The sequence below is a fragment of the Hevea brasiliensis genome, chromosome 15, assembly GCF_030052815.1.
Source record: "Hevea brasiliensis isolate MT/VB/25A 57/8 chromosome 15, ASM3005281v1, whole genome shotgun sequence".
NCBI lineage: Eukaryota > Viridiplantae > Streptophyta > Magnoliopsida > Malpighiales > Euphorbiaceae > Hevea > Hevea brasiliensis.
Window position 1 is genome coordinate 46,075,463 of NC_079507.1, and position 72,089 is coordinate 46,147,551.

Here is a 72,089-nt window from a genome sequence, read left to right on the forward strand (position 1 = left end):
TATTATGGAAGCTGAGGTACCAAATCTGGAATTTATGAAATGTAAGCATAATTATTTAAAATATGAATTGTGATTAATGCCAATGGCATGTCAAGCATGAATGGCATGTGAAATTGTGTTTGGGACCTATGTTCCCGTGATGAATGAGATAATGACGGAATGATGAAATAATGAGAACATTGAATTGCTAATGATAATAAAATAGCCCGAGTATATCTAGATAGTAGTGTAAGGATTGGATAAATTGGCATGCCAAGAAGGGACGAGATTAGCAGTTATATTGGCATGCCAAGAAGGGACCAGATTAGCAGTACTGCCCATGGCTTCTATGCCCGGACACCATTGGTAGACACCGAGTATCCGATATAGTTATCCCTTATTCATGATTACTTTGAATAATCATTGATAGGCACTGAGTGTCTGATATGATTATTTCCATGGCTTTTATGCCCAATTATATTGTATATCCAGCAAGCACCGATGTGTCCAACGGTATGACGGCCTGAGGCACCGAGTATCCAACCCCAGTAAAACCCACATATCCAGTCCAAACAGTCCTGTTAAAGGTTACTTTGGGCACTGAAGTAAATTAAGAAAGTTGAATATCGAAATAAGGAAAAGGAAAGATCCTATGAAAATAAATGTTTTCAAAGATCGTGAAAATATGGAAATATAAGAAAATGAGAGAAAAATATGGTGAAAGGTACCCAAAATCATTATGTAGTTAAACAATTTAAATGACTACAAAATTCTGATGTTATAAATTCTATATTCTTTTAAATGATTTATGAATATTTGAAATGTGCATTTTCCCTTATTTCATACAAGCATGAAAAAAAATTATTTTGTTTGTATATTGTACTTTTATTATATTAGTGCACTACTAAGCATAAATGCTTAGCGCGATGGTTTCTCCTCGCGCAGGTCTAAGTGATAAAACCCAGTAGACTTTGGACAGGGATTTTGGATTGATTTGCAGCAGTGGTTATTGTCACCTCCACACATCATTTTGGTAGAGATCATTAGCCCACAGTAATGCATGATCACGTGTACTGTAATTAAACACAAAGTTTGTAATTAAATTTTGAGATGTATGATAAATGTGTACATTTTGTAAATGAATGTAATAAAGGAAAATTTATGTATAGAAATAGATGTGAATAGATAAGGAAGCATGAGTTGTGAAATTGAATTTGTTATATATTTAAGATTTCCAATATGGACAATTTTAACAGGTCAATTATTTAACAGGTAAAATATTAAAAATACGGGAAAACTCTTGCAGTTTTCATTTAAAAATTTCCTTAATTAAATTATGATGGAATTAAATTGATCATCCATCGAATAAGATAAGATTAGGTACTTCGGAACAAAATGTGACATTCCTTTACTCGACTACACTGTAGATCGGGTAAAGGGGTGTTACACATTGGATGTAAAAGTGTTATTTGAGTTACCTTATAGGTTGGGTAGGTCTTAGGTACAGAAAAAATTCTGTTAGTTTTTTGGCATAAATTTAGAATGTCTTTGATTCTTTAACTTTTTTGTTTTATTTTAATATTAATAAATTTATGAATATAATTGTTTAGGTGATCTGGGTTAACTCTTCTCCTTCGCCCAGCCGCCTCAATGATCTCTGGTTAATCTGTGAGTAGATATTAATTTTATTTATAATTTCAATATTATTATACATACAAGGCATGCTCATGCATTCACTTATAATTATATATATATATATATAGGCACGCTTTGTATTGCATTATTATTTGATGAAATTGATGTGGACGTTGTCTTAGGGTAATTTGAAGCTGTGTGCATGTGTCAGCGTGTGTAAGGTTTAGTGTTGGATATGGGTAGGACGGCTAAATTGGCTTGAGCTAGTCTCGCTTAGGGCCCGGTCCTTTTTGTGGTAAGTCAGGGTGAGTAGGACTTTGAGTTGATCTCGCTTACCCCACATTTGGATTATTAAGAGAAAGTCCAGCTCAAGTTAATCTCGCTGGTAGAGGTTGAAATTAAGAGAGCTGTGTAGGGGATCAGCTTCCATATATATATATATTTGATTGATGTGACGCATGAGTGTGTGAGTACTCTAAATTATTCTTTTTGTGAATATTGTTTGAATTTGGTTGAATATGTTGGTATTTGTTGCATTTCATCCTTAGGGATGCATTAATCATAGGTAGTTATGGAAATTATATTTAAAATCAATATCTTACTCTATGAGTCGAAGGCTCACTCCTGTTCACCATATTTTTTTAGGTTACCGAAGGATCTCCTTCTTGTGATTAACTTGTTTCCTTCCTTGCAGGTCTCTTAGCAGCAATATCAGTATTTCATAATATTAATTAAAAATTTAGAGCTTTGCATATGCTAAAAGTATTTTATTTAGCTTGAGACTATAATAGTTTATTTATTTTGAAATTGTAAACCTATTATTTATGCATGTGTGGATGTATGGCATGGGTATGTATCTTGGATGAGGGAGCTAAGCTCCCATTTGATTAAATTGCTATATTGAGGATTGTGAGGATGAGCTGAACTCTCCAAATTGATATATTTTGTGATTATAGGTCAAATGAGCTAAAAACTCTCCATTGGATAGTCCAATTTATGGCCGGACTTTATCTGTTTATCTTCTTGAAATTGGACTACAGTGATGGGCCTTAGATTTGGACTTGGAATAATTAGGCTTATTATAGGTTTTAAGGGCCTTATGCTGACCTAAGTCCTGATGTCAGTCTGGCCCATAATTTGGGTCATGACATATACTAGTATTTAGAGGTTGAGAGAGTGGTTTATAAAAAATAACTCCTGGTTTTTAAAGGTTGAGGGAGTATTTTGACTAGGGTTAACAAGATGATACTATGACTTTTACATTTAACAGCTAATTTTACAGTTATTTTTATCGAATACTTTTGCGTTAAATCCATATACAAATAACTAACTACTAACAGCTAATCTTTAACCGCTAATCGCTAGTAAAATAGTTGACAACTACTAAAATAGCTAATATTGTTGAACAAGGCTTTAGTATAACGAAAATTTTTTACTTCTCATCTCTTCTCTCTCGTCACCTTTTATTTTCTCTCAAACTCCTCCCTCTCTTTGACACAATGACCTCCACTCTCCATTAATGTTCTTTCCTCCTTTGCTTTATAAATTTCCTCCTTTGCAAATATATAACCACATCCCTATATCCAACAAGTCACCAAAATCATCTCACCTGAAAATTTTGTAAATTCATTATCTAGATTTTGCAAATCCTCTACAATCTTCAACCCTCAAGTTTTTCCATCAAATCCAAATGTAAAATGAAATATCATAAGGGAAGGATTTTCAATGCCAGGGAAGGGTTTGTGAAAGTCATTCTTGCGTAAAAGGAAGCTTATCAAGTCCCTCCTTAACAAATTTGTTCCAAACATTTATGTTCGCTCATTATTTTCATCCCACTTTAAGTCACTTCTCCTCATAAATCTAACTCACCTCCAAAAACTAGCTCAAAGGAGAGGAGAGTCCAAGGCCTTATAAAAAGCGCATTGCCCCTATCCCAAACCAATGTGGGATTTAACACACCCCTCACATCCAGGATCAAACAAAAGAATGAAATAGTAAGGAGCATGAAACACTGTATGAGGGTCAAACATTAGTTGAGGAGACTCTAATACCATCTTAAAAAAATGGTTAGGCCTACTTCACCCTTAAAAAGCTAACTCAAGAGGGGATAAGTACCAAGGCCTTATAAAGTGCATATAACATCTTCCCCAAACCAATGTGGGATATTAAAGTTACTTCCCCTCTCCACCTTTGCCATCTAATCACTCATGAAAATGGCTAACATAAATTTTGCTATTCTATTCATAGCGACCTCATTCTTCCTCTCCTTGTTGTACATCCTAGCAAAACTAACGATACCCATTTTAGATTCACCCTAGTCATCAACTTAAACATGCTCCATGACCACAAACCTTACCCAATAACCTTTGCTTACATAATTTATGCTTATAGAGGTGATACTAAAAAGTTTATCCATGATGGTTTTGATTGGCAACTTGTAAATAATTTATAAGTTCTTTCACACTTCATGCTAGATTTATTTTCATATTGTTATGAGGTAGAAGATGTTGATTTGAAGGGTAGGGAATATTAGCAATGAGAAAGGAATTGAAGGAGAAAGGAATTGGTGTTGTAATGATGACAAATGTGGTGTTATTGAGTTTTGGTGTGGATTTAGTGGCCAATTTAGAAAAAAAAATTTCTGGGGCCAATTGACTTCCTATTAACAAATGACATTGTAACACCCCTATTGGTATAGCCTGGTATATTTCACTGTTCCGGTGACCGGTGTCGGTCCGGACAATTAATGGGATTAGGGTCACACTTAAGACAATTTGAGAAGCCATAAACACAAATAATTAGTAATGTTTAATTAGTTAACTATAAATAAGAAAAACAGAACATAAGAGGTTAAACGAGCCGAGAGTCACAGCGATGAGTGACCTCCTGAACGATCAAGTCGTTTTAAACTCAAATTTCGAACCGTAAAAAGTGACGCTGCGGTCCTTAGGACCCTTATGAACACAGTGGAAAAGAGAAAATCATGAAAAAGAACTGTTAAGTCAGTCAAATAATTAGGTCAGGGAGCCGGAAGAAATATTAGATTATTTGCAAACCGGGATGAACCGGCGAGGGGCAATTTGGTCAATTGACCCCGAGAGCTGACTCCTGACCTAACTGTCAAATAAAATCGGAGAAAAGAAAATTTCGGAATCGATAATTAAATTAAAGAACTAATAGAAAAATATAAAAAAAAAAAGAGAGAGGAAAATGAAAAAGGTGATGACATCATGCATGACCTCATGCATGATGCCATAAAAAAATTAATTAATTGAATTATTAAATTAGATTTTTATGGTCTTCCATAAGCCAAAATTTATAAAAGAAAAGAAAAAAAAAATAAAACACAAGTCTTCTTCTTCTCCAAAAACGTCACTCACTCTCTCCCTCACCCTCTCCCTCACTTAAACCACTCAAACCACCATTAAAGCTCATTTTTGAGCTTGAAGAACCAAAATCCAACCATAGAAAATTGTCCTACCATAACTAGACTTTGTTTGGGCAACTAGGAAAGAAGATTCAAGGAAAAGAAAGAAGAAAAATTTGAAGAAAAGGGAGAAGAAAATTCTGCACACAAGGTTAGTATGTTAAACCCTTCATTTATCCATTCAAATGCATATGTGAGGGTTGGAAGTGAGCTTAGAAGTTATGAAATGAAATAAAAACATGGGAGAAGGACCAAACTGAAATTTGGGCAGCTTGAGAGGAGTATGATTTACATGAATTTGATGCATTAGAATAAGTTTAAAAGCTTTGATTAGTGAATGGTTAAGGTTAAGTGCACTAGTTGTGATTTAATGCATGAGAGGGAAGAGCTAGGGTTTGAATGTTAGGGTTTTGAGGCAAAATTTTGGAGAAATGCATAAATAGCATGTTTAACCTATTGTGAAATGAAATAATGGTCAATTATGACCAAATAATTTGTGTGGGAATTGTTGGAATAAAAATCAAATTCGTAGGTCAATGGTCATGCTGCTGGCAGCATGACCAAACCCACTTTGAAGGACCAAAACTCAAATTTTACAAGTCCAATTGATATGCCACCAATTGGAGATGAAAATAGACATAAAAGAGCACAATTTTCATTAAGGAACCATTGCCAAAAACTGACCAAAACTTGGTGAAACAATTGACCAAAGTGAGTTGATAGCAGGCTGCCACTGCACTAAACTGACCAAATGAACAGTAACTGTTCATTTGGTCATAACTCGAGCTAGGTAGGTCAAATTGACCTGAAATTTTACCAGCAATTAGATATGATATAGACCTAAAACTTTCATGAAGAACACCAACCCAAATTAGGCCATTAACTCATTCAAATCATTGAGCAAAGTTAAAATTTCTGTACTGAAATTCTGCAGATTTTTAGTTGAGCAGCAAAGTTTGGATAGCTATAACTCTCTCTAGAAAACTCGGATTTAGGCGATTCTTGAACCGATGGAAACCTAAGACATAGTACAACATTTCATATGAAGAAAGTGAGACTAAATTATGAACTTAACTTGATCAAATTATTAACCAAAGTTGGACAAAAAAATCTGCCAGCACAAAAATCGCGGGATGAACAGTACTCGTGAACAGTAAACTTATTTTGGCCATAACTTGAGCTACAAAACTCCGATTGAGGTGATCCAAAAATGAGAATACATTTAAGACAATAAGGAACATTTTCTATGAAGGAAGTTTTGTCAAATTCCAACAGTAGATCGACCAATGGAACAGTGCAACCGGAGAACCAAACCGAAAATTTGCAATTTTGCCAAAATGACCTAAGCTTTAAACAAATGACCAAAACCAACAAGTTTGGTGACCAAAATGTGGTATGTGGGTGAAGTTGGAGTTCCCATACCCATTAAGCCTTAGAAAGTCAATAATTTGACTTGAATAGTGCAGTGAATAGTAATCAAACACAAAATTTCGAGAACGTCGAATTTAACACGTTAGAGCTAGGTAAATGTGAAGTTAAGTTTATTTTGGATTTATTTTAAGTTTTAGTACTGAAACATTAGAAAATTTTGTGTTTCAGTGGAAAAAAATACCGGGACAGAACCCGAGGAGTCGAGTCAAGGCCAACAGGCGACTCGTTTGAGGTTTGTGCACAATATTACTATGCTTTAAAAAAATTCATTGATTAAATGAATGAAATATGCATTTTATTGTTGCTTTGAATTGTTGAAAGTATTGTGACCTTACTTATGATGTTTTGATTCAAATTGTGAAATTTATTGTGTATATTTGAAATGACAATGTTTAGCAAATTGTTAAGATAAGTTTTAAAACCACAGTATCACGACCATATGTTTGAACACCTCACTAGCACGACTTGTGGGGGTAAGTAGTTTCGAATTTTGATTCCTTCTCTGGAGAAGTGTTGAGGTGTGCCAGTAGAAGAGGATGTGAATGGATATCCATATATTTGAGCTAGCTAGCCTTGTGATATGATTTCTCTTTAGCCTCTGGCTATTGAGATTCCATTTGTTTCGAATGGCATGATCTAACTGTGGTTTTTATGAAATGTGTTTTGATACTTTGAAATAAACTTGGTTTACATGTAAAATCTTACAATGCATGATTGTATTTAATTTTCATGTTTAGTCAAATTTTTGAATGAATGTGCTTTAAGTTTTGCATAAAGATTATTTTAGTATATTGTGCACCATCGAGTCTTAGTACTCGTGATAGCTTTATTCTTTGTCAGATATAGAGATTAGAGGAGCAGATCGAGTCTTGAGGTGTGTGAAGTCATCAGCTTGAAGTCTTCGGATATAATTTATACCCTAACTGTAAATATTTCTTTTGATGTATATATTGCACATAAATGTATGGACATGTACATGGGTCTTGAGCAGCTTGTACAAAGTTTGTATAAAAGTTGTAATAAATTTTAGTTTGGACTTCCTGAATGTAAATTTTAGTATGATGAATATATAAATTGTTTATCTTGAATGGAATACGAATAAATGATATTGATGGACAGTATTTTGAAGAAATTATTGAACTTGTGAATTTGAGAAATTGATTGAGATTGAGTTTGAAATTGAAGTAGTGGTTGAGAAAAACTTTTAGAAGTGCTTTTTACAGGTATTCGAAGAACTGTTTTCTCAAAATACAGAGGAAACTCTGTCAAAATTTTTATAAAATTTGCGGAAAACTAAAATGGCCAAAAATATTAATTAGTTTTAATTTCAACTAAATGTTTTAAATACTTATTTGAAATGCTCACCACTTGTCAAAGATAAGAAAATTGTTTTAAAATCCCTTGTAGGGTACTTAATGAGTTATCGGTAGGTGAAGTTCGGTAGTTCATTAGGTATTCTACGGGATCATGTTATGCCTTACAGAGGGGTAAGGTGTGACATGTTTTAGTGGTATCAGAGCAAGTTTTTGAATTATGTTTTCAATTGTGAATTTGTGTCTTTTCTTTGTTAAGTACAACTGCTCAATGTCCATATTTGTTACATACAAAGGCATTACATCATGAATATGAACTAATGGAGGAAATCTCCTTGTGTTACTTGTTCAGAGATACCCTAACTTCACTGAAATGGAAGAAGGGGATCGCTCGGTTGAGCGATCTGTTGGCCGAGGCACAAGGAAGCCCCACTTTACCGAATGTCGTGGGTCAAGAAGACCCCACAAATGCCGCAAATTCTGCCGATTCGACAGAATAGCGGCAATGTTTCAACAAATGGTGGGGTATGCTGCTCAAGCTCCACCCCAACCACTGTGGCACAACCACCGCCTCGGCCGGACAATATGATAAATTATTGAAGTATGGGGCTGCAGAATTTAAGGGTACAGAGACCCACTTGAGGCGAGCAATGGCTTGAAAGAATGGACAGAGTATTTAAGAAGTCGACCGCCAAGATGAATTAAAGTTTGAGTATTCGTGTCTCTACCGCAAGGGGATGCGTATGATGGTGGAAGACCATCCCCACGGCTTAGCGAACCACCGGTCTTGACACAGGATGACTTCATCGAGAGTTTAGACAAATACATCCCGGATGCATATGTTGATCGAAATTGCAAGAATTTTGAGCTTAAAACAAGGAAATAGATCATGGCGGAGTATGAGAGGGAGTTCTCACTTTGAGTCACTATGCGGAGAGTCTCCTTACTACCAGTAAGGCGAGGTGCAAGAGATTTGAAACGGGTTTGAAGCCCAGCATACGGATGCAAGTTGTAGGATTTCGACACAGCAACTTCTCAGAGCTTATGTCTCAAGCACTTGAATTGGAGAGTTGAAGCGAAGCAAACCCGGTGAAGGAAAAAGTCGAGAAATTAGAAAAAGACAAGGGGGAAAAATCGGTTGAGCAGAGTTACGGTGCTACCTCAGGAAAGAAAAAGAAGTTTAGTGGACCCAGAGGGTCGAGGTGGCAATTTGGCGAGGCAGATTTTCCGTCGAGACCCCTAGGTCCGATCAGCGAGGGTTCACATGCCGCCCCTGTGAGACTTGTGGCAAGATTCATGGGGGGGAGTGTTATTGGGCCACTGGAGCCTGTTTTAACTGCGGAGGCAAGGGTCATTTAGCAAGAGACTGTACTAGTGCTCAGAGATATGGTCCAGCCTCCTACTACGCCGAAGGATCTATTGAGTCCCGCTCCTAAAGGTTCACGTCATTTGGCGAGGAAGAGGCAGAGGTAGAGGCACTACTTGACGATCATGGCACGCTTGGTCAATCGACAAGGAAGTGCTTCAACCAGAATCTACGCAATGAAACAGCGAGAAGAGGCTGAGACTTCTGATGTGGTAGCTGGTACATTCTCTATCTCTGATCAAGAAGTATTTGTATTGTTTGATCCGGGTTCAACCCATTCATATGTTAGTGCTAGCATAGTTTGTTCACTTGCTGTTCCATGTGTGCAAATGGGTTTTGAAGTGCTAGTAACTAGTCCGTTAGGACAAGAAGTCCGGTCAATCTATAGAGACTGCCCTTGGTGATCCAAGGACATATTTTCTGTCGAGACTTAATTGAAATGCCCTTGAGAGTATGACATCATCTTGGGCATGGATTGGTTAGCTGGGCATCATGCCATGATTGTATCGAAGACAGATCACTTTTGGTCTCCTTTGTATGGTGATGTGGTAATACACGGAGAGGCATTTATCGCCATCAAACATCATTTCTTTGCACTAGCCAGAAGGATGATTAAAAAGGGGTGTGAAGCATACTTGGCACATGTGATAGACACCCAGGTGGGGAGTCCAGCACTAAGGGACATCCCTACGGTATGTGACTTTCCGGATGTATTTCCTGATGAATTGCCAGGATTACCTCCAGAAAGAGAGGTGCAGTTTGAAATTGATGTTATGCCTGGTGTGGACCCAATCTCCATAACGCCATATAGAATGGCACCTGCAGAATTGAAAGAGTTGAAAGTGCAGTTGCAAGAGTTGCTTGACAAGGGCTTTATCCGCCCTAGTGTGTCACCTTGGGGAGCACCAGTGTTGTTTGTAAAGAAGAAAGATGGCACTCTCCGCTTGTGTATTGATTATCGGCAGTTGAATAAGGTGACAATAAAGAATAGATATCCATTGCCCCGCATTGATGACTTGTTTGATCAGTTGAGGGGTGCAATTGTTCTCCAAAATTGACTGAGATCAGTTATTATCACCGAAAGTACAAGAGCAAAGTATTTCTAAAGCGCCTTGAACCCGCTATGGCCATTATGATTTCTTGGTCATGCCATTCGGGTTAACTAATACTCATACGCTTTTATGGATCTGATGAACACTATTTTCAGACCATACCTCGACCAGTTTGTTGTGGTATTCATAGATGATATATTGGTCTATTCGAGGAATGCAGAAGAGCATGATAGGCATCTGCGGATTGTACTGCAGACTTTGAGAGAGAAACAACTATATGCCAAATTGTCGAAGTGTGAATTTTGGCTGAAAGAAATATCTTTCTTGGGGCATGTAGTATCAGAAGAGGGCATTAAGGTAGATCCAAGTAAGATTGAAGCTGTCCTTAATTGGAGGCCACCCAGAAATGTCACAGAGATTCGCAGATTGGTTTAGCCGGATACTACCGTCGATTTGTGAAGGATTCTCCATGTTGGCATCTCCATTGACCAAGCTTAGAAAAGATGTAAAATTTCGGTGGACGGATAAATGCCAGTGAGTTTTGATGAATTGAAAAGATGTTTGACTGAAGCTCCAGTCCTTACCTTACCTACTCCAGGTAAAGAATATACAGTATATAGTGACGCTTCTCACAATGGGTTAGGTTGTGTGTTGATGCAAGATCAAAATGTTATTGCCTATGCATCACGCCAGCTAAAACCGCATGAGAGGAATTATCCGACACATGATTTGGAGCTTGCAGCCATTGTGTTTGCTCTTAAGATCTGGAGACATTATTTGTATGGGGAGAAGTGCTACATCTACACAGATCATAAGAGTTTGAAGTATTTGGGCACCCAAAAAGAGCTAAATTTGAGACAGAGGAGATGGTTAGAGTTGATAAAGACTATGATTGTCCGATAGACTATCACCCGTGGAAAGCTAATGTTGTGGTGATGCCTTAAGTCGCAAGACTATGGCAAGTCTACGAGTTACTCCTTTGTCTTTGGTACATGAGTTGAGATCATTACATGCCGGTTTAGAGATTAATGATGAGGCAGAGCAGATTGCATGGCATGTACAGCCGGTGTTGATTGATCGATAAGAATGGTCGCTCGAATGATCAAGTATCGAAGTCGATGGAAGAAGTCCAGCAGGTAAGAAACCAATTCTCAATCGAGAGATGATGGTCTCTTGCTACACCAGGCGAATGTGTGTTCCTAATGATGTTGATTTGAGGCGAGATCATTTTGAAGGAAGCACATGAGTCTCCTTTGCCATGCACCACGTGGAACAAAAATGTATAGAGGGCTAAAGGAGCATTCTTGGTGGATGGGTATGAAGAGAGATGTGGCGAGTTTGTGTCCAAATGCCTAACTTGTCGCCAAGTAAAGGCGAGCATCAAGTACCCACTGGTTGTTACATCCACTACCAATACCAGTGGAAATGGGAGAGAATAACGATGGATTTTGTGATGGGACTTGAGGACACAGAAAAGTCATGATGCGATTTGGGTCATTGTTGTGACGACTAAATCTGCTCATTTTACGCCGATCGGATGGACTACGATTTAGAAAGATTGGCCAAGTTATACATCGATGAAATTGTGAGATTGCATGGAGTGCCAGTATCTATTGTGTCAGACAGAGATCCTAGGTTCACTTCTAAATTCAGGGTAGTCTTGAGAGCCCTAGGAACTAGATTGAACTTTAGTCGCATTCCACCCACGCAGACGGATGGCCAATGAGAGGGTAATTCGATCTTGGAGGATATGCTACGGGCTTGTGTGATTGAGTTTGAGGCGGTTGGGATACACACTTGCCTTTGATTGAGTTTGCTTACAACAACAGCTATCAATCAAGCATTGGGATGCCTCCATATGAAGCTTTGTATGGCAGAAAATGTAGAACCCCGTTGTGTTGGGATGACGTGGGTGAAAGAAAGATGATTGGACCCGAAATTGTTCAGCAAACTGAGGAGAAAATCCGGGTGATCAAAGATCGACTTAAAGCTGCATCAGACCGTCAGAAGTCCTACATTGATCTGAAAAGAAGGGATATTGAGTATGCAGTGGGTGAGAAAGTTTTCCTCAAGGTTTCTCCTTGGAAGAGAATTATGAGATTCGGTAGAAAGGAAGCGAGTCCTCGTTTTATCGGGCCATATGAGGTTCTGGAAAGAGTGGGTCCTTTGGCATATCGGTTGGCACTACCTCCAGAGTTGGAGAAGATACATAATGTCTTCCATGTGTCTATGTTGAGGAGGTACCGATCAGACCCATCTCATGTACTACCAGTAGAAGAAATAGAAGTAAATCCAGACCTCACATATGAAGAAGAACCCATAAAGATTCTGGCTTATGAGGTGAAGCAGCTACGGAATAAACAGATACCATTGGTAAAAGTGCTGTGGAACCATCATTCAGGCCAAGAAGCTACTTGGGAACGAGAGGAGGACATGAGGAGACAACATCCACAATGTTCGTAGATTGATACTGTAAAATTTGAGACGAAATTTATTTAAGGGGGAGAATTGTAACACCCCTATTGGTATAGCTCGGTATATTTCATCATTCCTTGACGGTGTCGGTCCGGACACTTAATGGGATTAGGGTCACACTTAAGACAATTTGAGAAGCCATAAACACAAATAATTAGTAATGTTTAATTAGTTAACTATAAATAAGAAAAACAGAACATAAGAGGTTAAACGAGCCGAGAGTCACAAAGAATGAGTGACCTCCTGAACGCATCAAGTCGCTTTTAAACTCAAATTTCGAACCGTAAAAAGTGACTGCGGTCCTTAGGACCCTTATGAACACAAAGTGGAAAAGAGAAAATCATGAAAAGAAGCTGTTAAGTCGGTCAAATAATTAGGTCGGGAGCGGAAGAAATATTAGATTATTTGCAAACCGATGAATCCGAGGGCAATTTGGTCAATTGACCCGAGAGTCGACTCGACCTAATCACAAATAAAATCGGAGAAAAGAAAATTTGAATCGATATTTAAATTAAAGAAATAATAGAAAAATATAAAAAAAAAAGAGAGAGGAAAATGAAAAAGGTGATGACATCATGCATGACCTCATGCATGATGCCATAAAAAATTAATTAATTGAATTATTAAATTAGATTTTTATGGTCTTCCATAAGCCAAAATTTATAAAAGAAAAAGAAAAGAAAAAAAAAATAAAACACAAGTCTTCTTCTTCTCCAAAAACGTCACTAACTCTCTCCCTCACCCTATCCATCACTTAAAACACTCAAACCACCATAAAAGCTCATTTTTGAGCTTGAAGAACCAAAATCCAACCATAGAAAATTGTCCTACCATAACTAGACTTTGTTTGGGCAACTAGGAAAGAAGATTCAAGGAAAAGAAAGAAGAAAAATTTGAAGAAAAGGGAGAAGAAAATTCTGCACACAAGGTTAGTATGTTAAACCCTTCATTTATCCATTCAAATGCATATGTGAGGGTTGGAAGTGAGCTTAGAAGTTATGAAATGAAATAAAAACATGGGAGAAGGACCAAACTGAAATTTGGGCAGCTTGAGAGGAGTATGATTTACATGAATTTGATGCATTAGAATAAGTTTAAAAGCTTTGATTAGTGAATGGTTAAGGTTAAGTGCACTAGTTGTGATTTAATGCATGAGAGGTAAGAGCTAGGGTTTGAATGTTAGGGTTTTGAGGCATAATTTTGGAGAAATGCATAAATAGCATGTTTAAAATATTGTGAAATGAAATAATGGTCAATTATGACCAAATAATTTGTGTGGGAATTGTTGGAATAAAATCAAATTCGTAGGTCAATGGTCATGCTGCTGGCAGCATGACCAAACCACTTTGAAGGACCAAAACTCAAATTTTACAAGTCCAATTGATATGCCACCAATTGGAGATGAAAATAGACATAAAAGAGCACAATTTTCATTAAGGAACCATTGCCAAAAACTGACCAAAACTTGGTGAAACAATTGACCAAAGTGAGTTGATAGCAGGCTGCCACTGCACTAAACTGACCAAATGAACAGTAACTGTTCATTTGGTCATAACTCGAGCTAGGTAGGTCAAATTGACCTGAAATTTTACCAGCAATTAGATATGATATAGACCTAAAACTTTCATGAAGAACACCAACCCAAATTAGGCCATTAACTCATTCAAATCATTGAGCAAAGTTAAAATTTCTGTACTGAAATTCTGCAGATTTTTAGTTGAGCAGCAAAGTTTGGATAGCTATAACTCTCTCTAGAAAACTCGGATTTAGGCGATTCTTGAACCGATGGAAACCTAAGACATAGTACAACATTTCATATGAAGAAAGTGAGACTAAATTATGAACTTAACTTGATCAAATTATTAACCAAAGTTGGACAAAAAATCTGCCAGCACCAAAATCTCAGTATGAACAGTACACGTGAACAGTAAACTTATTTTGGCCATAACTTGAGCTACAAAACTCTGATTGAGGTGATCCAAAAATGAGAATACATTTAAGACAATAAGGAACATTTTCTATGAAGGAAGTTTTGTCAAATTCCAACAGTAGATCGACCAATGGAACAGTGCAACTTCGGAGAACCAAAGCGAAAATTTGCAATTTTGCCAAAATGACCTAAGCTTTAAACAAATGACCAAAACCAACAAGTTTGGTGACCAAAATGTGGTATGTGGGTGAAGTTGGAGTTCCCATACCCATTAAGCCTTAGAAAGTCAATAATTTGACTTGAATAGTGCAGTGAATAGTAATCCGAAACACAAAATTTCGAGAACGTCGAATTTAACACGTTAGAGCTAGGTAAATGTGAAGTTAAGTTTATTTTGGATTTATTTTAAGTTTTAGTACTGAAACATTAGAAAATTTTGTGTTTTAGTGGAAAAAATACCGACAGAACCGAGGAGTCGAGTCAAGGCCAACAAAGCGACTCGTTTGAGGTTTGTGCACAATATTACTATGCTTTAAAAAAATTCATTGATTAAATGAATGAAATATGCATTTTATTGTTGCTTTGAATTGTTGAAAGTATTGTGACCTTACTTATGATGTTTTGATTCAAATTGTGAAATTTATTGTGTATATTTGAAATGACAATGTTTAGCAAATTGTTAAGATAAGTTTTAAAACCACGATTATCACGACCATATGTTTGAACACCTCACTAGCACGACTTGTGGGTGTAATTAGTTTCGAATTTTGATTCCTTCTCTGGAGAAGTGTTGAGGTGTGCCAGTAGAAGAGGATGTGAATGGATATCCATATATTTGAGCTAGCTAGCCTTGTGATATGATTTCTCTTTAGCCTCTGGCTATTGAGATTCCATTTGTTTCGAATGGCATGATCTAACTGTGGGTTTTATGAAATGTGTTTTGATACTTTGAAATAAACTTGGTTTACATGTAAAATCTTACAATGCATGATTGTATTTAATTTTCATGTTTAGTCAAATTTTTGAATGAATGTGCTTTAAGTTTTGCATAAAGATTATTTTAGTATATTGTGCACCATCGAGTCTTAGTACTCGTGATAGCTTTATTATTGCCGCAGATATAGAGATTAGAGGAGCAGCAGATCGAGGAGGTGTGTGAAGTCATCGGCTTGAAGTCTTGGATATAATTTATACCCTAATCAGTAAATATTTCTTTTGATGTATATATTGCACATAAATGTATGGACATGTACATGGGTCTTGAGCAGCTTGTACAAAGTTTGTATAAAAGTTGTAATAAATTTTAGTTTGGACTTCCTGAATGTAAATTTTAGTATGATGAATATATAAATTGTTTATCTTGAATGGAATACGAATAAATGATATTGATGGACAGTATTTTGAAGAAATTATTGAACTTGTGAATTTGAGAAATTGATTGAGATTGAGTTTGAAATTGAAGTAGTGGTTGAGAAAAACTTTTAGAAGAGCTTTTACAGTATTCAAGAATGTTTTCTCAAAATACGAGTAAACTCTGTCAAAATTTTTATAAAATTTGCGGAAAACTAAAATGGCCAAAAATATTAATTAGTTTTAATTTCAACTAAATGTTTTAAATACTTATTTGAAATGCTCACCACTTGTCAAAGATAAGAAAATTGTTTTAAAATCCCTTGTAGGGTACTTAATGAGTTATCGGTAGGTGAAGTTCGGTAGTTCATTAGGTATTCTACGGGATCATGTTATGCCTTACAGAGGGGTAAGGTGTGACAGACATATCAATATTCAAATTTATGAGTTGTTAATTTAAATAAATATATAAAGATAGAAGGGTAATTCCCAAAGAAAGAGGAGTCAATTGGCCCCTCTTTTATTGTGCTACATCTGCCACTATGTGGATTGATTGGGATCAAAATTAAAATATGAGAAAGGTTGTTGGTAATTGGCAATAGGTATATCATCGTGATAGGAAGGAGATGGGTTAGGTGAGAGATAAGAGAGAGACAAGAGAGGGCAGTGCAGTGGGTTTAATGAAGTGATAAATTGATTTTCTTTATGCTTAATGAAGGGTTGTGTCAAGAACCTCTTAATCTTTTTTGCAGGCTTCAAGTTTTTTTTTTTTTTTTTGGGCTAATGAAGGGTTGGACTAAGAATCTCCATTCTTTCCTTTTCAATTTCTGCTATCCTCTATTGAGCATGTCAGGCAATTAATGGCTTCAGAGCTTAATGGGTTTGTTGTAGTTACACTTTGTTAGAGGTTTTGCTTTCTAGGGTTTAAGACAAATTGCAATTTGAGATTTAGAAGAAGACAAGAGAAGGGTTAATCACAGATAGCAGACACTTTTATTGCTTAATATTATTGAGTTCATGTGAGATCCAGTGATCATTTCTAAAGGACAACACAACTAAGGGAGGTTAGAAATAAACAGGGAGAGGTTGGTTGGAAAATTAATAGTGTGTATTTTTCATTGGGGATTTCTGGGAAAAAATTATCGCATCTTACTTTGATTCCTTATGAAAGATATTTCAGTCTATTAGAATAAACGTTAAAAATGGTATTATACTCGACGTGCCTTTTATATGTAAATTAGAGGCTAAGAGCTATTCCTTGACTCGTACTGATGAGATTTTGACTCCAAGAGAAATTGTGCAAAAAGTAGCGGAATTGACCCTTTTTTTTTTGCGTATATCAATTGAAGTATTTTGAAATGAGCAGCTACTCGAATTTTCAATATTTCTTTTTATTTCTTATCAAACGAATGATATCTTATTATGGAAATCCTTATTATTCTGAGCATCTCTATTAGTTCTAGTCGAATTAAAAATACTAGTTTTTACCATTCATATGTTATGATATGAATATACCACACCAATTCGTGATGAGATCCCATTAATATAGAGCCAATTCTAATAGATTTATTGGAGGGTCCCATTGATGTGCATCCAATAGGAATCGAACCTATGAATTTGCCAATTATGAGTTGGGTGCTCACCATTTTTGTTCAATAAAATATCAAACATAGAGAATGGGATTGAGACAAGGATATGGGAGGATAATGATAGAAGAGAAAGGGATCATGTAGAGGCAGGGGACATGGAGAGACGAGGTATAGAGAGAATTTAATTGAGTTTATTTTTAATTAAAAGTTTCAATTAAAGTGCCACGTTAATCATTGTAATCGGATCAAACATTATATAGATTTTAATGTTAACCAAATTAAAATTGTTGAATTTTATATTATAAATTAAAATTGAGATATTTTATCGTATACTTCAGTGTTAAGTTTGCCCATTTTCATTTTAAAAAGCGCATTATTTTATGTCTAGTGGCACTCGTCAAATCTCTAAGACATTTAAAGTATGTATAGTAAGCTATTTATTTATTGATATCGAGTAAATTGAGCGACCAAAAGGAAAGTAGGAATAACTTTCCATCAAGTTCACACTTTTTAATAAATAAATATAGATCTTTGATATTGATGCTGTTAGAAATATGCGGATTTTGTCAGAAATTTAATTTAGAAGGCTTAATTAATATGAAAAAAAGGCTTAATTAAAATATATAATTTATAAAATTAATATATATATATATATATATTAAATAAAATTGATTAGTAAAATTAAATAGAGTTAATTAGAATATAATGGATGCTTAGCATTAGGAATTATTAAAACAATATATTAATGGCTAAAATAAAACAACATATCAAATTTATCTTAAATTTAATTTTTTTTCAAAGTAATAATAAAAAATAAGTTTAATTAAAATTGTGGATTAAATAAAATAAATGAAATGGTTTTAATTTATGAAAGATTTTTTTTTAATTTGAATAAAATAAAATTATAGCAATTAGATTATGAAAAAAAAAATCATTAAAATTTATAAAATACAAGGGAAATGTGCTAAACTTTTATTTGATAATTTTATCCAATAATTTAAATTTCAAAGTAATTGCGATAAAATAGAATATTATTCTTTCAACAAGGTACTAAAAAATTTAGAGTTTTTTTTTATAAAACTATTAATAAATTCCTAAAATTTTTTAAATTATTGGCGCTCATTCAAAATCTAATTGACAGTAATAAAAAATATTAATTTTTGAGAAACTATTACTATATCTATATTCCTAAAAAATTTTTAAAATTTTTTAAAAAATTTTATGAGTCAGTACCCATAAAATTTATATAGCGATATTAAAAAATATAGTAAAACATACTAATTTTCAGAGAAATTATCTCTATACCCCTAAAAAATTTTAAAAATTCAAGGACCTAGTGTTCCCTTGGCCGTAAATAGTTACATCCCTGATTTTAACGATTGAATACGTGAACCTACAAAGTATAGATAGATTTCAATGAGGATGAAATTAAAGGATCTCGTGGCAAAACCTCTTATGGTCAAGTCTTTAGAGGGAATTTTCGTTCCTCAAAACCAGAATACAAGGAATGTAGGATGAAGATATAAGAGATCAAAGATCGGAGATTGTAGAGTCCTTTTTTTTTGGTGAATAAAAGAAGATTTTATTAAAGCAACTGATCAAAGCTTAGTACATCCTCAATAAAACTAGGAGCAGAATGACACCACTCAATCTTATCAGACATAGAAACAGTAGCTTTAGCTAGCAAATGAGCTGTCTGATTCACTGCTTGTCTAATACTGCAAAGAAAAATTACTAAGTTCTTGCAAAAGAAGTTGGCAATCCATAATGATTGAACCAACAATAGATAAATCTTGAACTCTACTAAAAATAGAATGAGCGAACAATTGAGAATCTGTTTCAAAATCTACATTATGCCATCTCTTACTCTTCACCCAACTCGAAGCTTCCCTGAAACTAGGAACTTTGAATTGAAGAGAGTCCATTCTACCCATAAAACACTTCACTTTGGCAGTCATAAAAATGCCATGCGAGTCGCGAAGAACCCAACAAACACCTACTCTTTCCTGGTTGACATTCAAAGTTGAATCAGTATTGCATTTGATCCGGTCTGGCATAAGAGGAAGCCATCTAGTAATCTGAGAAATAGCAGCAGAATTGTTCTCTAGAACCGGCAAAAATTGCGCATCTTGCTACTGCAATAACATCTTCCTGGCCTTAGCCACAACTTAGCTGGATTAAGAGAAATATTGCGCTAAAGTCGTTTATTTCTATAATCCCATATGCTCCAAAGAACGGCAAGAATAAGACATTCATCTTCAACACTAGTGGAACGAAAAAAATTGCCAAGCCAGTCCAAAATTTGAGAACCTGAAGTCTGCCAGAATCCAACACTCGATGCACGCCAATACTGCTGTGCAAAAAGACAATTGATGAGCACATGAAAAATAGATTCATCTTCCCCATTGCACATGAAGTAGCCACCTTGACCCTCAACACGACGGATTCTAAAATTAGATAATGTAGGCAGATTTTAGAGTCCTTACTTAAGCATACAGTCCACCTCTATACTTGTTTGCATGGCATGGTTATAAGGGCATGTGTCACTTCTTAGTAAGTGGTAGTTATTGTCCAACCACATACATCATATGCAGTTGTTTGGGGTTCACGCTTGATCCCTGACAGGGACTTGTATGGATCGCTTACTTCTCATGCTACTTCTGGTTATTGCAAGGTGATTTACGTGAGGCATCGTGGTAATAATATTTTCTCTTATACTTTACAGGCATGCTTCATTTATCATAGATACCTTAAGGTAATGTTTTTATGCTCAATGACGGAACTAAGGAGCTGAGGAGTGTTATAGCCTAGTTTAGTAAAAATAATAAAAAAAAATTATAACATATTTTTATAAAAAATTATCAATATATATAAATACATTTTAAATTTCACTTTAGCCCTTCTAAAATTAATTGCTAGCTCCATCATTGTTCACCGGAAGATTTTAAAATAAAATAAAATTATTAAAAAATATAAATATTAAAAAATAATGCTCTTTCTATAAATAATAAATATTTTTTTTTAATTTATAAAATAAATTTCAGATATTATATGAGATTAATATATTGAATCTACCTAATAATTCCTTTTTTGACGCTATATATCAAAATCTTCATTAATGGGTTGCCCAATCTTTACTTTATACTATTTGAATGTCAAATCAATCATACATATCATATTTACATGGTGTTAAATTTTTTAAGCGTTCAATCGGTTGTTTTTGTATAATCCCGTTTTATATGTCTTTCAACTTTCAATCCTTCCCCTGCCTATCTTTGTACCTTTGAGTTGTAGTTTATCGTTTTCTCATAAACTAATATCAGATACACTTTTTGGGGAGATACCTTTGGAGATACACTTTTTGGAGAGATACCTTTTGAGATTACTTCATTCTGAAGAAAAAAAAATTATCTGTAAAATTCACGAGAAATATTTTTTTAAAAAATATTTTTAATATTTTAGTGTTTAAAATATTTAAAAAGATAAATTAATAAAAAAATATTTTTATTATTTAACTATAATATGTATATGTCATATATATATATATATATATATATATATATTTATAAAAGATATATTTTATTAATTTATTTTTTTCGATCGTTTTAAACACTAAAAAATATTTTTTAAACCAGCAGAGCTATTTGTCAAATTTATATTAGGAACTAATATGTGAGTTTTATTAAAGTTGAACAATTTTGATGTAATTTACTCTTTAATTATTTAATAAACGAGGGTAATTTAGGAAAAAGAATATTCCAAATAGAGGTTCTCTTCCATTTATATAAAATTATAAATTGCAAAAACAGCGTTACTTAAATGATAGTGACACAACCTTTACACGTGCCCGTCCCAGAAAAAATTTGGAAAAATCAACCTTTTGGCAACTGCATATTCCAGAATCCTTTAGTCCCCTTAACAATTTTCATATCCAAACAGCCCCCTAGTCCCCTGCCCGCAAAATCTTTTTCGGTTTCTCTCATTTTCCTCTGGCCGACTACGTGAATCGCTCTCCCTTATCCTCGTGACTTCCCTTCTCTTTATATATAAAAATAGAGAGAGAGAGAGAGAGAGAGAGAGAGAGAGAGAGAGAGAGAAAGAAACAGAGGAAGTCTGGTTTTTGGTTTGTGGAGTGAGAGATACATAGGTACAGAGAGAGAGAGAGAGAGAGAGAGAGAGAGATGGAGGAGGAAGGGGGAGTTGTTGAGAAGAAGATAACTATTGGAGTCTGCGTGATGGAAAAGAAGGTGAAATGCGGATTGGAGGTTCTCTCTTTTTTTTTTTTTTTTTTTTTTTGTTTTGTTTGTTTTTAATGTATAATAATGAAAACAGCAAGAATGAATCTCTACAGATCAGAATAATGTAGGATTTTTATGTATTTCGGATTTTTTTTTTACTGAATGTGGTTTGTTTAGGTGTTATCGGCTCCAATGGGACGAATTCTAGAGAGATTACAGGCATTTGGTGAATTTGAGGTACATCGTGCATGAATTTTGTTGAAGGTCGAAAGTTGATTTTATTTTATTTTAATTTTGTTACTACTTTATGTTTGTAGATTATACATTTTGGGGACAAAGTCATTCTCGAAGATCCAATTGAGAGGTGCATTTTTGGATAATTAGTTGAAATCTCGTTTGATTACTGGTTTGCTGTGAATTGCTGTGCCAAACAATGTCTGGTTGTTTTTTTTTTCCTTTTATTGACATTTAGAGGCAGTGATTTTATTTTGTATTTACTATTACTGGTTTCCTATTGTTGTTAGATCGAGGGCCTGCTTGGCATCGCTATTGCTAATAGCTTATAGTTGGCAGCTTATAGCTGATTATAGAGGATATATCCTAACCTTATCATGTATAGCTAATAAGAGGATATATCATATTATTTATTTTATTATTGAAATAGATATTTTATTATTAATTTATTTATACAACATATGTAAAAATTAAAAATTTAACTTTTAAAAAATAATTATTTTTTAATGGATATACATTGTTTTATCATATAAAAATGAACATTTTAACTAGTTTAATTGTTGTTCATAATTAAATATTTATTTATAATTTCTTATAATTATAAATAATTTATTATTATAAAATATTAATTTGAAGACAAAAATTTTGTAATTAATAAATTTTAAAAGGCTAATATAGTCTAAATAAAAAATAAACTCCAATTAGCTATCACCTAATGACAAAAAGCTTTAAAAATAGAGCTGATGCAAACTGTAGCTATTTGGATATCTATCATGTATTAGCTACAGTTTTGGTAGATTTACCAAATAGGTTGGTTCAGTTATTTGAATATCTATTAGCTATTACCTGCATTCAATAGCTGAACTAAACATCCCTTAAGAAGTGATGCAAATATTCTGCAAAGAATATTTGCTGCAACTTAACTTGTCAAGGACCTCAAGGCATTGATTGGGGTTGACTCATTTTTTTTTTAGTGTAACTTTTTTAGCTTTTTAGATATACTTAAAATTTGAATTTTGCTGTAAAGCTAATATGAACATGCTTTTTGCATTTTGCCACGTGGTGTTGATGGTGGTAATAACTGTGGTAATAATGGTGGTACCGTGGCTGTAGCCACAATGATGTGAATGAATTGCCGATGATAGTTGCACGATGGCAACAGTGTTGGTTCACAAGTGATGACAGTGATTGTCTGCTGCTAGAAGAGTTATTTTATCATGCTGTGATAGTTATGCTGGCCTGGTGTGGTATTGATTTTGGTGGTGGCAATACAGCAGAATTTCATATGATAATAGATCCCTGGTTAATGTAGTAGTGGTGACTGGTGATTCATTTTCGAAAAGAAACAAAAACCCATTAATTTTCATGGTCTCTAACCAGTGATTAGCAATGTGAATAAAAAGTGTTGAAATTTTATTAATTAGTTGCATTTTACACCTGCACACTGGAGGTTATAAAATTTTGAATGATAACACAAAAATTGGGTAATTTAATGCTATAACCTAAAAAATGCAGAAAATCTTGAATTTCTTTTGGCATTTTATCTTTGCATTGTCCAACAGATGCAGCCAAATGTGAGAAAAACCTATACAAGAATGACGGAACATTGAGTAGTTAAGAATATTCTTTCTAGAACTGATGCACCAAAATCTTCCCCCACCTCTCCTTTCTCTCTCTTTTCCTAGTTATAAGCATTAAATAGAAATTTCCTTTTGCACATAATCCTATTGAATTTTCATCTTTATTTTTCCTACTTTATTATCCTATTATATGGCGATTATTTTCCTTCTAAGAATAGAGTTGTCAGTGAAAAATTGTTTGGTTAAAGCTTTTTTCTTTTTCAACTCTTCGCTGAAGTAAAATAAGTGACGTGTGCTTGTTGCTGCATGGTCTCCATTCAAAATAGTTGTCTATTTTCAAAATTTAGTATTTAAAAGGGCATGATGTTTGTGCTACTGATGTGGGGGAATGTTGCTACTTGTTTATATAGATTTTGTTATTCTCATCTCACATAATCAGTTTAAATTGTGGGCCCTTAGAATTTGATAATGTCAATTTTCTTTTGAAGACTACTAATTTGTTGCAGCGTTTGCTTATTCCAGCTGGCCAATATGTGATTGCTTGATTGCCTTCTATTCCAATGGCTATCCTCTTGAAAAGGCTGAGGCATATGCTGCTTTAAGGAAGTAAGTTTTACTTATTTTTTCTGTTCTTTTTTCTTATGATCAATTAACTATCAATGCCTTTCCATTCCAGGATAAGATCAACTGCGAATTCCTTCTTATTTGTCTATTTTACATTTCCTTCTTATGGTTTACCATCTGTTGTACATTCACAGAACTTCTTTTGTGGATTTAATTTTGATTGTTAAAAATTACCAGTCCACTTTGTTGAGTTTAAGCATGCCAACTTGTAACTAGTCCATTTTTTGTTCACCATTATTTCATATGATTGCGTAATTCAATAATAACCAAATTTCAACAAACTCCTTCCATTTGTTATACATTAACAGAACTTCTGTTGTAGATATTACCAGTCCACTTTGTTCTTCTTTAATGATGGTAATTTGTACATCATTAACCAATCTATTTTGTTCACGGTGATTTTTGTATGATCATGTTGTTGAATAAAATTCCAGCAAACACTTTGCTTATTGCAGTACGTTCATTTTTAAATGACTGAATATGGAATTATGTATTTATAATTGTGATATGCTTCTTATGAAAATTTAATGCTATTGTTGTGTTTGTTTCCATTAATCATCTACATTGATGATGCAACTTTTCTAAATTTGCATAGTGTGTGTGGGATCATGTTCTTGATTCAGGCCTTATCTGGTGAATGAATTAGAGCCACAACACCTTCTTCATGACCGAAGGAAGGTATACCAGGTATGCAGTGCAAACTTCCTCCTTACTATCAAGATTCAGATTCAATTTTTCAGTGTTTTCATATGTTGTAGCTGCATATCCTTTTTTTGGGAAACACTGGATATATCCAGCAAAACAGTTTTCTATTCACCACTCTTTTGCAATGCACTGGGCTTTGTGTGTTTTCTTTTTTCTCGGGGGCAATTGTTTGCGCATGATCAGTCAATACACTCCAGGAGATGATATTAATTGATAGAGTTAGGAAACTTAAGGGAATGAGAATGGAAAAGAACAAAGAAGAAACTTGTATTAATCTTAAAATAGAAATCAGAATTACAGCAATACTCTCTTCTCTCTTCTACTGATAATATGACTGATGGCAATATGAAATAGGAAAATAACAAGATAAATCCAAGAGTCAGATTCCTTCTTGGCCTAGCAAAGCTGCTGTTACAATTCAGAAATAACTCTCTCTCTCTCTCTCTCTCTCTCTCTCTCTCACTCCTTACTATTTCTCAATGCAGCAATAAAAAGAGAATAAGAAATAACAATTCCAGGAGACAAGCTCGTCGCCCAGCAGAAATGCCGAATACAAAGAATCACTCTTCAAAATTGCGTCTGCTTTATTTTCTCTTTGTATAAGGTTGCTCTTCACATGGTCCTTCCCATGCCCGGCAGTCTACCAGCTGTCCTTCCATGATTTCCTCTAACTGATTCTCCTCTCTAGAAGCTTTTGCCAACTCATCTATGCACCAGCTCCCTTGAACTCTCATCTAGAATAAACATTACTAGGCCTTCAATTCTTCCAGCCCAAGCTTTTCACCTGATCCATATCATTAATGCACTCCTGTAATATATTTCGTAAAGGTCTTTAAGTCCTCATGGATACAATTAAGCTGTATCATTTTAATTATTATTTCCCATTATAGTGTTTGAATGAGATATTAATAAAATATTTATTTATTTTTTTGGGGATACAAGCATCTTGAAGTTTACGGAATCCCTGTTCCAAGATATGCCCTTGTTAATAGAGAATTTCCATATCAAGAACTGGATTATTTTATTGAGGAAGAAGATTTTGTTGAGGTTCATGGCAATCGTTTTTGGAAGCCATTTGTGGAGAAGCCTATTGATGGTGAGCATATTAATAACGTACCAATTAGTTCTCTATTCTTTGCGCTTGTGCTCATTACTATTTAGGCAAATGATGTGAAAATGCACCTTATTTTTTGCATGATGCTTCAATCTGGTTTAAGAAAAGAAAAAAGGGAAAAAAAAGAGTTATTTTGTATTTTTAATGCTTTTGACCTGCAAAAGTTATTATTCTGACACTGTATTTCATCTGATTCATTCTTCCATTGTTCATAGAACACACACACAAAAAAAAAAAAAAGTAATGTGTGAATAAAATACAAATATGAGTTGATAAGATAAATGATTTTTGTGCATCAAGGCCTTGATCACATGCTTGCCTATCTTGGCAACTTTATTATGGCCTCTTGGATTTTGTTGTCTCATTATTTCAAATGAATGGGGTGGATGGAAGAAGATAGAAATTGTAATTGTAATTCTCATATTCTCAGTTATGCAACTTTCTAGCCATTTTTTCATCATAAGAACAATTTGGTGTTCTATTATGCCTGTATGTGGTTCTGTGGTAAAATTCTTGAGCTGCCAAACTTAAGTACGTGGATACAAGTCTTGACAGCCAACATTTCATGGAAATGCAGAAAATCAAGAATATATTGAAAATAGGGAGCAGCTTTGTCAAGATAATGTTAGGTGCTGGTCCTCCATAATTTTTTGACTTGTTCTTTTGCTTAACTTCTATTCCATAGCATCAGAACTGCAGATTATTGTTTTTTCATGATCTGGCGAAGCTCAATTAACTTTAAACCATTAAAATCAAAGATGAGCTTGACGAGTGTACCTGTGTTGGTGTTTTTCAATTTTGCATAACTTCTATAGTAAGATACAATTTGTTTTAGTCATTAAGGAAATTATTCTCTTCTATTAGGAGTTTAAAGGTTCAATTGTTTGTGATTTACACAGGATGGTTGTGTTAAATTATTACTGCCTATGGAGTTTTATTTAACAAATTTTTAACCACATTATTTGTTTGAAGTAGCATTTGCATCAGTAAAATTTGCTTTTCCAATAAGCATATTTGATAATGAATTACATGTTATGCTCTTATCAAGGGGATGATCATAGTATCATGATATATTATCCCAGCTCAGCAGGTGGGGGCATGAAGGCACTATTTCGGAAGGTACGATCATTTCTCAAAAAATTTTCATCTGTATAGTTCAAAATTAAAAAGCAGTTACTCTTTGTTTCTTCTATTATGACCAAGTGTAATTATGTCATGTAAAATATGCATTTTTGAAGCCTAGGTGATTCTTCCATGAAAAGAATTTGTGACATGTATATCAGAAATGGATTAGTATACTTGGTTATGCTGGTTTATAGAAAACTAGAAGCATTACATATTTCTGAGGATTTAACCCAAAATCGTTTAGATTGGAGAAAGCCAATTCATATAGCCGACCCCAAATTTTTGGGATAAAGGCTTAGTTGAGTTGAGATGAGTTGATACCCAACTCCATTGTTAAGATTGCCTCACCTTGTTGCATAGTTGTGAACTTATTAAAGCATAACTGTTTTATCAGATTTAACATGTAATTATTTGCATTTCACGTATCAGTATGTGCAATAGCTCTTTTGCTTCATTTTTTTTTAGTGATAGAGTTGGGAACAATTAACAAATAGTGTGAAATAAGAGACTATAACTTCAATTGATTAAAATGGCAGACTGCCTTACAATTCATTAAGGGCTCAGTGGTACAATAATGTCACTCCTCTTCTATCTTTTTCCTTACGGCAGAATTCAACTAGAAGAAAAAAAGAAAACAACAAATAAGGACCAGGAGGTCTCCTCCCGAACTAGCCAATAATCTAGCCCTAGATTACAGCAAAAAATAGATTAAAACTCTCTCCACTCTTCATGGCTGTGGCTGGCTTCTCCTATTTATACTTGCATTTGGCGTTCCTTTCTGTTAGCATTTCCAAGCGCCTGTGTTCCCATAATTCCCTCAAACAGAAGTGAATTCTCTTTTCTAACTTTCAATTGCATGCTTCTTGAATCTTCTCCCCTACCTTCAATTATTCTTTCACTTGATTCCTCTATTACTCCTGTAGTACGCTCTCAATTGCTTTGGGCCTGGATTAGCTTTTCCTGGGCTTATAGCTGTGTTACTAACAGATAGGCATCTACTTTCATTATGTATAGTAATACTTATACCTGACTATTTTAATTTCAGGTTGGAAACCGGTCAAGTGAGTTCCACCCAGAGGTTAGAAGAGTAAGGCGTGAAGGCTCTTATATATATGAAGAATTTATGCCAACAGGAGGAACAGATGTCAAGGTTGTATAATTGGCTTTTATATTACTTCCTTTAACATGTTTGTTTAATCTACAATTTTTTAAGCAGATGAAGTCAAACACATGCATTTTCCTTGGCACAATACTTGAACAAAGCTCTCCTAAACTTAAGTTTGTTGGATTGAGATTTGAGTCAGTGACTTGCTTTAAATTAGTTGGATTATTCTTCTAGGGGTCCATTGATTTTGGAAGATTTTATAAAAATGTAATGATATTAACTTGTAATCATCTCAGTCAGTCATTGCTTTATTATGTGGTTTGTAAGTTCTTCTCAGTTTTTGGGATTCATTGTTGTTGGCAATTATCTCCAGTAATGCATTTATCCTTCTTGGGGTATACAGCTTTTCTTTGCTTTCAATATTTAATTATGTGTTAATTACTTTCATTTTTCCAAGTGTTATGAATAGTTTGCCTTTTCGACTCATTAAATGATTATAGGTATATACTGTTGGCCCTGAATACGCACATGCTGAGGCAAGGAAGTCTCCTGTTGTTGATGGTGTTGTTATGAGAAACCCTGATGGCAAGGAAGTAATTCCCTTAACCTATCCAGTTTACTAGCATCTCTGCATCTCTCTCTCTCTCTCTCTCTCTCTCTCTCTCTATATATATATATATATATATATATATATATATATAATATTTTATTTAAGAAACCTATACACTGATATTTACCCAACCACCCACACTCACATATATAAAGACTGATTTACCCTCTTATATTTTAATTCCTTGTTTCTCAAATCCCTATTAATTTTTCTTGTTACTTTGGTAATATTGGATTTTTAGTCAGATTTAAGTGTGAGGATATATTTGGATGTTCCATGTAGGTGGTAAATGATTCATTTGAGTTGTTTCATATGAGAAACATCCATTTTGATAACTGATGATTAATATATTCTCATATGGTTGATCTGAAAGTCAAATGAATGTGAATCAAGATATGGAAAATTATAGAGAAGACGAATAGAGAAGCTGGAGTGTAAAACAATAGAGAAGGGAGAGAGAAAACAAACTTGGTTGTGTGCTGTAGAAAAATTTGAAACAGTAGTCTCTTTCTGCATTGTATTGAAAGGCTGTCTAGTAATGTTGGCTTCTTTCTTCTTTATAATAATCATGGTAAGGTCGCTTACATAGTCAAATTAATGGTGGAGGTTTGAGATTTGTTGATAAAATAACTTTAAAAAGAAAAAACAACTGCAGAATAAAATATTGCAAAGACTTGCCTAGGTGCATTCCTTATTAAAATTGCATGCCTTCAGTGAGTGAGTAGGTGATTAATCTGCTTTGACTTCTAACTGTATTGTCTGTGTTCCCCCTGGGATTTTAAAGGGTGGGTGATTATCATAACCGACATTGCATATTTGTGGTACAATGGGAGATCATTGGCATGACTCAAAATCAACTGTAGCTAGCACTTTTAGGTGATGGGCATACGGTAATATTCAAAGTTATAAGATCTAAATTGAAGTCTGTTCAGTTTTTCTGACTAGTTAAGGAAGCAGTGTATCTTAAACTTTTCATAACCGACATTGCATCTTTGTGGTACAATGGGAGATCATTGGCATGACTCAAAATCAACTGTAAATAGCACTTTCAGGTGATGGGCATGTGGTAATATTCAAAGTTATAAGATCTAAATTGAAGTCTGTTCAGTTTTTCTGACTAGTTAAGAAAGCAGAGTATCTTAAACTTTTCTTCTTGTGTCACATCCCAAGCTAAGCAGGTTCTAGGTTTTCATTTCCATGAGCTGGTGAATATTTCTTTCTTGCTCTTGTGATACAATGTGTCTACAGAATTGTGAGGTTTAGAATTGGTACTTAATAAAATAGATCTTATCACCTGTACTGAATTACGTAGACTCTGGTTTATGTAATTTTTTTGGTCTTCTAGTATTTTTTCATGTCCCATGTTTTTGCAAATTCTTTTGGCTTCACTGAACCTCGTTACGGTGTTTCCTTTTTCATGGAAGTCTAGTGAAACTAGTAATTGGCAAATGTCTGAATATCATTTAGAAAGGGAAAGAAAGGAACAACCAACTGATATGATTAGGTTCCTATATTAACCAATTATTTTTAGTTTGAGCATATAACAACAAACAAAAATGACACTCCTTATGTTGAAGTTAACATTGTTGTTTTGGGCTTCAGAGATGATATGTTTGAAACATATGGTTGTTACTTTGTTCCTCAGGTGAGGTATCCTGTCTTACTGACACCTAACGAGAAGCAAATGGCAAGAGAGGTTTGCATTGCATTTAGGCAAGCGGTACGTCATCAGAATTGTGTTAAAAATAATTAGTGGTCTTCTGATTTACAAGATGTTATTGCTCTACTAACTTGATTGTGGCTAATTTGAAATATCTAATGCATTCTGGTTTCTGTTTGTTTTAGTTTCTGTAACTTTGTCTAAAGTGCTACTGCATCTGTTTATCCATTTTTGCGTTGATTATTGCATCCATTGAATCATTAATGAACTGGGGCAGATTTTTTGCCTTAACAGTATTTCATTTGCACTTGTGAAGTTTGCCAGAACAATGAAAACATTTTATTGTTGCCTTGTCCTATCAGGTTGTTCAAATTCTGCATCCTCCTTGTTAATTCTATTTTTGCAACAAAAGTAGATCTTGTATCAAATCTCGATATAGGCACTTCAATTCTTATTGGTGTAATTACCTAGGCTAGACTTTGCTTTTTTTTCCATTTGGATTCAAACTTTTATCAGTGTATTTGAAGTTTGAATTCTCTTTTCAGGGGTTACACTTGAGCTCTCTTGAATACTTCATTTAGTAGATAGTTTGTGATTGTCAATTTTGTAATATGAGGAAGTGTCAACATGTTAAACTTGTCTTCCTTTGGTTAAATGCTAAAGCGAGTTGTACAAGTAAAATCAACTTCTATTTTATTGGTCTAGTTTATGATCATATTGTATTGTTCTCATCATAACATCATATTTTTATGCAATTATATCATCATATTGTACCCATTGCTTGCAGGTTTGTGGGTTTGACCTCTTGCGTTGTGAAGGAAGATCGTATGTTTGCGATGTGAATGGATGGAGTTTTGTGAAAAATTCCTACAAGTAATACTTACTTTCTTCTTATTCTAATGGAGGGTAAATTAATGAGTTGCTAAAAGCAATTGAAATACTCATTATGGTTGAAGGTTACATTATTGAATTTCTTCTCCAAAAGGAACCATAAAGAATAAAAGAGAAGAAAAAAAAAATCATCCCTCTGCCACTATTTGCGTTTTTGCCTTTGCAATTTTAACTGAAGGCTTATTCCTTTCCCCTATCCCCAATCTTTTGAGCATTCTATTGTGTCTCAAACAGTGGTAAATAAAAATTTCTATTTGGTGATTTTGAACTTTACAGATCTAGCTGGAAACAAACAAAGGGGAAAAAACTAAAAATTCATTTTTGAAACATGTTGAATTTTATGATGAAGCATGGTGATTTTTGTTGCTTCTATGAGACAATATATTGATAGGAATCATCTTTTGTTGACAATTTTGATTACTCATGCTTGATATATGCAATGGTGCTGCTGGATGTGACATCATAAAACTATGTGTCACCTTAAGGCTTAAATGGTCAAAATTGAAGGGGTATAAGTCAATTTGGCAACCTGTTTCCTTTAAGCACAATGGTAAATTTCCTTTAAGCACAATGGCAAAAGATATTATATTTCATGTCAATATGCTTCATTACCTTCATTGTTTTTATTTCAAATTTTTATAGTTTTAATTTTTATTTCTTGTTTTATAATGCACGCTGTTTATTTGGACCATATATGTACATTCTATTTATATTTTTCTTTTCACTGCTTCTATTTTCTTTAGTTTTTTTACATTTGAGTTCTATTTCCAATGCAGATATTATGATGATGCTGCATGTGTATTGAGGAAAATGTTCTTAGATGCCAAAGCTCCACACCTTTCATCAGTGATTCCTCCCACTTTACCCTGGAAAGTCAATGAACCAGTCCAGCCTTCTGAAGGACTAACTCGTCAGGGAAGTGGGATTATTGGAACGTTTGGGCAATCTGAGGAGCTACGTTGTGTAATTACGGTTATTCGTCAGTATGTTGTAGAATTTTTTTTTTTCCCATCCATTTGAAACCTAGTTAACAAGGAATTCATTTCATTTGTGAGTGAATCCTATAGTACATTCATTTGCAATTGTTCTCATATTTGTTCTGCTATATATTAATACCTTGAAAAATGAATGTTATGTTTGGAAAAGAAATGAATTGGATCTAGTTTTAGAGAATGCTCCTCATGCTTTAATAAAGAGAGGAGAATTATGCTTTAATTAAATAATGGACAGTGTTTTTAAGTAGTATGGAATTCAATCACAAATTCCATCAATTTTAATAGAATTGGTTCCAAGTATTTTAAATTTTATGGAATTGACTTTGTGGAATTCAAATTGAGAATTCTTGTGGTTCTGAACATGAAAGTATATAATTGAAAATGTATTCCCATAAAATTTATGGAATCTCTTTGTTTCAAATACTATGTTAGTTTTCTAAATTCTTATATAAGCTTTATGTGGGCAGTGGTGATAGAACTCCCAAACAGAAGGTGAAGCTGAAGGTTACTGAGGAAAAGCTGTTAAATTTGATGTTAAAGTACAATGGAGGACGACCTAGATCTGAGGTGATTTAGGTTGCTCTTTATTTATTCTCTTCCTATTATGCTTTATATTTTATCCCTAGAAGAATAGTTTATGTTTCTCTTTCTCTCCCTCTCTCTCTCTCACTCGCTCCCCCCCCTCTTTATTTTTCAGACAAAACTCAAAAGTGCTATTCAGTTGCAAGATTTGTTAGATGCAACACGAATGCTTGTACCTCGTACAAGGTATCACCCTAAATTTTAAAATGATTCCAATTTATCATTGATATTGTTAATTTGTTTTGTGTACATTATATGTAATCTAACATAAAACAACAACAATAACAACTAAATTTTAATTTCAAATTAGTTGGGGGTCAGTTATATAGATTTTTTTTTTCGTTATTCAATATTATATGAAACCAATTTTTTATCAATATCAAAAAATTGTAAATTTTTTATATTACTTTCCTCCACTTCGCTTAGTATATGTAAAAACGCTTTTTCTATTTTCACTGCACTTTTGCAGTTTGGTGAGCACTTTTTGTGCTTTTGACTACTCTAGACATGGCCAAACCTTCTTAATTGATCCTTTGCCCTTTTTTCCCTAATGTGTGCTATATACAATCTGTGGTGAATGTGATCCATTTTAATCTTATCCATTATTGTGTTACCAAACATCCATATTTCTACCACACTCATCTTGTGAGTATATTCACTCCCATACCTATATTTTCTGACACTAGTTTTATAGAACTTACATTTCCCTTTGTCAAGGATTTTATTAGTACATAGCACACCCATGACACTCCTCCATTTGATCCATCTAGGTTTGATTATACAAGTTACATCCTCATCTATTACTCCATTCTTTTGGATGATAGAATTTAAATGCTTGCATTGGTTGCATTTTGACACAAGATTCTATCCAATTGAACCTCCCCTCCATTCTTTCTATGAGAGTTAAACTTACAATGTATATATTTTGTCTTATTTCTATTCAGCAAAGTTTGTAAATTGGCAATTTTCAAGTATAAATGGTTGTTCTAATATGCTCATTCCAATAATTTTATGGCTGCTTCGCTTATGATGGTTAATACATTCATTTGAAGTACATTAATTTTGTGTCTCTTTTAGGGGATATCTATTTTGGAATACAGACTGGTCATAAGTTCATGACTTGTGTTGTGGTCACTTAAGAAATAATAGGAACACAAACTTGAGCTTTTTGAGAGGTGGAGTCTACACTATACCATTCTTCTGTTTTGGTACCAAATATGGTATCCATGCCACATCTAGCTTATGGTTTTATGTTGAAATTAAATTATACATAAAAATGCCTAATGACTAAAAGGATTCAAATGTTTGCTGCTCTTTTTTTTTTTTTAATCAATCCTTTTGATCTTGTCAATTTTAGGCTAACCTTATGATGTTGGTAACAATTTTGGCCAATTCAGTGAATGTAAACTGGAATGTACATGTAAAGCTTATGCATCTATTTTAATAAGAAAAAATTAAAAAAAAAATTCTATTACTTTTTACTGGAATATCACTTGTGAGAACAAGTTCCATATCGATAATGTATAAGAAAATTAAAGAGCATATAAGTGTTAGCAAACCAAGCCTAAGCCATTTTGTTGATGGGAAGATCAATTTCAAGCCCAGTTTAGCGTGTAGCTTGCCAATTTGATATTCACGCTCCTGGGTTCAGAATTCAGCCAATTTGATATTCACACTCCTGGGTTCAGAATTCAACATGGTATCAGAGTAGGTTAGGACCCACTTTAGTTTCAATTCAATTTCTCGGTATTGCCGCTGCATTTTAGTTTCAGGTTTCAAGTGTCAACCGGATGTTTCGGTTGCCACTTGAGGGAAGTATTGGAGTATCACTTGTGGGAACAAATCTCACATCGGTTGTGTACAAGAAAATTAAAGGGCATATAAATGTTAGCAAATCAAGCCAAAATGACTTTGGCCATTTTGGTGATGGGAAGCTCAATTTCAAGCCCAGTTCAGCGCGTAGCTTGTCAATTCGATATTCACAGTCAAAATTCAACACTTTCCATTGTTGATAATAGAAACATTATTTTTTTTTCTTAAAATTTTCCTTTCTGAAAAATTAATATTTTATCTATCAATTATTAAAATCGATATAAATAGTTACTAAATTGCCCAAAAGCTTTACAATTTTGTAAGGTTAAGCTAAAATTGACATAATTAAAAGTTTTGGCTAAAACTGAGAAAAAGAGCAAAGAAATGGATTTTTTTTTTTCTATTAGGCCAAAAAAATTAAAGATTCACTGATAAATTGATTTCCAAGGTCAATTCTTAGTTTTATTAATAACTTCTTACATTTTACAGACCTGGTCGAGAAAGTGATAGCGAGGCAGAAGACATTGAACATGCTGAAAAGCTTCGTCAAGTTAAAGCGGTGCTTGAGGAGGTTAGCCTCCATTGAGAGGATTTCAATTCAATAAAAATGTTGGCATTGCTTTTATGAATTGACCTATTCTCAATTTATGGTTTTATTACTTCTGCTGCATGTGCATGTAGCATATAGGAATTTTTTTTTTTTCAAATGGAAAACTTTCTAACTTATTCTGTTGGGAAAGCAATGTTCTGGGTGTTGTAGTTAGGTCATAATTTGGTTGATGTTAACACCTTAACTTGCATTTCAGCAATTGTGAAAAGTAATGGCTATGATTGTAGGGTCGTGTGCGAAATAATCAATGGTCATGACATGTCTAATAGTTTCAGTTAAATTTACCACTTATGTTGAATATGCTGTTTAATTATCTCAAACTAGTAATTATGTCCTTTTTATCACATTTGTAAGTTTTTCTTGAATGCAGGGTGGGCATTTCTCTGGCATATATAGGAAAGTCCAACTAAAGCCACTAAAGTGGGTTAAAGTTCCAAAAAGTAATGGTGAAGGTGAGGAAGAACGTCCTGTTGAAGCTCTGATGGTTCTTAAATATGGGGGTGTTCTCACTCATGCTGGCAGGAAGCAGGTGTTAATTATTTAGAACTCATAGCTTTGGTTCTTTATTTACATTCATCTTTGAATATATATTAAAAAAGTAAGGACTGCTGAGAAGTATGCTATGCAAAATTCTTAATACCTTTCATCAATTAACTTTTACTTTCCCATTGTTGTTTTAAGTTTCAATTTTCTTTTCTAAATATTGTGCAGGCAGAAGAATTGGGTAGATATTTTCGGAATAATATGTATCCAGGTCAAGTAATGAACCTTTTCTTTTTTTTTTTTTTGGTAAAATTGATTCACATGGCCTATTTAATGGGAGTATGCTTACAAGAGATATGCATGCTGGAGTTGTTTTTTTTTCCCCCCCTTCTCGGAGTTCTCTCTCCCTATATTTTGTTTCATAACTAAAACGTATTTCTGATTCTGACAAGAACTTTGGACTTAGGCTTGTTCAGAATGTTGTTTCATTCCTTGTTCAATTTATAGTTTCTATGGTAATGGTAACCACATTAATGTTAGGATTATAAATGGATATTTACTAAGTGTATCTTGCTTTATTCTCAGTTTGGTGTGTTTATACAAAATAATTGTACTAAATTTCCAACTTAACGGGTTTTTGACCTCTTAGACTAGATAAGCAGGGGAGGGGGGTTTGTTAATGAGATAGGGAATGGATACCCCAATTATGGTAGGTCAACTGCCACTTATTTAACTGTGTTTGTAGTGTTTCCACTTTCTACCCCACTTTATTGGGTAATTTGGAAATCCATGTGGTGTCTGCTTTGGGCCATGAATTATGGTCATTCCTTATCTAGTAGTTTTGGTTCGGCAGACATCTTACAGCCATCCCACTCCATCTTGATCTAACATTCTCCATCTCAATATAACCATTTTGGATAATAAGATTATATGATATCATCTTTAATCCCTAGGTGCATGGTTGTTGGCCTTAATGTGTTTCACCAAATCACCTCACCTTGGCCAACGTAGAATCGAGTTCCTACTGCATTTGCATAATATTTTTAGGATTATTTACAAAAAAATGCTTGAGTGAGTAAAGAACTTGTAATAGAGAATGAAAAATGAAGAAGAGAGAATTCACTTGTATTTACTGCAATTGGTAATTACAAATCAGTATCCAAACAGAAAATACATTAGCCAAACAGAAAGAAACACTAGGGAATTCATCCTCTAGCCCAAGCAAGAATGCTCGCACACTTTAATAACGAACTTCTCTGCGCTCCCCCTTTATTCTAATACTCTATTTATAATATCTCATGCTACTGCCAGCTCATTCAATTGCCGTTACTCATTTCCCTTTGCTGCCTCTGAATTCTTTTATAATCTTCTGCATTAGAGTCTTCTAGATTCCCTTCATCTTTGTTGCCCTTTTTTACTGCTCTCTTTGTATACACTCGCTAGGGTCCAGGCCCATTAGACTTGCTCTCTGTATTCTCTTGCATAACATTGAGTTTTTACATAAAACTGGTTGAGTTTTCCTATAACATACACGTTGATTCTTCTTGTTTCAAAATTAGCAATTTTAGTCCTTGAGGTTTGTTAGTGACGCAACACTTTAATCCTTGATTATAAATTATGATTTTTTCACTCAACTTACATCCATTGCATTATGCTATGGTCCTTAAGTATTAAATTTTAGTTGCACTTTAGTCCAACACTTGATTGCCTTGAAATCTTGTACTTTTAACTGATCGTAGTATATGGACTAGGAAGTGCCAATTTTGAATTATGGGGATCAAAGTGCATTTTAATGCCAACCTTGGAGGTTTTTTGTAATTAACCCATATTTTTAAGTAAGAATTTTAGTCTAAGTTGGTGCATGACATGGTTTAGTTGAATGTGGATCGTAAATATACTCTTCTAGTATTTGCTTCCTGAATGTAAAATTATTACACGTGTTGAGCATCTATGTGTAATGCATTGCATATTCTTTATCTAGTTTTGATTGGCTAATGAGTTTCATTTTTTATTAGTTGTATATCATGCAAGAAATGTCTGATTTATGTCAATGAATTAAAATTTTCTTTTTTAGTTTCAATATGTAGCATCCTCCTATGCTTATCTTGATAAAGTTGCTTGAATTTTCAGGAGAAGGTACAGGCTTGCTACGCCTTCATAGTACATATCGACATGATCTTAAAATTTACAGCTCTGATGAGGGCCGTGTGCAGGTATAGCATAATGGCAAAAAAAGAGAACGTAGTATTTGATCTTTGGTTAATTTCTTTTCATTTTGTTTGGCGCTTTCTTTTCTATTCAAGTGTTTTAGTAAGGAATTGGCATACATTGTTTACAAGATACTTGTTCATAGATGTCAGCAGCTGCATTTGCTAAAGGCCTCCTTGATTTGGAAGGACAACTAACGCCAATCCTGGTTTGTGGTCTTATCTTTTGAAGTTTTTGATTCTTTTTGGATGTTTAATAATTACTAATGCAACATGCTTTGTCTAGGTCTCCCTCGTTAGCAAGGATTCCTCGATGTTGGATGGACTTGACAATGCCAGCATTGAAATGGAAGAAGCCAAGGTTTGTCTTCTCCTTTATATGAATTATACAAATACGTTTTTGTATTCAATGTATGCAGTGATCGAATTAGAGTGACCCACCATGATGTTAATTTAGTTTACTTGTATTCCCTTTGATTTTCCCTTATTATTGTCAAAAATTACTTTCTACTGCTTGTGTTGCTTGTCTTAATCTGGGCAGAAAGACAGACTTATAACTTTCTTTTGGTAGAACATTGGATAGAAGGTGAGCCTTGGCATGATTGCTCCTTTGAAACCAGTTGTGGAAACAACTTCTTTGTGTGCGCGCTTGAGTGTCCGCACGAGAGAGAGAGAGAGAGAGAGAGAGAGAGAGAGAGAGAGAGGGAGGAGTGGAGTAAAGTGATGGTTGAAAATGACACAACCTTGCAAAGTGGGGTGTGGACTCTCTTTTAGAGCATTCACTAAGCTTTATTAAAATTTGGGAATGTTGTGTAGGGGTGGCAACATTGGGCATGATGTGTGCACATGAAACTAATGTGAATTAGAGTTTTGAGTTTGTATTAGTTGTTTCTTTATGTAATAAGGTTAGCATAGTTTTGACAAAAAAAAAAAAAAAAAGCAATGTCATTCTAGAAATAGAAGAAGGAAGATGAAGATGAAGATGAATAGAAAAGCATGTGTATTTCCTTTAACAGAGGGGGGATTTATATGCTACTATGTTTACAAGGAAAAAGGAGAGGTACATTTATTACTCTTAAACTACTGTACTAAAATTACTCCATACTTTCAGCCCTAATTTATGGACGATATTCTACACAGTTATCTTGGTATTCCTTCTCAAGCTAGAGCATACATCATATGCCCTTAGCTTATTGCAAATGTAGTCGAGTGAAGATCCTTTGAGGAATTTAGTGTGGATGTCTGCCAACTGGTTATTTAAATTCACAAAACTAGTAGCAATATATCTTAGATTCGATCTTTTGTCTAATAAAATGACAATCTACCTCTATATGCTTTGTCCTTCCATGAAAAATTGGGTTTGAGGTAATATACAATGTTGTTTGATTGTCACAAATTAATGCCATTTGTTTGACATCACTGCATCGCATTTATTGAAGAAGCTATTTTAGCTGGATAAGTTCACAAGTGGCCATGTTTAGTATTTGGCTTTTGCACTTGATCTGGCTATCCTTCTTTTTTGCTTTTCCAAAATATTAGATTTCCTCTAATTAGGACACAGTACTCTGAAGGCGATCATCGAGATCGTCTATTTGAAGAAAAGCTTGCTCAATCCACATCAGAATATCCAATGTTCTATTTATGTTCCTTTTCTTCATATGACAATCCTAGTGCCCCTTTGATATGTCTAAGAATACAAGTGATTGCATTACAATGTCTATCACATGGAGCCTGAAGAATCTAAGTAACCACAAATACAACAAAGGAAATATCTGGTCGAGTGATTGTAAGACAATTGAGCTTACTAAGCAGTCTTAGATATTTATTGGGATCCATCAATGGCTCCCCTTGTCTAGTATGCAGTTTCTCATTTGAATCTATAGAGCTGTCCACATGTTGGCAATCTAATATGCTAGTCTCTTCTAAATTTCCTCTGTGAAATAACAATGCTCGTCTTGGATTATGCTACTTCAATCCCAAAAAATATTTCAGTTTACATAGATTGTTGGTTTGAAAGCGACTAAAATATGATGTTTAAGTTGACAGATGCTGTAATGAAAATGTAATGAATACTAGTAAGGAGAGTAAGGTTTGTAATTGTATGTGGAGGGAGTAAAATAGTGAGGGTGGTGTGTGGTAGTTGAATAGTTGTAAAGATGCTACAGCCTTTTAGGAGAAAGTCGAAGCAATTAAAGTAAGGAGTGTATAAATAGAGTATATCTGTATTAGAATAGGTTATTCCAAGAATCAATAAACAAGAATACTTTTCTCTCATCTTTGAATATTCTCTTCTCTTCTCATCCAATCTATTTCTTTTCTCATCCAATCTATCTCTTTTCTCATCTATTTCTCTCTCTTTCTCTCCCTATTCCTCTGTTTCACTAAGTGTGCAGGCTGTTATGTAACAGATGTCTTTCTAATTATTGCATATTATAACAATATTATCCATGTAGGCTATTGGATGATGGATTTGCCATAGTCATCATGTTAGTAGAATACTGAATGACCGCTTCACTATGAAGCATTCCAAATTGTTGAACAATAGAGCTAAATCGTCCAACCTGCTCTCGGATATTCTTTTAAACAATATAGAGATCGACATAGTTGACAAAACTAGGCTAGACTCTCTTTGAGCAACAAACCCCGAGGTTGCTCTATATATACTTCCTCAACTAATTCCCCATGTAAGAAAGCATTTTTAATATTTAATTGATAAAGTGTCCAATGATTGATCATTGCTAAAGAGATCAGAAGTCGTACAGAAGTAATCTTGGGGGCCAGGGAGAAGGTGTCACCATAATCAAGCCTAAAAATTTGACTGTAGCTTTTTGCAACAAGGCCATCAAGACTAACTTTGACAGTACAAACCCAAGGACAGCCAATAGCATATTTACCTTGTGGCAATTGCATTAACTCTCAAGCATCATTAGCATGAATAATCATTTCCTTAACCACAACCTTGGGCCATCTTGGATGGAATAGTCATTGATAGATTTTGGAATTTGGACATAAGTTAGATTTGAAATGAAAGCATGATAGAGTGAAGACAAATGATGATAGTTCAAGAAATTATAAATGGGATTACCATCACAAGAAGTACAAGTACCTTTACAAAGAGTAATGGGAGGTTAGCTACCTCTGCTGGGTGCATGATGATGCAAGTGATGTTGGTACATGAGATGAGTTATCTAGAGCAATTGGTGGTCCTATATCATCAAGAGAAATATCATCTTGGTTAGCCATAAGATTTGGATGAGGTTTACGTGAAAGGGGATTTAATCGCATATTCTTATTATATGAAGGGAGCAACCCTCATAAATCATTATTTATGAGAATTTAGAGAAATAGAGAAGAAGAAAGAAAGGAGATTTTGTGGAAAAATTAACTTGATTATTTTCTCAAGCTATGACTATACATATATATGCACAATTACAGTCTCCTATTAGGGAAGGAATATACAATTTTAGTAATCAAGGGGTTCCTTGATTATAGGGATTTACATCAATCTAATCTATACATTCTTATTTTAACGCTTCCCCTTAAGCTGGAGCGTACATGTTGTATGCTCTTAACTTGTTACAGATATATTCAATTTTAGTCCCTTGGAGAGATTTAGTGAGAATGTCAGCTAACTAATCATTTGAACTGACAAAACTTATAGCAATGCATCCAGATTCGATCTTTTGTCTAATAAAGTGACAATCTATCTCTATGTGCTTTGCCCTTTCATGAAACACAGGATTAGAAGCGATATGTAATGCAGCTTGATTGTTACAAATCAGGTTCATTTGTTCATCACCTCCACATTTTAACTCATGAAGAAGTTGTTTTAACAATATAAGCTCGCATGTAGCCAAAGCTATAGCCCGGTACTTTGCTTCTGCACTTGATTTGACCACCATATCTTGCCTTTTACTTTTCCAGGATATTAGATTCCCTCCAATTAGAATAAAATACCTTGAAGTTGGCCTTCTATTTGTTTGTATTAGAATACCCTACAATTTGTGTATGTCCCCTATCTTCATATGACAGACTCTGTCCTGGGGTTCCTTTAATATACCTGAGAATGCGAACTACCGTGTTCCAGTGACTATCACAAGGGGTTTGTAGGAACTAGCTAATCACACTCACTGCAAAAGAGATATCTAGTCGTGTGATTGTGAGGTAATTTAACTTACCAACAAGTCTTCGATATTGGCAAGGATCTTTCAGAGGCTCCCCCTGTCCAGGAACATGCTTAATATTTGGGTACATGGGAGTATCAATAGGTTTACAATCTAGCATGCCAGTTTCTTTCAATATATCCAATGCATATTTCTTTTGTGAAATAGCAATACAATTGCTAAATTGGGCAACCTCAATGCCTAGGAAATACTTTAGGTTTCCTAAATCCTTGGTTTGGAAATGACTAGTCAGATGCTGTTTGAGTTGCGTAATACCTTCATAATCATTACCTATTATGACAATATAATCAATATAAATTATCAAATAAATACACTTGCCATGAGAAGAATGTCGGAAGAAAACTAAATGGTCTACTTCACTTCGATGCATCCCAAATTGTTGAATAACAGTACTGAACCGACCAAACTATACTCTTGGGGATTGTTTCAGACCATAAAGAGACGGGCGCAATTGACACACCAATCCAGACTCCACCTAAGCAATAAACACAGGTGGTTGCTCCTTATTTTTCACCAAATAAAGTTAGCCAAACTTTCATTTCCATGGCTTTTCCTGTTCCTATTCTTCCTAACCAAAAGTCTTCTCCTTCACTTCAGGTTTACTCAAGACGACCTCAATCAAATCCTTCGGCTACTAACCCAATTGATGTTTCTTCTTATGATACAGGTCCACAAATTGCTTTCAGTGACTCATTGTTTACTCCAACACCATCTCTTGCACCAATCGAGCCCTTAACAGATGATGCTACCCTTCCTATTGCCCTTTGAAAAGGTACTCGATCCTCTCGCAATCCTCATCCCATTTATAATTTCTTGAGTTATTTTCATTTGTCACCTTCATGTCATGTTTTTTTTTTTTTTATCAATTTATCTACTGTCCCAATACCTAAGACTATGGCGGAAGCAATGTCTCATGATGGTTGGCGACAGACTATGAGAAAATGATTGCTCTTCATGATAATGGTACTTGGGAGATAGTTCCCTTACCGCATGGTAAAACTACAGTTGGATGTTGTTGGGTGTTTACAGTTAAGGTAGGGTAGCAAAATTGATCATCTCAAAACTTGACTAGTTGCCAAAGGTTATACTCAGATATTTAGCTTTAATTATGGTGATACTTTTTCTCCTGTAGCGAAAATTGTTTCTATTCGTCTTCTTATCTCTATGGCAGCCATGTTTCATTAGTCTCTCCATCAGTCGGACATTAAAAATGCCTTTTTACGTGGCAAACTTGCTGAATAAGTATATATGGAGTAAACACCAGAGTTTGTTGCTCAGGAGGAGTCTGGATTGGTGTGTCGACTGCACCGGTCTCTTTATGGTATGAAACAATCCCTGAGAGCATGGTTTAATCGATTCAGTGTTGTTATTCAACAATTTGGGATGTATCAAAGTGAACTAGACCATTCAGTTTTCTATCCATGTCAAAATCCATTTCCTCTTCCGTTGCATGTATTTGGTTGTACCAGTTTTGTTCACAATCTCACCCTAGGAAAAGACAAACTTCAACTAAAATCTATCAAATTTTAGATATACCTGTTGCATCTTATATTAAATTTGAGACTTAAATCATTTCTACATCATGAGATATGAATATCTCTTTCTAGCGTTGCTGATTCTGGTTTTCCATAAACAAAACTTTAACTAGGCAGCTTATAGAAAAAAAATTATATCTTAGAAACTACAAGTCTAAAATTATCAAATTTTAACACAACATTCGTAACATACTAAAGATCATTGTCATAAAAAATCATGCAAAAATAATCACTCTAATTATATCGTTTACCCAAAACACATTAGCTATAACACAGAATTTCATATCCCAAACAACATATATTCAAAATTCATTTCTTCCAAACCAAGCATTCTTGTCAACTTCAAATTTTAACTATATTTGCTAGACTTGCATATATAGATCATATCCAAAAATATAAAAAACAAAGATTAGAAACTCACCTAAAATGGTAAAACCATTTAATGCCTCTTCCCTCTTCTTGGTAAAACTATTTATTGCCTCTTCCCCTTCTTCTTCTTCTTTTTCTTTCTTTCTTTCTTTTTTGCTTTCTTTCATATTCATCCATAATAATTTTTTTCCTAACTTTTTACTAATTCTCTCTTTTTTTTACGATTACCAAAATACTCATAACTCCAATTGGATAATTAAATATATTCCAAAAAATATTCAAAAAATATTCTACAAACATCAGAAAATTATAATTTTTGTGCCAAAAATTTCTAAAAAATTCCATACTCTAATTTTGTGTAGTTCTTGAAAAATTTTTCATAGTGTTTGGTTCAAAAATTTGGGGTTGTGATCTCTGTTATTGATGGTTTTTTTTTTATTTATTGTTATGATCTATATATGTGAATATAGCATATATAATTAAAATTTAAGGTTGATTGGATTGGTTGGTTTAGGAGAAATGAATTTTTGAACACGTCTGGATATGGAATTTTATATTTGAGCTATTATGTTTTGGGTAAATTACATAAATAGAGTGATTATTTTTGCATGATTTTTTATGGCAATGATATTCAGTATATTGGGAGGATTGTGTTAAAATTTGGTAATTTTTAGATTTGTTGTTTGTGAGCTATGATTTTATTTTTATGAGCTGCTTGGATGAAGATTTGTTTCTAAAAATCCAGAATTTGCAAGGCTTGAAAGAGTTATTTATATCTCATGATTTAGAAATGATTTGTTTATTTTTATTTTTTTTATTTTTTATTTTAATTTATTATTATATAATAGAAATTTATTTATTAGAAAATAAATTATAAGTTAGAAATATAGGTTCAAAAATAATTTTTAATAATATACCTATATTTTCTGTTAAAATTATAATATTTAAATACATAAATACATAGAAATAAATTATTTTTTATTAAAAAATAATACTATATTATTGTGTGGGCCGGTTTACTGGAATTTGGGGCAAGGAGACCTTTTCCCTGTCCTTGCCCCACGTAATATTGGTGTCAGAGAAAATTGATCAAGTGTGAGGCAAGTTGGATCAGGTTCTAGAATTATTGCCATTCCTAGAAGAATGATGAAGAAAAACTTGGAAAATAGGAGAATCAGATCCTAACTCGACTCGACGAAACTTACAGATGCGACATTGCAATGGAGTTCGGCACTAGATTTGGAGTTTCTCGGAGCTAGCGAAGGGTAGGGAAAGTTCGTCCTTTGAAAAATGTTGAGAGATCTTTTCAGGTAATGACCCAGTTTGCCTTTTGACTCGCTCAAATCTTTGTCACGGTTGTTCGGCGGTGGAGATGTGGCTATTTGGTGATTGGAGAATGGTGCTTTAGAGCAATAGAGATTTGTGCTTTATTTTTTTGAGACATAGAGAAAGGAAAAAATAAGTGCATACCATGTGAAATTGGAGGACGAGAAGAAGAGGAGGTAAGGGAAGAGAACTAGAATGAATTGCTTGATTATTTTGTCGAGTTGGGATTTTATAGAGGAATGTATGAAAATATGACAATCAGTATCTTAATTACTTCTATGATCTGTGCATGATTCTATCCTTAACAATTTGCATAATCCTTGCCTTAAATACATAATACAATTCCTTAATTCTAGCTTATTATTTAACAGTAGGTGCAATGAGATCTCTTTCTTTTGCCTTCCGATAATCACCTTGTCTCTGTTGATTTTTCATTTGGCACAACCAACAGTGATGAATCAACATCTGTTGTGTTATTCATACTTTGATAGATGTGTAAGAGTTGGGCAGAGACATCTTTTAGAGTGGGAATAACTGGGCTTTTCAGGATTTGATCTTTTACAAAACAAATATCAGGTTGGAGTCCTATCAATTCCAGGACCATAAGGAACTTGTTCTGTTGTTGTTCATGTGTAGTAATACTATCAGAAAGGGCATGAGAGAATTAAACTCATCTTTTAGTGTCTCTGCCTGTGCTAAATAACTGGCTGTATCTTGATGATTTTGGTACAAATGGACAATATCTCATACAACTTTATATATGTTGGACATCATTAGTATACAACTTTTTGGCTTTAGTCTAGACCTTGCGATAGGTTTTATTGGAATGGAAAAGAATAAGTAATTTTGTATTGAAAAAGCCAGCAATTTTAGGTAAGTAAAAGTAATATCAGTAGCATTTTCAACTGAATGGTAATCATATCCTTGCCCCGTAAACCATAATTCTGCTGATGCAACCCAAGATATATAATTTGTGCTCCCTTGCAACTTAACATTAGTAATTTTTGGAGAACTAGCAATTGATAGAAAGAGAGGTTTAAAGTTTTCAGAACCTGTATTTGGAGATGCTCCTTTCTCAGACATTATGGCAGAGAAGGCTTGTGTGTGTGAGTTTCAAGTCAAAAAATGGGAACTAGGTCTGAAGAACTGAAAAATGACTCAGGAGATAAAAACGTCTGAAGAAGATCTGAGGTGGCGATACCATTGCACGGTTCTAGAGAGAGAAAAACTTGAATTTGGAAACCGCTGCAGAATGCTTTGAAGCTACTGTGCTTTGGTGAGTTTTAAGAAAGGAGGAAGTCGAGTGATGGACCACACTTGAATCAGGTAGCCTGCTCCTGGCAAGGCTGTTCATGCTATTTATGGTGAGAAAGGGTCTCCAAAGGAATGCTGAAAAATGACCTGATTTTTGAACAGGATTTATGTCATATTCCGTTGCATGTTTAAAAAATGATTCACATTCATGTTTGGGTTGTGACATGATTAATTAATTTTGTTTTCTTTATGCCACCTTAACACCATTGTACCCATTTATTGAAGTGACCTGAACACAACTTGCCAAGCTGAATTGTCACTCCTTACTATTGTGCTGTATATTAAAATGACTAGTTTCTTCTCTCATTCTTTTGCAGGCTAGGTTGAATGAGATCATAACTTCTGGTTCAAAGGCTGCTAATAGCAATGGATCCTCTGAATTTCCATGGATGACTGATGGAGCTGGACTACCTCCAAATGCATCTGACCTTCTTCCCAAACTGGTAACCATATTTTCAAGTGACACATTGTGTGCCTAAATATATTTACATATGATTATACACGTGCATGTTCACGTTTAAATATGTGATGCAGCAGGCTTGCATTGAAAAGAAACAGGTATAGCACTTGACTAAATCCTGGAAAAATCACAGCAAGTTTCTGCAGAAACTTTGAACTCAACTCAAGACATATATAAAAAATAAATAAATATATAAATAACCTGATCTTATTAGCTTCCAAATTATGTCCATGCATTATTTAATAAAAGTCCTAAACTGGCTTGGAATAAATCCGAAATAAATATGATTTGGCTACCTTAACTTGAATCCTAGAGGAAATAGGAAAAATAAAAGACTTTGCTAAAGGAAATAAGAAAAGAAATAAACAGCAGCACGGAATCTTAAAGGAACTAGAATCTGCAGGCTTCTCTCTTGAACTTCTGTTGGTCAGCCTGCTCTGAGTACTCTTGAGCCACCTGTTCTAAATCAGCATGGACTCTCTAAATGTGCTATTATCACTTTGACACTCTGGCTGCAATGATTTAGCTTTTACAGCGTCACAGTTAATTGTTTCATGCATAGAGAGTTGTGTGTAAATCTGAAACAAATTTATTTATTTCTTGGTCACAGTTTTTACAGGCTTGTCAGACATTGATGCATCTGAACTCTATTTAGATTTTGATTGTATTCGACTTAAATCTATGATTATTACATTGATTTCATGATTCATTCCAGTCAAACATTTTTAATTAGAATTGAACCTTTTTTTTTGTCCATAAAAGCTTTAATTTTTCTTTTAGTATCAATACAAGGTTTCAATATGGGAAAGAAAATAAGAGTGAAGATGCATTTTATTTTTCAGTTGTCTTAGGTTTCACACCATGTTTCTTTTCTACCAATGAGATGCTGCTGTGGGTATTAATTTCATGTCCCTTTCCTGAGAAAAGGAAAGAGCTTGAGAGAGATGTGTGCATGAGAGCATGCACACACAGATTTTATGATCTGTACATACTTTTCTAGTGGCTTTCTTAGATATGGTGGTGTTATTTCATTGCTTGTACTTGGTGTGAGAAAATAGAACAGAAGAAGAATATTGAGAATGATTGAAGAGCTTGATTATTCCCTCAAGCCAGTGGTGTCAATTTATAATCTGTACAGGACAACTAATTAGGAAATACAATCCTAATTAAAATACATAATTATAGCCACGATTCTAGCACCTAAATATATTCACACAATCAGTACAGATAAACATATCCTAGCTATTTATGGTACACATTTTAACACTTCCCCTCAAGCTAGAGCGTACAAATCATATGCTCCAAGCTTTTTACAAATATATTCAATCCGAGAGCGTTTGAGAGATTTTGTCAGAATATCTGCTAATTGGTCATTTGAGATAACAAAGCTAATGGCAATACACCCAGATTCAATCTTTTGTCTGATGAAATGACAATCCACCTCTATATGTTTCGTTCTCTCATGAAACATTGGATTGGAGGTAATGTGAAGTGCAGCTTGATTGTCACAAATTAGTTGCATTTGTTTAAGTTCCCCATACTTCAACTCTTGGAGAAGTTGTTTCAACCATATAAGTTCACAAGTTGCTAAAGCCATAGCTTGATATTCTGCTTCTGCGCTTGTCCTAGCAATCACATCTTGCTTCTTACTTTTTCAAGAAATCAAATTACCACCAATCATAATACAATATCCTGAAGTAGACCGTCTATCTGAAGGAGAACCTACCCAATCTGTATCTGAGTAACCAATAATCTGTGAATGACCCATGTCTTCATATAATAGGCCTTGTCCTGGAACTCCTTTAATATTTCTGAGTATCCAAATAACTGCATCCCAATGACAACTACATGGTGCTTGAAGGAATTGATTGACCACACTTACAGCAAATGAGATATTTTGGCGTGTGATCGTAAGATAATTGAGTTTTCCAACCAATCTCCGGTATCTACCAAGATCCTCCGATGGCTCCCCCTATCCGGGAACAAGTTTGACATTTGGATCCATAGGAGTATCTGTGTGTCTACAGTCTAATATGCCCGTCTCTATCAGTATATCTAAAGCATATTTCCTTTGAGAAATGGAGATACCTGTCTTGGATTGTGCCACTTCAAATCCCCAAGAAATATTTTAGCTTCCCAAGATCCTTAGTCTGGAAATGACTGGACAAGTGTTGTTTGAGTTTTGAGATCCCAACATGATCATTTCCTGTAATAACAATGTCATCAACATAAACAACAAGATAAATGCACTTATCATGGCCATTATGGTGAAAAAATACTAATTGTCAGCTTTACTCCGAGACATACCAAATTATTGGACTACAATACTGAACTGTCCAAACCATGCTCTCGGAGATTGTTTCAAGCCATATAAAGAACGCCATAGGCGACTCGCCTAAGCAACAAACCTTGGTGGTTGCTCCATATAAACTTTCTTAGCTAGCTTGCCATGTAAAAAGGTATTTTTGATATCCAGTTGATGAAATGGCCGGTGATAGATGGCAACTAAGGAAATAAGAAGGCGAACCGAGGCAATCTTAGCCACAGGAGAGAAGGTATCACTGTAATCAAGGCCAAAGATCTGAGTATAGCCCTTTTCAACAAGGCGAGCTTTAAGTCTATCAAACTGGCCATCAGGGCCCACCTTGACTGTATAAACCCATCAATAACCAACAATAGATTTGCCCTTCAGTAGTGGCACCAAATCCCAAGTGCCATTGTTATGGAGAGCAATCATCTTTTCAACCATTGCATTACACCATCCTTGATGTTCCAAAGCTTCTCTAACAGTCTTAGGTACAGATATATCAGACAAAATGGTGACAAAAGCATAGTAGGAAGGAGAAATGATGATAACTCACAAAATTATAAATAGGATGAGGATTTCGAGACGAACGAATACCTTTTCGGATGGCAATGGGAGGAGTAGCATTGTCTGTTGAAGGCAAGACCGGAATAGGTGAAGATGAAGGAGGGCAAGAGTCACCAGGAGCCGGTGTTGTACCTGTATCAAGCAAAGGAGCATCAATGGTGTTAATGGGAGGATGAGGACAACGTGAGTAGACATGTAGAGGTGGTGGACTAATTGGTGATAGAGGAAGAGTAGGAACTGGTAAGGCGGTGGGAATTAAAACCTTGGATGCGGTGTTGGAGAAAAAATAGGAAGATGTTTCAAAGAATGTTACATCAGCTGACACAAAGTATTTATTTGTAAGTGAATTATAGCATTTGTAATCTTTTTGAAGTCTAAAATATCCCAAAAAGACACATTTTATTGATTTTGGCTGAAATTTGTCTTTGTCAGGAGTGTGATCATGAACAAAACAAATACAATCAAATACACGCAGGGACAACTGATAGGCATCTTGGTCGGAAAACAAAATGGAATAAGGACTCTGATTCTGCAAAACAGAAGAAGGCATTCGGTTAATTAAGTAACAAGCAGTAAAAATAGCATCTCTCCAAAAACGAAGAGGAACATTATGGTGAATGAGTAAAGTGCGGGCAGTCTCAACTAGATGATGATTCTTTCGTTCGGCAATCCCATTTTGTTGAGGGGTATAAGCACATAAAGTTTGGTGAGTAATACCCTGAGAAGATAATAAATGAGTAAAGGGAGTAGACAAATATTCTTTTGCATTGTCACTACGAAGTATTTTAATAGAAACACTAAATTGATTACGTATTTCAGTAGAGAATTTTTGAAATATAGAGAATAATTCAGAACGAGTCTTCATTAAAAATAATCAAGTGCAACGAGAATAATCATTAACAAAAGTAATAAAATAATGAAATCTCAAAGTTGTACCGACATGACTTGGACCCCAAATATCTGAATGGACAATTTCAAACATGGACTTAGGCCTATTATTGACTCGCTTGGGAAAGGAAACACGACTTTGTTTCTCAAGTTGACAGGACTCATATTCAAAAGAAGATAAACTATAAAGATTAGGAATTAATTTTTGCAATTTGGCAAGACTCGGATGACCTAGACGATTGTGAAGAAGATCAGCAGAAGTGGCAGAGACAAGAACAATTGGAGAATTTGAAGTAGAAAGATGGTACAACCCTTATGACTCACATCCTACTCCAATCATCTTCCCCGTACTCCGGTCCTGCACAATAACAGAGTCGGCTGTAAAGGTGACAGAACAATTGAGATTTTTAATCAATTTACTAATGGAGATTAAATTATATGGGCATTCTGGAGTGAACAAAACTGTGGTTCAAGGAATAGATGGAAAGATTTTTACTTCTTCTATGCCTTTAACTAAAGTTTGTGAACCATTAGCCAAAGTAATTTTAGACAAAACCGGAGGAGAAACTAGAGATGAGAAAAGATTTTTGTTACTAGATATATGATTAGAAACACCAGAGTCTAGGATCCTTGGACCAGTGAGCGAAGACTGTGTTAGACAAAGTAAAGGAATTACCAGAATGAGCACAGCTAGAAGATTGCTGTTTGGCTGTTTGATTTGCAAATACTCCTTGTAATTAGCTCCAGTTAATAGGATAGAATCTGACACCTGATCCTTTCCATTAGGTAATGGAAGAATAGCATTTTCACCAGATTGAGCCATATGAGCAATTGATCGGCCCACATTATTTGACTGAATGGGGCGTGGTGGTCGACCATGAAGGGCCCAACAAATGTCTCGAGTGTGATTACTTTTATCACAATAAGTGCAATGGAGCCTTTTACCCTTGCCTCTCTGATGAGTACCCTGTCTCGGTTGGTTTCCACTTTGTGCAGCTAAAACTGAAGATTCAATTCCGGAAAAATTATTCTTATTGAGTGAGATGCGTAGAAGGCTAGCAGACACATCCTTTAGAGTGGGAATAACCGGACTAGTTAATATCTGGTCTCTAACATAATCAAGGTCAGGTCTTAACCCAATCAATGCCAAAACCATGAAGAACCTGTCCCGTTGTTGCTCAGAAATATTATCGGTACATGGCATGATAGAATTAAATTCATCTTTCAGTGATTCTACAAGACATATAATTTTGACTTCCTACTAATTTAACAATAGTAATAGCTGGTAAATTACCAATGGAAGAAAATATGGGTTTGAGAATCTCAGAACCTGTGTTGGATATGGGTGTGAGAATCTCAGAACCTGTGCTGGAGGCTGTATTGGAGGACTCCTTAATCTCAGACATGTTGGCAAGAGAAGCACACTGAAATGTTACTCAGAAATAGGTCAGAAAAGCCTACTGTATGAAGAGGTAGTGACAAAAAAGTGAGAAACAGGTGATGGGACCAGCGTGGTTGAGGCTGATCCTGGGCTGGGTAATCCACTAGGCTAGGCTGTGACAGCCACGGACTCCCAGAAAGTGACTGGAAAAAGAGGGAAAGTTCCTCCCTATGAGGACTTTGTTTTTAAATTTCAAATCAGACCCACCGAGGGCTCTGATACCATGTGAGAAAATAAAACAGAAGAAGAATATTGAGAATGATTGAAGAGCTTGATTATTCCCTCAAGCTAGTGGTGTCAATTTATAATCGATAAAGGACAACTAAATAGGAAATACAATCCTAATTAAAATACGTAATTATAGCCACGATTCTAGTACCTAAATATATTCACACAATCAGTACAAATACACATATCATAGCTATTTGTGGTACATATCTTAACATTTGGTAATACCTATATTAGTTTGATTGCTTCGGATAGAACCTTGAACTGTGCAAGTCAAGACTTGAGCAGTTCTTGCTGATTTGAAATCTCATATTCATATTCATTAATGATTTTTATGTGTGGTATGCTTGATGGTGACTTAATATGAACCTACCCAACTCCACCTCAAAAGTTAGATTACAAGGGGAGGTTTGCAAACCTATATATATAACACCCAATACCTCCCTGCAGAATCCATGTGGGACGCATCATTCCCGATCCCTTTAGACTGAAAGTCCTCGTGAAGCAACTGGGGTCATGACTCGTTCACCCCGACCTCTCCCGAAGAACGTCAGAGAACCTTTGTACATGGCCCACCGACCCATACATAGTGAGGCTCTGATACCAAATAATATGAACTTGCCTGACTCCACCTCAAAAGCTAGCTCAGAAGGGGAGGTTTGCAAACCCATATATATAACACTTAAGACCTCCCTGCAGAACCCATGTGGGACGCATCATGACTATTCAGGGTTAATGTTATTTATGAAACCAAATGGTTTTTTAATATTATTTGTAATATTCATGGAACATTTTTTTCTTCTCCATAGACAAATGTTATCTTAAATTGAAAAATATTTTCTAACATGGCCTGAATGTGATGTTTTAGGGTTATCATATGGATAATGCTCAAAATTAATTGGTATCTTATGACACATGGACGCCACAAAATTATTAATTTTATCATCATTATTGACAAATTATAGTGAATTCATTATAAAATAAACCTCATGGTACCCAAAAAGACAGTAAAAAAATCCTCTGCCTTTTGAGTGTCAAGGCACTTAACCGCTTGATATTTCTTTTGAACTTTTCCCTTTATGAATAAATTTTCGTCAGTTGTCTTTTATTTGCTGTTGCAATCATTTCCCAATTTTTATAATGGAAGTATGGAACTCCATGAGCCATTATTTGTTGGATGTGGAAAGCTATTCAGAACCTTTTTTTTTCCTCATTTCATTTTGGTTTTTTTTTTTTTTTTTTTTTTTTTTTTTTTCTTTTTGTGGATAGGTAAAATTGACTAAGAAGGTCACAGAACAAGTGAGACTGCTTGCAAAAGATGAAGATGAAGAACTTACAGAAACAAGCTCATATAATGTAATTCCGCCGTATGACCAAGCAAAGGCCCTTGGTAAAACAAATATTGATGTTGATCGAATTGCTGCTGGACTACCCTGTGGCAGTGAGGGGTTCCTTTTGATGTATGCACGCTGGAGAAAACTGGAAAGAGACTTGTACAATGAACGCAAAGAGTAAGTGGATTTTATATTTCTTTTGATAATTCATTGCAGTAATTGTGCCGATACTCCATAAAAATTTAAATAATTTGTGAATTCAGTTCTTTTAAACTTTTGTGTTAATTTTAGTATTTTATTGTGTTGTCTAGTGTTTGTGATGACATTCTGTGGTTTCTTCTATATTTGGCTTGCAATAATGAATGCTGAATCTTGAATTTTTAGATGTTGATGTGATACAGTTGTTTTGCAGACTACTATATTCCCTGACAATTGTCATTATCATTTTGCAGGCGATTTGATATAACACAAATTCCTGATGTTTATGACTCATGCAAGTAAGTCCTCTATTTTCAATTGGTACTGGGATGTGATCATATTAGTCATGAATAAGGAAGTATGATATGTTACCTAACTAATTACCATTTCCAAAATTTTTCCTCGAGTAGAATCACTTGTTGTACTAAGCTTAATTAAGTTTCTAGGCTTACCAACTTAAATGAAATTATGGTTGTTTAAAAGTTGTTGCTTCTTGTATTGTTCCAAGTTGCCGCCACATGTTGCATTTCTCTCCTAACATCATTTTCATTACCTTCCAGTGATCTGATGACTAGCGTTAATTTGGATCATTCTTTGAGATAATCCCTAGTGTATAGATAATCCAGGAGTACTAACCTTTAGTTTTTCAACTATTTTACTTCTTAACAACGCTTATGTAAATGGTGAAGTGCTTGTGGGAAACGTGGAATGTAAACTTCAAAGTCTTTAATTTGACTTGGAGGAGACCTAAATTGACTTGGAGGAGAGTAGTACAACATGACCTAGAAGCATTACACATTTCTGAGGATTTAACCCAAAATCGTTTAGAGTGGAGAAAGTGAATCCATATAGCCGACCCTAAATCTTTGGGATAAAGGCTTAGTTGAGTTGAGTTAAGTTGAGTCTATCTCTAATATGAAAACCTCTAATTGCAATTTGTGCAATTGCTTTATTTTAAGGGATTGTCTCTTAAATTCAACTGGTTAATAGAATCAGACTTGAGTGCTAAAATTGAAAAGTCATCTGAGATTAGTTGGCTAGTACCTCAATGATGGTGATATGTACTATTTGGTGCTGTGTTTGTGGTGGCTGATTTTATGCATGTAATGACGTTAAGAGTCAGGCATGGAAAGCATGCACTTTTGCTCTGGTTGTGTGTTCCTGGATGTATAAAATGCTGAAGGTATTACTGGTGACAGAATATTTCTTAGTTCGTTCATATTATGTGCATGGCTTTAAAATTTAATTTAAGCTGAACAACTTACCTTAATTCCAAAGCTTTTATGGCAAGCCAGTATTAAGAAGGTCATTGTATCGTGTTATTTCTAAGTTCGGCCTTTTCTGACTTATAAAATGTTTCTTTCATTTGACTTGCATACTATTTTACAGATATGACTTGTTGCACAATGCTCATCTTAATCTAGAAGGTCTTGATGAACTATTCAAAGTTGCTCAGGTACTTTGTTCATCTTTAAAGGTGGTGTAACTTTTATCTTTTATTTTTGATATCTTATCAATTACTGTCTAACTGATAATGATATTTAGTTATCCTTGTTGTCATCTATAATATTGCATAGTTATACGGATGTTGGTTTTATTGGTTCTATCTTACTTCCATCTTATATTGTTATTGCAGCTACTTGCAGATGGTGTCATACCAAATGAGTATGGGATTAATCCAAAGCAGAAATTGAAAATTGGCTCCAAGGTGAGGCTCTGATGTGATACTTCTGTTTTTGTTTTTCATTGTAAATTCACTTAATAGCCATTTGTTTAGTTGCCCAGTTGTACTTGGGCTACAACAACCACTGCTTAAGCCTGCATTTCTCAAAAATTGTATGATTATCATGTGAATTCTTGATTATCACTAGATCTAATTGATGAAGAACAAATAAAGAACAAAGAACAAATCAATGACCAATACTTGAAAAGAGAATTAATTCTCAACAATTTTATTAATCTCAATAATAATCATAATCTAAAACTTTTGAATAATAGAAAATTAGCTTTATTTACAACCCTAATCAAATTAGGAATAATAACCCAACTTTAATTAGGAATACTAAATAACATAAATTAGGGAATAATAGACCTAATAATAATAAAATTTCTAAATAATAAAAACTCTTTAATTTCCTAATTCTATAATCATTAAAATTCCTAAATAAAATTCTAAGCTTCCTATTCTGCTTACTAATAAAATTGGAACTCTTTAAGATACGTGGGTTTCTTTTGCATGGACTTGATTGTTGTGCATCATTGTTATTTAAATATTTCTAGACCATATTAATTGTTTTTGCCTCGGCAGCTGTTTCTGCACTCTTCAGCTCTCTGTGAACATTGATAGGTTTTTGAAGATGGCTGAATCTTATTTTGTTGAACTTCAGATTGCTCGCCGTTTGTTGGGTAAAATCTTGATTGATCTGAGGAACACTCGGGAGGAAGCCATTAGTGTTGCAGAATTAAAGAGCAATCAGGACCAACATTCAACATCAGCAAAGAGTGAGGAGGATGCAGATTATCAATCAAAGTTTTTCATTAAGAATGAAGACACGAGAAGAACTAGCACAAGTGAAATATCAATAGATCAGGATGATGACGATGATAAAGAGACAAAATACCGTTTGGATCCAAAGTAAGTACTAGAACTGTTTAATTCACGTGTAAAATTTTTAGTGGTGTAACTGAATATTGCAGCGTTTAAATCATTCTTAACCAGGTATGCAAATGTCAAGACACCTGAACGCCACGTCCGGACACGTCTTTATTTTACTTCAGTAAGTATAATATATGCTCCATTTCCTTTCGAGTATATTCTCTCTCTCTCTCTCTCTCTCTCTCTCTCTCTCTCTCTCTCTCTCTCTCTCCCTCACCCCAGACACAGACGCACTTGATGCATTTATATTTCTTGTTTCCTCTGTCAGATCTAAGAATTCTTTGTACAAAATATAAAATTGGCTCTCAACGCGTACCAGGAGAGTTGAAAAAACCTTGAGTATTTGTTTAGTTTTGACTCTATAGAAAGACAGGATTCTGGTTTACCAAATTAGTTTTCTTTTTTTGTTCCCATTAAGACAAATTTTACTCTCACAAAGTATTGAGCTGTCTTCAAGGACTCGAAAACATTTTGAAGGAAATAAAAAAAAAAAAGAATATTTTTCAATTTTCAGTGCAATCATAGCTCAGACCAAACAGCATTAATCAGAAATAGGAAGGTATTGACTATTGAGTTGAACTCTTAGTACAAATCAATTAGTTATCTATCTAAGCTCATTCCCCTCTTTCCCAAATAAGCAAAGAGAAAGAAGTTATCATCATCGTTGTTGTCATCATTATTGCATTTTTTTCTCCTCTTCTTTTAATTGACTTTTTTATGTCTTGGTATTCAGAAAGTGTTATTTATTGGACATCCAATAAATAGAAAAAAAAAAATATTTTTTCCTCAGTTTATGACATATGATAGTACTGCTAAATTATTTATTTTAATTCTGTTTGACAGGAATCTCATATCCATTCCCTTGTCAATGTTCTCCGTTACTGTAACTTGGATGAGTCTCTGCAAGGAGAGGATAGTCTTGTTTGCCATAGTGCCTTGGAGCGCCTGCACAATACCAAGGAGCTTGACTACATGAGTTACATTGTGCTGAGGATGTTCGAGAACACTGAGGTGCTAACACCTCTGTATTTCTTTGTCTCCTTTAATTTTAAAATTTTACTAGGGATGTAGCTTATTTAAGATGATGCATATTCAATGCTGAGAGCCAGTTCGGCTGGCCTTGGCCTGTACTGGCTAGTCAGATCAGAAACTGGATCTAGCTTGGGATCAGGGATCCAGCCATTGGAAGTGGTATTGATTTTTTATTTTAGTGGACACCTAATGCGGTAATGCCACTAAAGAAGTTTTGTTGGTGTTGGTCATTTTTTAACCTTGAGGAAACAGAGTTCCTGTTGGCCATGAAATTAAATTCCTCTGAGCATTAATTCGTTTCATGTATTGCAGCAATAAGTCTATCTATTGCATCTTTTAATATTCTTAACTCATTACCTGGACTCTTAATGGAAGTAGTGAGATAGTTTCTCACATCCGATCTTAAGTTCAACTTGACAAGTTATTTGCCCCATTAATTGTTGGAGTGCTTGTTCATCATAGATAGTTTATGGTTATCATATATTCTTATGCTTACTCTCCAGTTCTAGCAAAGAATATTTTTTGGGCTTCTCAATGTAACCGTGTTAAAGAAGATGATGAATAAGAAGTGCATACACTTTTGAAGTTATTTTATCCTGGTTCAATGATAATTTTAAATAGGTGAATTAATTTTTTTTAATTAAGCACAAAAATGTTTATTACTTGAGACTGGTTTCACTAATTACTCCTATACATTTATGTTATTAAGTAAATAAAATGTTTTAACGGCTTATGAAGTTGTATTTTTAAAATTGAAACTGCAGGTTGCTTTAGAAGACCCGAAAAGGTTCCGCATAGAGATGACATACAGCCGTGGTGCTGACTTATCCCCCTTGGAGGTAATTCATCTTCCATTGTTCCTGAACTGCTAGTAAATTTTTCATGATCTTAAGTGATGTCCTGTAGCGATTTGAATAAAAATTTTATTACTTGCCAGAATAGGGAAAAAAATTGGAGGAAAGCTGCCACTGCCCTACTGGGATTGCTATTATTTAATCTGGAAACATGAAATTGGGCTTTAGTTAAATGGGACATTAGATTATCATTCATAGTATGGTGGGCCTGAAGATTATCATTACCTGGACTAACATTTTTTTCCCCTAAGTTTAGATTGGAAACAACATGATCTATTTATACCTTCAGATTGTTCAGTAAATGACAGACTTGTGTTAACATTGGTTTATACATCAATTGGCAGGAAGATCCAACTAATTGAATGTTTAGGTTCTTCTGCTACTTTTTGGTGGTGCAAATTTTATTAAATTGATGTCGAAATGATTTGAGACCATAGATATCAGAAAGATGTCAAGACAGAATAATTCATTTTTGTAGCATGCTTCAAGGGATGATGTTAACAAAGCTTCTACTTTGTTTCAGAAAAATGATAGTGAGGCTACCACTTTGCATCAGGAGCATACACTGCCTATAATGGGTCCAGAAAGGCTGCAAGAAGTGGGATCGTATCTCACATTAGAGAAAATGGAGAAGATGATTCGCCCATTTGCCATGCCGGCAGAAGACTTTCCTCCACCTGCAACTCCCGCAGGATTCTCCGGCTACTTCTCAAAAAGTGCTGCAGTACTAGAGCGCTTGGTGAATCTTTGGCGTTTCCATAAACATGATAAGCATTCTAGTGCTAATGGAAAGTAATTCTTACCAAATATTTTTTTCTTTTTTTTTTTTTAACTAATTACCATTGTTTTTGACGTTCTATGTTATTTCATATGATGTATAAGCTTTACTGGGTACTGTTTGGTCTTACAGACAAGCTGAGCTTTGAGCTTTTCTGGGAGAAAATTTTTGGGGCAAACTAACAACTTTAGCAGCAAAAGAAAGTAATCTTAGCTATAACCAACTATGCTCAGATTCTTTTTTTATTATTTTTTTCCCTTTCGATTAATGGGTATAGCATTACTAAGAAACAAATAATAGTATCTTTGCTTTTGCTATTGGCTACATTTCTAACATGGCCTTCTTCAATATGCTTTCTTGCGGTTTTATCAAATGCCATTAGCGGCAAAAGTTTTGATAAAATTCTATTGGAGCCAAATCCAAATAATGCAAGCTAAGTTATTATGTCTCCCTACCCATTTTTTATCTATTGTGTAGCGTGTAAGCATTCGATGTATGATGAAAAGACATTTGCAAATTATTGAGCTTTATCCATGTCCTGCATCAGATTAGAGAAGTTGATGAGTGGTAGTGATAAAGTAGCCAAGAGGACCTACCACTTCTCTAATTTTCACTGGTTTGGATGCCTTTCATGGCCAAACACTATATGTTTGGAAAGGCAAAAATGGAACGAATTTCTATGGTTAAAGATTTGGATGGTTGGAAGAAAATGCATGAAAACGGTTCGAATTGGGTGAGTTTAACTATGGATTATTTTTGAGTTGTGAGTAATATTAATTTTTATTTATTTAATTTTTAATTAAAATTTAACTTAATTAACTCGAATTATATATAAATTATTGGATTTATTATTAATTAAATTTTAATTCTCTAAATTATTTAAATTCAAATTGTTTTTGGTATATTGAAAGCAATTGCGGATTAAAATTCACCACGTCCATCTTCTGGTGTTGACCTTTCCAGATCTAGCTTTTGTCCTCTTGAAGCTACTTTGCAAGATGATTGACAGATGGAGCATTCCTTGCGACACTAGTGTTTATCACTTGTGAGTGCTCTTAGTGTTGTTCAAGCTTTTCCTTGCTATTTTTCAAACTTTTTCTTATTTATTTATTTATTTTATCTACAATCGCATTAGTATTCTTGTCATTTCCCTGAGCCTTGTTAAGCTAGAATTTTTTTTTTTAATAGATTCTAAATAATTAATTTAATAGGATTTGGATTAAATATAAAATCAAACATGTCACTATGGATTTGAAACTAAATTATACAAAAAAATTTTAAAATTTATTTATAATAAATTTCATAAATTTAAATTATTTTAATTTTATCTTTCCATTTATTTTATAAAAAATAACCTACATATAAAAATATTTTTTATAAAAATTATTTTTTAAGAAAATATTTTTTCATCATTTAGTTGCAATATAAGTTAATAATGTGTGTCTATATTATGCATATATAAGTATTTTAATTTTTTTTAATAAAATTATTAAAATTTAGAAAATAAAAAATTTATTTTCTTAAAAATTGTGTAATTTTTCTTTTAATTTAAAAATTTTTTTTCTTCAACTTTCTAAAAGTTCAAACACTAAAAAAAAATAATAAAGATTCTATTAATTTTATTTTCTAGAATGAAAGAAAGTAGGTGTCCTAATTCTATGGGTTTATCTCCTCTATCAAGTAATTGCCCTCAATTTTCATATGCTGAAAGATCAAAGGAAGGTGGCAATAACTTGATGCCTTTGCCTTTAATTTTAAAAGAGAGTTTGATTGCACTGGCTAACTACTTTACACAAAATAAAAAAATAAAACTAAACTTTATGAAATTATTATTTTCAATAACTGCATTTTTATATGCTCATATGTTTTGGAGTTGGGCTTGCCAAACTCTTGCTTTTTGTTATATTAAATTCTTATTTTATAATATAATACAATTACAATTGAAAATTTAGAATTCATTAATTTTAAGAATTTTTTAAATACATAAAAAATAGTTTTTTTGATTTTATATGGCTTTAAAAAAGCTTTTTTGAATCACAGGAGTTGAAGAATCCACCCCAAAGGATGGAGAATAAAGCAGAAAATCAAGAAAAATCTATGACAAAGATTGCTATCTCAAAAAGATGCAATACAATTATAAAGTTTTAAATTTTAATTTTAATTAAAGTAAATTATAAAAAAAAAAAGAAGAATATTAAAGAACAAAAAGGTGGTAATCACGTTTTAAAGCTTTGTCATTATTTTTAATGGGTTAATCGATTCCTTGGATTTCAAGTTAATTCAAAATTATTGAATTATTAATTAATCTTAATTTTAATCTAATTCAATTTTAAATTAAATCTAATCTTAATCTTCTTCTTTTTTTTTCTCTAATTTTCTTATTTTAGTTTTTTTCTTATTATTTTATTAGACTAATTTATTTTTAGTGAGACTATTTTAAAAAATTTAAAGTTGCTATTTCATGATATGCCAGATGGAGAAATCGTAAGGATTAATTGAAAAGGTTAAGGGCATCATTACTGTGAGAAAATTATTTTTTAAAATATATTAATTAAATAATTTTAAAAGATAATTTAAAATTAAATTTAATAAGTTATAATTAACAACAAAACAGTTGTTTCAAATTATTTTTTTTATAATATTTAAGATAAATTTAAAAAAAAATTTGAGTCACCAACTTTAATACTAAATAGACACTAATATTTGGTGGAGTGAGGAGAGAGAGAGAGAGTAGTGAACATAAAATAGTGGAAATAACAAACACTTTGTATGCCATTAAAATCATTACTTTAATTGTGTTACATTTGTATATTGAAATACATTTTTTTAATGATCTTAATTAAGATCATTGAAGTTGATATTCCATTAATCTATTACCATTGAGAATGGGATGCTATATCATTGAAGATTTTCACTTTTTCATGTAAATCTTTTCCTTTTTTTTTTCTTTTGACTTTGTGGATTTTGGAATATGATTTTTTTTTTCATTATTTACAAAAATAAAAACCCACATCAATAGACATGACCTTACTTTGTAATACAAAAGACTAAAGTGGTCAAAATTATGAAACTAGAAGCCTCATAAACAAATGTACGTTTATGATCTATTTTCAATTGGAAGTAGAGTTGGAGTCAAATTTTGTTGGCCAGTGTTTACAAGGAATTAGAATTCCGCGCTGCCTTGTCTGTCATGAAAAGACCTTTAGAAAAAACCTTTAGCTATGCCTTGTCTGTCATGTAGGTTAACAGGTGAAGAAAAACCTTTAGCAATAGACCCCTAATTGAGATTAAAAATAAAATAAAAATAAAAAGGAAAAATTAATTTTCATCATATCAACTTTAAATCACTATTTAATTCTCAGGAAAAAAAAAACACTCTCCATTTAATTCATGTATTTTTTATCATTAATTATTTAATCTTTTTATTTTCAAAATAAATTAAAAATCCTCTTAATATAAGAAAAAGGTCTTGCTGACAGACGTTTAGATAAAAGGATAGAAATATACCATCCTACGTCAGAAAAAAAGAGAAAAATGAAAGTATACATAAGAATGCGACTTATTTTACTACATAGCATGTTTCTAACACAATGATGGTGAGGCAAAATGGATAAATCCGTGAGATCTAAGTAGGTTAAAATAAATAATACTATATAATTAGTCTAAGGTATTATAAATGATATCAGAGTTAGACTTAGACTCCTTCAATGTAATGCTAATTCAAGGACTCAAGTGAAAACTAGTGAGCTTATAACATCTCAAAGACTAATGAGCGCAGCATAAGAAAAGGGTTTCATTGGCAAGCTCATAGCAAGGGAGACAGGAATGCGCTATCCCACGTCAAAAAATGAGGAAAACGTGAAAATATACATAATGGTTTGTGTAAATGTGGATTAATTATTAAAATAATATAATTTAAAAAATTATTTATAAATATAATGTGATTCTGAAATTTATCAAAATAATACTTATTTAAAAAAATATCACTTAAAAAATTATTTTTAAATAATGTTTCATCGTGTTATAATGTTAAAAAAATATCATTTAGAATGACATTTTTTAAAGTGATGTCACATCATATTAATAAATATAAAAATTTATTAAGAAAATATTATTTAAAATAATATTTTTTAAAATAATTTCACATCACGTTAAAGAGTATTGCTACAAAAATATTATTTCAAATTAGGTTTTCTGAAATATTTATTCACGCTTATTTAGAACCTTATGAAATTTAAAAAATTTATTCTTGCCATATTGTACTGTCTACTCAGCAATCCATTTTATTATTTTTTTAAACTTACTATAGGCAATCTTTTTAGCTATTGGTAAAAATGTTAGCAATATAAATGAAAATTGATAATTTTTATTTTGTTATTAATAAAAATTATTTTTTAATTATATGAGAAAAAGTTTTTAATTAAAACTTGTTGTGTTAGATTTATTAATTTTATAATTATTTATCATATTAAATTAATATGAAAATATTTTTTTATGTTCTTATTCCTTAGAATGAAAATTAAAAAATAAAAAGAATAATTGTAAATAAATTTATTTTATGTAAATTTTAGTTATGTTAAAATTTGGATATTTAATATATGTATTTTATATATAGTGAGTGCTGCGATAGGTAACCCAGTGGGAAGTTGTGGTTCTCGCAATTAGGAGCCCTAGACCCAGGGAAAAATTCATAAAATAAATTTTGGAACTCTAGAGAAGGGTCATTGAGATTCCTATGTCATTAGAATGCCAAGAAAATGTTTAGAAAAATTTTTCAATCAGTACAGACGATTTTGGCTCAATAAGCCAAACGAAGGGCATTTTGGTCATTTCATCTTCAGAGATAATTTTTTGCCGACTTGTCCAGTTAAGTAAATAATTATTATGATATAAAATATGAATAAATGTTGCTACAAATTAAATTGAAATTGAGTAGAAAAGAAAAAAAAAAAAGAAAAAGAATTAAATAAGAAATTATGACATCACATGATGTCATTAGTGTGCCTCCACCCAATCACATGGTGACACATGGCTATAATTCACTTAAAATGAGTTAAATGGGCAGAAATGAAAGAAAAAAATCAGATTTCTTTTTCCTTTCTTCTTCCATCCGTAGCCCTCCCTTCTTCCTTCCACCATTAAAGTTTCACCAAGCTTGAGTTCACCACTCAAATCACCCCAAAACCCTAGCTTCCCTTCACAAATATTTATCCTTACACCTAGAGCAAGTCTTGGGCAGTAAAAAGAAAGAGAAAAAGAAGAGTTCTCAAGCTTTGGGAATTAGCTAAATCAATGCTAGTATCCAACTCTTACTCCTTTTGCTTTAATTCATGTTCAATGGCATGAATTGTGTAGAAAATAAAAGGAAATAAAGCAAACAAATGTGTGTGTGCAACTTACAATTTTTGGCAGCTAGGGTTAGCTAGGGTTTGATGATTTTGCTTGGTAGAAAAATGGTTATGAGCAGCCTTTGGTAGTGAATCCCCATCCACTACCAAAAAAATTAGACACTTAAATAATTCTAGTGTTTGCTCATGTGATGGTTCATTAACCTTCTAATGGTCAATTTGTGACTATTTGAATGTGTATGATTAGGAAATAAAGTGAGTTGAGGCTTGGCATTTGTGTATGGGTGAGCTGCCTTGGCTTACCTGCAGGACTGAGCATGAGTCTAGCAGGTTTGGGCAATTATAAATGGAATTGTAGAGGTTCAATTGGTGAAGGCCAATTGGACATGAAACTAGACACATAATGGCACCACTTTGGTGAAGAAACTCTGCCCAGAAAACTAAATCAAATTGGCCTAAAAATTGTCCTAATCTGGGTGACTTGCATTCTGCCTGGGCAAAATGACTAAATGAACAGTATTTATTCATTTGGTCATAACTCAGTGTAGAAAGGTCCAATTAACCTGAAATTTTACCAGCAGAAAGCTGAGACATATACCTACAACTTTTATGAAGAACACAAATTCAAATTCTGATCATAACTTAGTCAAATTGCCAACCAAACTTAAGTTACCAAATCTGGCAGAACTAGTTTTACCCAGAATTTTGGATTCTGTCCAATCCAGCCAGTTATGGTGTTTAGGCCATAACTTGAGCTACAAAGCTCTAAATGGAGTAATTCAAAAAAGGAAATGTAACTAGACAAAATAAAGAATAACTTTCATAGAGATAATTTTACCAAATTCCTACCGTACAAATGACCAATGGAACAGTAAATATGAGGCTTGAAATCTGAAAATTTTGAATAACTAACACTAAGCTCAGAAATAGTATTGGCAACCAATACCAATAATTTTAGAATTCAAAATGTGGTATATTGGGAGTATTAGAACCAATGTGCCTATTGGCTATGCAAAAGTCAATATTTTAGTTGACTAATAAAATAAATAGTAACACCTAAACTTAAATTTTAAGAATTATACAATTTAAAAGTGTAACATGCCCTAGTACACCTAGCAAGATTTGTTTGGATAGGTTGGCATGGCAATAGGGTTCAGTTAGCAGTACTGCACATGGCATTATGTCATTCTGTGATTTTATGGCTTTTAAGCATTCTGACATTGTGTTGATACTTGGTCTTGTGCCTAATATTTATTACAGCTCATTAGCTGTTCTGTTGCACACCGGGAGATACATATGTGACTGATGGTGTGATGGCCTGAGGTATTTGATACCCAATGCCAGTTTACTCGTTTATCCAGTCCAGTCATCCAGTATAGATTACTTAGGCAACTAAAAATGAAAGTGGATAAATTTAATGAAATTATGAATATAACAAATACAAAATAAATAAGATTACCAATAATGATCAAAAAATTATCTGCATAAGACATCAAAACATGCACTGCATATTTATTTTTTATTATTTCTTTTTATTTTATTATTGGCACCACTAAACATTATTGCTTAGCGCGTTGCTTTTTGCCACGCATTGGTTCTGGAGAGACCGACCGAGAGCTTAGTAGACCACAGACTGGGTGAGACCTTTTGCAGCTCTGCATAGTGCCCGTGTCCCCTCACCGACATCAGTATATTGGTAGGACACTAGGTTTTATTTTGGGTATTTTGTAATTAACTTTTATTTTCTCATGTGTAATTAAGACTTATGTAATGTATTTTGGTATTGATGTAAATAGTGAAAATTGTGCTTCTGAATGAAAAAGTGAATATTTATTGATGACTTTTACATAAATATCATATGAAATGAATGATTGAGAAACGGAAATGTTATTGAAAAATATTGATATTTTATTGATGAAATGGAGTTTGGGATTGATTGAAAATTTTGGAAGTGTTTTTCATAGGTTCAGAAGAACTGTTTTCTCCATTTTTAGCCAGTACTCTACCGGATTTTCTATAAAATTTGCGGAACCTCAAATAAATTGATGTTTTCCATAAATGACTTAAATAAATTATACTTTACCAATTGTACTTTATAACTATGATAAAAATAAATAAGGAAGGATAAAAAGGATTAAAATAAAATAGGGTGTTCTTATACACTATGTGACATATCTTACTCGGTCATACTGTAGACGGATAAGGGGTGTCACATTAGATTTATTAATTTGATAATTATTTATCATATTAAATTAATATGAAAATATTTTTTTATGTTCTTATTCCTTAGAATGAAAATTAAAAAATAAAAAGAATAATTGTAAATAAATTTATTTTATGTAAATTTTAGTTATGTTAAAATTTGGATATTTAATATATGTATTTTATATATACTTTTTTTTTTTACATTACTTTTACGTGGTGGATTTCTTACAAAAATACTTCCTAATATTTTTTTTTAACATAATTAGTATTTTTATTACTAAAATATAATTTTAACATAACTAAAATTTACATAAAATAAATTTATTTAGAATTATCCTTTCATTTTTTTTAATTTTCATTTTAAAGAATAACAACCAAAAACATTTTCGTGTTTATTTAATGCCATAAATAATTATAAAATTAATAAATATAACAAAACAAGTCTGATTAAACATTTTTTCTCAAAAAATTAAAAAAATTAATTCATATTAATAATAAAATAATTATTATTATTTTCATTGACATTACTAATATTTTTATCAGTGGCAAGAGCCGTAATAAGTTTATATAAATAAATTTTTTATACTTCACATATTATCAAGATTTTACACAAATTTGAACAAATGCTTTGAAAAACGACATTTCAAATAGTAGTTTTTTTAGTAATTTTTGCAATTTTTAATGTGACAATGCTTTAGGAAACGTCATTTTAAATGATATTATTGGAGCAATTTCTATATTATCTGAAGTGACATGATACTATTTCAAAAAATATCATTTTAAATAATATTTTTTAAATATTCTAAGGTGATGTGGTATCACTGAAAAATATATTTTTAAATAATATTTTTTAAATAAATATTATTTTTATAAATAATTTTAGGTTCACATTAAATTTGTAAATAGTTTTTTAGTAATTATTTCATTCAAATCACACTATTTTGGTAATTAATCTCCTACTGCAGAGTATGCTTTTGAACTTAATGATAGTGATGCCTAGGATACAATTCCATGAAAGCAAGAGACTCAGAGACTTGTAATCTATTTTTTAAAATGAAAGGACGAAATAGTTAATAATACTTTATAACTAGCAAGAATCACAATTTACTAATTTTGTTAATTTTTCTTATTTTTAAATTTATTATTAAATAAAAATTAAAAAAAATTCTTATAAGACTTGGTTTTTTAGTTTTTTTACATATTAAAAGATGAATTTTTTAATATTTTCAAATATTAAAATAAGGCAAATTAATATTTACTCGTGAGTTTATGTCATAATTACTAGTAAATTCCTACTAATTGAAAATCAAATTAAACTTAATTCATTCTTGACATTTTATTCAATAAAATATTTCATCTTTTTATATTTTTCGTTATTTTAAAAATCCATCAAAAAAAATTCCAACAAAAAGTTGCTAATTAAAGAAATATTTTTCATTTTTTTTAAAAGTAGTATAAATTTGTGAATTTTTTAAAATTTGACATTTATTTTAGATCTCTATTTATTTTTGTAATGGCTGATTAACAGAAAAATTAATAGGAGGGTAAGTGATTCATTTAATTAAATCTTTAATATTAATTAACTGATTTTAAATAATAAAAAAAATTAATATTATTAAGAGGGGGAGCTGGACTTGATTCTTTGCATCACATCCCTTGATCTTTTCACCGGCCACGCAAGAATATGATGGAATAATTTAAACAATTTTTAATTAGGATTTAATAATTTATGTTACAAGTAGGATTTGATTTTTTGTCTTTCTTAATGCTAACTTACCCACAAAATTAAAAAAATAAATAAATAAAAGTTAAATTATAAAAAACTAATTTATTATTTAGATTTTTTTGTAAAAAATTAATATTTTATTATTACATTTATTTTTTAATATAATTAATTTTGATTAAGATTAAAATTTTAAATTTATAATTTTAAGATGACTTGAATAAAAATTTATTGATTTTACAAATAAATTTATTAATAAAAATTCACATATTATAATATCATTAATGATTATTCATGTGATAATTTTTTTTATTCAACGTATAATAATCACATTATTAAAATATTTAAATTTATATGTATTAATTTATTACCTTATTTAAAAATAACTTAAATAAAAATATGATATTTTCCAAAAGAAAAGACAAAAAGAAATCAAAAGATAAATCAAAGGACAATCAAATTTGATCATGATTTCAAATAAACTAAAGAATATTCTACTTAAGAAATTGCATTCTCTATAACTTGTTGGCTTCTTTTGACACGTGCATCTCACAGCATGCAGACTTAAAATTGGTGTTTGAATTTATTATTATTAATAATAATGAATATATGCAGCTTATATTAAATAGATATCTAAATAAATGAATTAAAATATTTAATAAATAAAATTAATAATTGATAAATATTTAGATAAGTAAATTAAAATATTTAATAAATAAAACTGATAGCTAATAAGTAATTAATATGATATTTATCAGTTGTATTATGTATCAATTTTATTAGTTAAACTATTTTTTATTTGTTGATAATTAATTTTTTTTTATTTTTTATTTAGATGATATTATTTTTTAACAAAATTATTAATTATAAAATTTTTACAACTTTAAAATAATTTTTATATGAATAAATTATTTAAAATTATAGTAAATAATAAATAAATATAAAATATTATAAATAAAATAATTATAATTTTCATTTTTATATATACTTAAAAATAATTATATTTATAATATATTATATAATAAAAATAATTATATTTATAATATATAATATAATAAATTAATAATTTTATTTTTATTTTGATAATAAAATAAATAATATAATACATACTCTTATTAATTATTTTAAATATAACAATAACAATTGATATACTTTTACTAAATACTTAGAATAAATCAACTATAATTAGCCATTAACTATCAATAACAGTTTTCAACTATAAATTATTAATTGTATTCAACAGTTAAATCAAACAGATTTTAGTATAATTAATTCTAATTAAAATTAAAATTTCAAATTTTATAATGTTAATGATGATTTTAATAACATTAAATTAAAATTCATTCTTCCTTAAATTATTTTAACTCCTTTCAGTGAAGATAGTTATAAGTTATTATAAAAATTACGCCTGCAATTTTAGTTTAATAATAAATAAATTTCTTAATTTAAATTAAAAAAATAAAAATCGTATTTTGATTCCTCCTGAGTCCTCACTTCTTTTTCTAGAAAATAGGAAAAAAATATAGGAAATTCTAAAAATAAAGGCATAGAAGGTAGTGGGATGGCAGCCATAGTTTTTGTTTGATAATAAAGTTTTTATTTAAAAAAAAAAATAAAGGTACTTCTTAATTAATTTTTGTAAAATTATAAATTTGAATTTTCCTACTCCTTTCTTTGGTAAATTAAGGTGGTATCCAATTATGAAGAACTTGTTGGCACCGCATAGACTCGGTCACTGGACCGGTTTCGGTTTGAATCAGTTTAGAATCAGAATCGGTGCTCCCTCAAGGTTTTAGTTTTTATGCTGATCCTAATTCCGGTTTGATTTAAATTTAATGGTCCAACCTTTTTTAAATAAAAATTGATTTGATTTTAAATGAAATCAAATGATTTTGATTCAATTTCAATTCGATTCATTCATGAGTCCAGAAGTTTATTAATACCTCATTTTAATTAGTTGCTTCGTTTATTTTATATTAAATAATTTATATATAAAAAATATTTTTTTAAAAAAATATTTTATATAAAAATATTATTTATTATTTAATTTTAATATTAAAATAATAATTTATATTTATATTATATATATATAAATATTTTTTATATTTTAATAAAATTATTAAAATTAAGAAAATAATTTAATTTTTTGCTTTAGTTATAAAAATATTTTTTATTAATTAATTTTTTTAAATAAAATAAATGTTAAAAAATAGAAAATACTTTTTAATAAATATTTTTTTACAAAACCAACGAAACTTAAATATATAAATATTCACTAAAAACAAATGTGTAAAGAAGGAAAATTTGGGTCTTTTCACGTTGCTAATATTATTTTACATTTATTACATTTATTCAAGACAGAAGACTAGTGGGCAGAAAGAGTCTAAAACGATGACGTTATGACGTTTGTTTTTTGTGATTGAGGTTGAGGTTGCTTGGAAGGCTTGTTTTCAAGGACAAACAAAACCCACTCATCTTTTGCTTTTATCACTAAAGGGTCAACATAAAGGAAGACTTATCAACTCGCCCATCATTTTCTGACATCAATTTCTTCTCCATCTGACTCTTCCTTCGTTATCTAATAATAATAATAATAATGATAATGAAAAATTATTATTTAATACCTTTAATTTAATAAAATTAATTATTTAATTATTTATATTAAAAAAATATATTAATTAATTTTTATATTTTTATTTTATTTATTTTTTAATCTCTCCAATCATTTTTAGGGTTAGTATAAATTTAATTCAATCATTGTATTTAGAAAATGTCATTATATAATTTTTTTTTATTTTTTATGTTTAAATTTTTTTATTTGCGTAAAAATAATTTCTCTTTCTTTAATACAATGATTATGGATGGATTAAAGAGTAAAAAAAATAAAAATTATAGGGATTAACTTCTAATAATAATAATAATAATAATAATAATCTTGAAGCTGAAATAATATCACAATTTTCTATTATATTAGCAATTTAATAATGTTGTTTTAATGGATTTATCCATAAGTATACTCATTAATTATGAAAATTTATTTAATAATAAATTCATTATGTTTTTACATAAAAATTAAATATAAATAAAATTTAATTAATATATTTAATAATATTATAAAATTGAATCTACACGAAACGCAAGCTTATTTTTAAAGGTTCTGACTAAAGGAAAATGTTGCTTGAGTTGATAATTAAAATTTATTATTGGTGGTGGATGATCAAT

At 32.6% G+C, this 72,089-nt stretch overlaps 1 protein-coding gene across 2 annotated transcripts; it reads left to right on the top strand.

Annotated features, from left to right (window-relative positions):
* The first annotated feature begins 21,453 nt into the window (after positions 1-21,453).
* On the top strand, positions 21,454-59,859 carry LOC110649775 (inositol hexakisphosphate and diphosphoinositol-pentakisphosphate kinase VIP2). 2 transcript variants are annotated; one of them, XM_021804471.2, is made up of 30 exons: positions 21,454-21,812; positions 21,963-22,022; positions 22,103-22,149; positions 24,122-24,205; positions 24,847-24,910; positions 25,871-26,024; positions 27,091-27,161; positions 28,213-28,317; positions 28,773-28,865; positions 30,528-30,602; positions 31,330-31,415; positions 32,210-32,416; positions 32,896-32,995; positions 33,126-33,196; positions 35,312-35,393; positions 35,803-35,961; positions 36,144-36,186; positions 38,046-38,128; positions 38,269-38,331; positions 38,409-38,483; positions 47,168-47,293; positions 54,009-54,250; positions 54,526-54,570; positions 55,661-55,727; positions 55,908-55,979; positions 56,659-56,906; positions 56,991-57,048; positions 57,771-57,938; positions 58,724-58,798; positions 59,337-59,859. In XM_021804471.2, exons 1-30 carry the CDS (start codon positions 21,729-21,731, stop codon positions 59,607-59,609), a joined length of 3,180 nt encoding a protein of 1,059 aa, XP_021660163.1. In that variant the 5' UTR covers positions 21,454-21,728; the 3' UTR covers positions 59,610-59,859. The 2 variants fall into 2 exon arrangements, with proteins under 2 accessions (XP_021660163.1, XP_021660164.1); XM_021804472.2 differs by having other exon boundaries at positions 21,454-21,794.
* Positions 59,860-72,089: the final 12,230 nt, after the last annotated feature.

Coding starts and splice junctions, on each gene's coding strand:
- LOC110649775 (XM_021804471.2), top strand. CDS start 21,729: ATGGAGGAGGAAGGGGGAGTTGTTGAGAAGAAGATAACTATTGGAGTC. Junction 31,416..32,209: donor TTTGTGAAAAATTCCTACAA/GTAATACTTACT, acceptor TTTCCAATGCAG/ATATTATGATGATGCTGCAT. Junction 38,129..38,268: donor CTGATGAGGGCCGTGTGCAG/GTATAGCATAAT, acceptor ACTTGTTCATAG/ATGTCAGCAGCTGCATTTGC.